Source organism: Urtica dioica, chromosome 3 (genome assembly GCF_054948205.1).
Source record: "Urtica dioica subsp. dioica isolate 48M chromosome 3, U.dioica_male_clone48M_v1_H2, whole genome shotgun sequence".
Lineage (NCBI taxonomy): Eukaryota > Viridiplantae > Streptophyta > Magnoliopsida > Rosales > Urticaceae > Urtica > Urtica dioica.
This window is the reverse complement of record NC_142758.1, coordinates 4,083,474-4,155,030: the sequence shown is the minus strand read 5'-3', so window position 1 is coordinate 4,155,030 and position 71,557 is coordinate 4,083,474. Positions and strand designations below refer to the sequence as shown.

The window sequence follows — 71,557 nt, the reverse complement described above, 5'->3', positions numbered from 1 at the left end:
CATCCTTATGCAAATTTGTTTCCTCTTTTTCTTTTGGCAAGTATCTAAATACATTTATGCACAAAATAAACTCTCCTGTTTCTCTATAGGGTAGGCGCCCAACATGTCTCTAGAAGGAGCTTCTAGAAGCTTCTTCATTTATTCATGAGAACATGAAAAAGGCCCATTAAGAATTTTCAATAAAACTCTTATGAAATGAAATTAATTCACGAGGTCCAATGATCAAGTCATGGCCGAGTGACATTAAGTCATCAAATGAACTTGTCAAAAAATTTATTGACATTCATTTCATCCTTTGTCTCAAAAGACAAAAATACCCTTTTGACAATTTTCGTTCTTGTTTTGACTTAGCTTCCAGTTTAACTATTCCTATCGATGTGATTCGTGACAGTGACCTGATGGACCCAAATGAACAAAGCTTGAGCTAAACACTTGGACTCAAAAGTTCACAAACCTTTTCCAAGTTTAGCTTAATGCCAACTGACTCCACTAAAGAGCTGACACTGAAAATCTCTCGGTTCAAATGAATTTATTTTCTACTCAAGAATTCACCTAATTATAATGAGCGGATCCACTTAATATTATCTATGTTTACCCTTCATGAATGTCATCAGCTAGTCGGGATTCACTAAATTACCATTTTACCCTTCTAGCTGTTATTTCTTCAACTCCTTTGTCGCTTGTGAATAAGTTAGAAACAATGTATTGACGAGGAGCTAACAAGTCACATTGTTTCATCCAAAAGAGTCAGGACTCAATTTGGACACTGGCCAGTTCATTTATTCACACTCCAAGGAACAAAGCATGAGGTGACATACATTGCATTTCAGCAATCTTGTACATGAATTCCATATCTATGAGAACTTCACAAAGTTACTCATGACATACTCACAACTTAGTACTTCACCAATAGGCCCTGTTCGGAATCACATAGTGAGTCCGAACTCTGACTTTCTCAAATGAGAATACTAAGGTGTGAAATGACATGTCTCATTTCAGGATTAAGGTAAGCATGATGCAATTCATACATAGTGACTTCGAGACATAAGAGGTTAAATGGTTTGTTCTTATCTTGTCTCTAGAAAAGCACTGGTCAATTCAGTACCTTCGAAAGATACCTAGAAGAACTATAGAGTCTCCAACTCTCAATGCCTTATAACAAGACATCATAGATTCTTCTAACAATCGTACTGAGGTCAATAGTCCTTTGACCCTAAGATTGCGAATATATCGTTTTAAGCAAACTACGAAGAGTTTGTTCATGCAAATCTACATTTGTCTCTTCGTAAGTTGTTAAGTTTGTTTATGGACTAAAAGACTAAGGTTTTATCATAAAGCTTCAAACAAAGAAAGAATGAATGAACGTTTCAACTTTATTATTAATGAATAAGCAATTACAAGCAAGAGTCTTCGTAAGACTATATGACATCAAATGTACATAAATAGACACTACTACTCTTCTTGTGGGCACCATTGACAACACAATTGTGGTTGAAGAGTTTTTTTATAGAGTTCATAAAGGTAGATGACACTTCAGGACTTGGACTATTTAATGAACTTCTTCATGTTTTGGAGGTTCTTCATCTTAATGTTGATGGCATAAGAGGGCAAGGATATGATAACGGTGCTAACATGAAAGGAAAAAATTAAGGTGTACAAAGTAGAATGCTTGAAAAGAATCCTAGATCATTTTATTCACCTTGTGCTTGTCATTCTCTAAATCTTATGCTTTGTGATATGGCTAATTGTTGTCCCAAAGCTGTGTCATTTTTCGGTGTCATACAACGAATATACACATTATTCTCAGCTTCTATGAAGAGATGGAAAGTCTTTAATGATCATGTGAAAGGTCTCATTGTCAAGCCATTGTCGGAAACACGTTGGGAAAGTCGCATTGATAGCGTTAAAGCAGTAAGATACCTAGCCCCGTAGATAAAAGAAGCTTTAAAGTTTTTGGCAAATAGTAATGAAGATGCCAAGACAAAAAGTGATGCTGTGACTTTAGCCATATAAAATATCCAGAATTATGAGTTCTTGTTGGCATTAATTATTTGGCATGATCTGTTATTTGTTGTTAACAACGTGAGCAAATTTCTCCAAACTAAAGATATGCAAATGGATGTTGCCATCAAAGAATTATAAAGTCTACTTGGCTTTTTGAAGCAATACAGGGAAATCGGATATGATCAAGCTAAATTGCAAGCTACAACGATAGCAATTGAGATGGATATAGAGCCCGTGTTCATTGAAAAACGAAGAGTACAAAGGAAAAGACAATTTGATGACATTGACAATGCTAGTGACGTGCTCTCACAATCCGAGGAAGAGTCCTAAAATTAACAATTTTTTTCTACATTGTTGATCAAGCTATATCGTCATTCCATAGCAGGTTAGATTATTTAATCTTATTATTCAACACTTACTATATCAATAAATATTTTTGTTCATAATTTATTGTCATAATTATCTTTGTCAATAAGTTTGTACAGTTTCAGGATTTTGAAAAACAGTTCGGGCTTTTATTTGATTTGAAGAAATTAAAGGTCGCCGATAAACACACTTTATAGAGTTTCTGTGACAATCTTGCATCATCGATGGAGCATAATGAGATTTCATATTTAGACAAGAATGATCTCTTCAAGGAACTGGAAATGTTGAGCCATAGTGTTCTGGAAGATATAAACAAAGCAATCGATGTTTTGAATTACATAAAGGACTTGGATTGCATTTATCCAAATGTGTGGATCGCTTACAGAATTATGCTAACTTTACCGGTCACGGTTGCCCATGCAGATGTTGGGAATATTGCCCACTTGAAGATAATGAATAAATGATTACTAAATTCGAGAATAAGATTACTTTATTAGCATTATATGATTAGTGGGTTGAGTTCTAAACAATTAGAATCAATAACAACTATCTTCCATAGCCTCCGTATTAAACTGAGTCACGTGATGGCACCTGAGTTCGGGCGGTGAGCTAAAACAAGGTCGATGACTGATATATGCCTGGAAAGCTATATCTAAAGTCATATATGTGGAACACATAGGTGAAGGTTGATCACTATGTGGGAGCATTCTACACTTGTGGTAAGTGTACGACTTGGATAGGTCTTGGTGTAGATGTGTCGTTTAAGGACCGTTACGACACACTAACCGAGGTCACTATGATGGTCACAGTGAGACTTGATCTAAATCCTGAAGTGATCATGGACACTGGGTTATGTTACTGAGCTCTTTGACTCATTCGCTAAAAGGCTATTCCTGCTAATCACAGCTTATGTCTTGAGAGTTTTCTCAGAGCATAATTCGAGTGGGAAATGATTTACAGATACGGAATCCAGCCTTCCTGAAAGAAGGTTAATGTTCTCTCACCTAAGGGTTGATTCTAGAACCGATAGATTGCTAGCACTTTCAAAGTAAGTAACGTTCGAAAGAATCTTTCGCTGGGGAATCAACAATGCTTAGGGCTAATATGTATCAAGAGAAGTATAACAGAAAAATTGACTTCTCTTGACACGGGTTGAACCTGGAGGATCTTGATCACGAACTGACTAAATCAGTGGACACTCGTCACGATGAGTAAATATAATTCTAGTATAAAGGAGAGTTCACTCTTGGCTTACAAAGTGGAGTATTTGACCAAGATTAGACGAATCGATGGAAAAAGAGAAAAGACTATTTCGTCTTTTTCATCGGATTTGTTAAGCTTCTATTACTAGGTCTATAGTCTCCGATTTGGCTCTGATAAAGGCGGATAAGAACTTTCGTATAATAATGTTTATCATTATTAATCTCACTTGCTGTAATTGTGATTGATAGCATTAATTCTGGAAAACGGGTATTCGCAGAATTAAATAAATATTTATGGTAGAATTGTTTATTTATTGTTTGATCAAGTAAATAAACAATTATTAATTATTTGTTTATTGTTGGACCAAGTAAATAAATGATTAATTGGGTTTTAAGCAATTGGGCCTTGCACAAAATATGAAAATCGGATTTAGGGTTTTGGCACTAGGGTGTTGCGCTAATCTCCTTGGCAGTGTGCCATCAAATCCGAATTTCATGATATTGGTATTTACCAATATTTTCTCTTTAGTTGTTTAAATAAAGGAGAGAGAATAATATAAGATATTGTCCTCTCCTTCTTTAAAGCAAAGTATTTAGGAGAATATATGAGAATATATTTAAAGGAAAATAATATATTCTCATTTATTCTCTCACTAAATAAAATATTCTCTATTTAAATAAAAGAATAATATCCCATAGATATTGATCTGATGGATGAGAGAAAAAGTAGGATTCATTTGTTGAGATCCAAGGGCCTAGATTAAATCCTCTAGTGTGAACACAATAAAATGAAATAAAATATTCTGGAACATTCCATGAATATCTCCTTTTACTACTATAAATAGGGGTTCATGAGAAGGCAAAAATAAGTAATTATTTTGTGAAAATTTCGTGCATCACTAGCCTGCCTTGGTCGTGCATCTGCCTCTCCCTCCCCTCGGAAATTCGTTTCCATTCTTAGTAAAATAAGAGAGAGACCTCGAAACACCTAGTTTCGTGATCTAGTGAGATAAAGACTGTGCCCACTCATCTTTCTTATTCGTCTCGGAGATTACGTTTCGGAAGACTAAGGTGTCATCCTCGAGTCCTTCATCAAGACGACGCAAGGAGTACGCGATTGGTTTAGGAGCGTTCTGTAGCTGAACCGAAAATCAATGTAAGTACTCGTTTTGTTTTGCTCAAATCGGTTGCTTGATAAATATGCTCTCGTGAATTAAATTAATTAAACATAACTAGATCTTGTTAATTATAACCATAATTTAATTAGCTTATGATCAGCGTAATTAATTATTTTTCCGTATTAATATGGTTATATGGTGGAATCATCTCAAACGAGTAGTATCAGAACGATTGTTCGTGTCTGATACGCGCTCGATTCCCCGACAGCAAAAAGAAGCTTCTCAAAGTTAAAATTGATCAAGTCTTATCTTCGTTCAACTATGTCGCAAGAAAGATTGAGCGATTTAGCTACTCTGTCTATTGAAAAAAATATGGTCGAGAAACTTGATTATACGAATTTGATTAGTACTTTTTGCATCTAAAAGTGCTAGGCGTGTTATGTTTTGATGAATGAAAAACTTGATTATAATTTTTTGTTTTATATTTAATTTTTTCTTGTTATCAAAACGCTCCAAAATGTTTATTCGCCTAGGGCCCCGGATGAGTTCGGGCCGGCCTTGCTAGTAATTTTAGCTAGGTTTAGAAAAGCTATTATATTTAGTTGCTATGATCAAATAATTGCTTTAGTTACTAAAGCTTGAAAAATATGTATTTATCTACTTTTTTTCTTTGTTCGAATTGTGTGCTTGAAATTACTATATTCAATTCATGGTCAAAGGCTACTTCTTTTACTTGAGATGGATGAACAAGGAAACTCATCAAGTGATTGGGAAATAAGTGAGAGAGATGTGAATTTAGGAGAGAGCCTATATAGAACATAGCAAGAAAATGGTAGAAAATTCAAGAGTGAATGGGAAAGACAAAGACGTGTTGCCATCACCCAAGTTGTGTGTTGCATAGTGAAAATGATATGCATGATGGATTTGTTTTATAGCTCCAACTACGTGGACTCGAGCTGACTTAATAGTATTGATGATAGTAAAATTATTAGGAATCAACTCATAGAGAAGCTTAGCGTCGATGAAAAATGTCGTGATATAATACGTGTTGTCGCCGTTTTTCGGACAACGATTTAGGAGCCACAGGCGGTTAGACCCAACGCCGGACCAAGTGGCCTTTCCTGGGCTCGAGCGTGTCGGACCTGGTTGCCCAGATCTTCCCTTGGCTGTCGATGGTGTTTGAGCTCGCCGGGGTACCTGGAAAGGATGAGAGAACCGTGAGCTAAGAAGGGAAAACAGAGGGGGTGCCTCTGTTTACCTCTCCGACGCTCAACATTAGTGGGATTGAGGTGGAGAATAGAGGCTTTAAGTGTTTAGGGGCCGAGACTTGAGAGAAACGAGCGAGAGGTGAGTTCGGCAGCGTTTCAGTCCTCAAACACGGATTACCTGGAGAAGGTGAGGGGCGCCTGTATTTATAGGCGACCAAGGGGCCATTGGTGGGCCCCTTGGCCGTGGATAACATGGGCTGGCGTCATTGGTATGTCCCTTGGCAGAGGATAACATAGGCTCGGCAGAGGATAGCATAGGATGGCGTCATTGGTGGGCCCCTTGGCCAAGGATAACATAGGCTCGGACCTTGGCCGAGGATAGCATAGGCTCGGCCGAGGATAGCATATGGCCGAGGATAGGCTTGTGAGGCCGAGGTCAAGCTCGCGAGGCCGAGGTTGAGCTCGTGAGGCCGAGGTCGAGCTCGTGAGGCCGAGGTCGAGCTCGCAAGGCCGAGGTCGAGCTCGTGAGGCCGAGGTCGAGCTCGCGAGGCCGAGGTCGAGCTCGCGAGGCCGAGGTCGAGCTCGGTCTTGGGTCGAGGCTATTGGACCGGCCCTTGGCCGAGCCGGCCCATGGGCCGATCAATGGCCGGGGCAAGTCTGATCGCTGTTTTGCCTTTGATTTGCCACGATTGGGGTCAGGCCGATAACATTAGCCCCCCGAGTTTATCGTCGAGTGAAGCTTGTGCGGTAAACTCAAGATTCCTGTCATCGTCGGCCCACCGAAGCGACCCATCGCGAAAAGGTTCGACTCGAGCCGCTTTTACTATTTATTTTTCCTTTCTCTGGTTTCTTTTCGTTTTTGCCTCGCTACATGTGCCAATGGTCCCCACCAACCACCTGTCGGGGCGTGGGTCCGTTGAAGATGACATCTTCCCTCTGCTTGGGAATCAAGATGTAAACCTAGACGACCTTTGGGCGCAACTCTCATCCCCTGTGGATACCCAAAACGCAGCGCCCCCATCACCGCCTTCGGGCAACAGGTCGGTTGTGATGGGTGGAGGCGATCTTCGTTCGGTCGATGCGTGGCTAGCCGACGCGGAGGAGGGTACGCGCGCCGGAGACGTCGCCAGAGGGGACCTCGACGTCGTCAGGGATGCGCGCGGCCTGGGGGAAGGTGTGCCCGCCGAGGTGAGTCCGCGCGAAGGTGGGCCGACCCCCGTCGGCCTTGTCTGTGCTGGAAGCGTTGCCGGGAGAGGCCCAAGCCGCGCTGGTGGAGCGCCCGCCCTGGAAGGAGTTGCGTCGGCCAAGCTGGGTGCAGGGAGAGTCGCGCCGGTCCTGGGTGGCGATGTCGGGACTGTCGGGCAAGCGGGCGGCGGCGAGGGAGGCCCGGGTACTCTGGGCCCGGCCTCCCCCGAGGAGGGATGCGCCGGCGGAGGTCGATCGGAGGCGGAGGGCGTCGATGGAGGGCCGCCGGAGGCGGGCGGCGTCGTTGGCGGCAACGTCGGCGCCAGAGACGATGAGCGTCGGCCGGACAGCGCCGGCCAGGGGGCGGCGGCCGAGGCGCTGGTTGCCCTAGTCCTAGGGGTCGGCGGCATCCCATCTGGCGAGTCGGGCTATGCCGTCGGGCCAGGCGCAAGCGCCAATGGGCCGGGCGAGAGCCCAAGGAGCCCGGGTGACTTGGGCGCGCGAGGGGACTCTCTGGCCAGGCCGGGCGCCGACGGTGGGCCCACTGCCGGGCCGGACAAGGGGGAGACAGGGCCGGCTGGCTCGGGCGGCCGCCGTGAAGGGTCTGCAATCCGCGGTGACCTGGACTGCTAGGGCGTTTATGTCCCGAGCTCGCTCTCGATCGTCAGTTTCACGAGTTTGAGGAAACGTTAAGGCATCCCGGATTCGGTGTCGATCCTGAGGCCGTTGCCCGACGATCGCCCGACTCGCCCTCCGAAGGGACACGCGGCCATTCACGAGGCGAGTCTTCGCGGGGGGCTACGGTTACCCTTTCAACCGGTGATCCAAGAGCTATTGATTCGGTTGGGGGTGCACGCGTCGCAGATGTCTCCGTCCTTCTACCGGGCGGTCGCCGCGTACCATATGATGCTCTACCGAGCAAAGAAACGGGCAGTCACCGCAGACGATATCCAGGATCTCGTGGTCGTTTGCGGGGTCCCGGGGAAACCGGGCTTCTACTGTGCGTGCGCTCGGAAACGCATCTCCATCGTTACCAAGGTTACCTCGAAGCATCGTACCCTTGGGTGTGGGTTTCCGAGTCGGCCTTCGGGTCCGCGCCCTTGACGTTTGGGCCCACAGTCGACTTTCCCTCCGTCGGGGACGTAGAAGATTCCGAACTTGTATCCGTGATCAAAGCGATCCCGGATTCGAGGCGGCAGGGGTCACTGTTTGAGTCCCCGGACCTGATGGCGAGGACCGGGTGGTTCGTGCCTTGTGACAACGTCCCTCCGTGTCTTGGTCTCGGCGTGGAGGTTACGGGGGACCCTATATCAGAGGCGGGGGGTTCGTCCGCCCATCCCCCCGACGCGGGGGGTACTAGCCGTTCACATGCTCTCGCGTTATCGCGCTTTTCGTTGTATTACGCTCATCGTGCGTGTTCTAACTTACTGTCGTCTCTCTCTCTTTCAGATACCATGCCCAGACAACATCGGCCGCGCACACACGTGCCGAAAGTGGCACCTATCGCTGAAGCTTTGACCGCGGCTTGCCCCCGAGCTGAGGTTCGCCACCGAGGGTCGCCACCGCGGGCGGGGAACGAGGCGGTCTCTTCTAACAAGCTATCGTCGTCGTCGACTTCCTTCGGGCCACCCTCTGACCACAAGCGCGCCCACACATCGACGGTGCCGGATAGTGTGGATTCGATGCTCCTGGCGGAGGCGGCGGAGCTGAGGGATCAGTGCTCCCGAGGGATTCTCGGGACCTCTCTGCGGGACTTCAAAGGTTTGCTGACGACAAGCGATCTAGAGCATTTCCAAAACGGGATCGGCGATGCTTGAAAGGTACGATACGCCTGCTTATCTCATGCGTAACCATTATGCTTATTCCGATTATACATATATCACTTGTCTCTGCAGATGCTCGCACGTCAAGAGCGAAGCGGTCGCATTCTCCGGGGCCTGCTGCGGCGCATGCAGATTATGGAGAAGGACAAGGAGAGCACGGCGGCCGCCCACGCTGACGCTCTAGCGGGAGCCCGCACCGCTCGAGAATTTCAAGCACTCGAGGAGGAGCTGCAGCGAGCTCGCGAGGAGTCGGCGACCGAGAAATTGCTTTGCACGGCCGGGCAGGCGTCCCGGGAGAAGGCGGAGCAGGCGGTCGACACCTTCTTAGGGGAGACGAAGAAGCTCCAGGCGGCGCTCTCGAGCCGGGACGAGGAGCTGAACATCGTCCACGCTCGGCTGTCAGTGAGTGAGATCTCCCGGGTCAAGGCCGAGAGGGAGAGGGATACTTTGCGGGCGGAGGTGCAGATCCTTGCCGAGGAGAAAGACGACGACATGCAGTCCAAGACGGACTTGGAGGATGACTGGGACCTCGCGCTGGAGGCGGCCCGTTATGAGGCAGCCAAACGCGTCCGAGATGCGGCCGTGAAGGAGAACATGTCTTGTGGGACCACGTTTTCCTTCTTCGACGTCATGTTTCCTCCTCTGGACGACGAGCCGCCTGAGGACGACCTGCGCCCCCAAGCCCCCGCGGAAGCCGCCCAATCGACGAACCGTCAACTCGACGGAGAAGCCATTGGCGGGTTTGGCGCCCCCTGCCCCGAGGAAGACGAAGAGCAGATCGACTTCGGCTCGGAGTAGCCGAGTTTTCTTCGGTTTTCCGCGCACTTGTTTAGCGCTTGCGTCATGTTTTCTTCCGAGATTTTGTTATGTCTTTCTTTCGTTAGAAGTTTGCCGTGTTCTCATACTTTTCTTTTTGGGTTGCTCTCACAACATTGTTTGCCTTAGTTAAAGCTTTTTCGTCTGTTATGCGTCTTATTTTCTCGACTTGCTATGCTTAGCGTAATCGATTCGCACGTTGTGATTGGTGCGTGTCTCACGAGTCCGGCTTGCCTTACCTAGCGTAACCGGTTTGCACGGCTTACTGCTGCACTTGGCGGCGAAGCTTCCCGCGGACGGTGGTAGACCAGATTCACCCGGCGGGTGCGACCTTCGGCCATCCATTCGTGACTCGTCGCCTGTCGGCGTGTGCGAGCTGGGTGGCCGTCGCGCTCGTCTTCCGGCGAGTACGCTACCTATCGGCGTGCGTATCGGGACGAGCTTGCAGTTCCCAGTGAGCGTGGTGCTTGTCAGTACGCGCGTCACGTTTTGGGTTTTGACTGCTGAGATCGACGGTCCGGTGCGCGGATGCGATCTACCGACGCCCCGTTGCCTATCGGTGTGCGGGGCGTGGAATTGTGCGAGAGCGTCGCGCGGGGGTCGGAGGTCCGGTGCGCGGATCCGACTTGTTAATCTTTAGCTACCTTTCGGTGCGTAAAACGTGTCATTGTGCGAGCACGACTAGACGAGGTGACGAGCTCGACTAGATGACGTGACGAGTTCGACTAGGCGAAGTGACCAGCATCGAAGTGACGAGCTCGACTAGGCGAAGTGACGAACTCGACTAGGCGAAGTGACGAACTCGACTAGGCGAAGTGACGAGCTCGACTAGGCGAAGTCAAAGTCCCAACAATCCGTTAGCCCCCCGAGTTTCTCGGGTACTCGCAGAGAAGATGAGAAATTGTTACAAAATAAGGTAAAGGTTTCGAAGCGAAATGTAATTCGATTGCAATGTTGAAACAGTTAAAAAATTACATTCCCAGGCCGTTTGGCCATACTAGAGATTTAAAAATGTCATTTCAAAAATTGAAAATGAAATGACATAACAAAGCATAGAGTAAGCGGGAACGGGCATCTATTGGTAGTACCGCCGAAGGTGTTCCGCGTTCCAAGGGTGCGTGAATACGAGTCCTTCCAGGTTCTCGAGCTCGTACGTGCCGTTATGGATGGCTCGGCGCACGCGGTACGGACCTTCCCAAGTGGGGCCCAAGACTCCCGCCCCTTGCACTTTGGTGTTTTGGAACACCCTCCTGAGGACGAGGCTTCCGTCGGCGAACTGCCGCAGCTTGACCTTGGAGTTGTAGTATTTTTCGACCTTCCACTTTTGTGCAACAAGGCGGGTGAGCGCGTCCGCCATCCTCTCATCTATGAGGTCCAGCTCGAGCCTGATCGCGTTGTTGTTGGCGGCTTCTTTGTATTCCTCGATGCGCAGGGTCGGCAGCTTGGTCTCGACGGGCACCACGGCCTCGACGCCGAACGCGAGAGCGAAATGAGTTTCGCCGGTCGCGTTTCGCGCGGTGGTTCGGTACGCCCATAGGACCATGGGGAGCTCGTCGGCCCAAGCCCCCTTCTTCTCCTCTAGCTTCTTTTTCAGATTCTCCTTGATCGTTTTGTTGACCGCCTCCACCTGACCGTTGGCTTGAGGATGGCGGGGGGAAGAGAAAGTCTTGCTAATGCCCAACTGCTCGCATATTTCTCGGAGGCGCGCGTTGCCAAATTGCTTTCCGTTATCGGTCACAATCGACGCGGGGATCCCGAAGCGGCAGACAATGTTCTTCCAGATGAAGTTCGTTGTGTTTGTCTCGGTGATCTTTGCCAACGGTTCGGCCTCTACCCACTTCGTGAAATAGTCGATTGCCACGATCGCATGCTTGTATTGCCTCGGAGCCATAGGTAGCTCGCCGATGAGATCGATTCCCCACTTTGCGAAGGGTCGTGGCATGATGATCGGGCATAGCGGGGCAGGCGCCTGGCGTGGGATGTGAGCGAACCTTTGGCATTTGTCGCACTTCTTGGCCCACTCGTGGGAGTCCTTTTTCAAGGTTGGCCAAAAATATCCGAGTCTCAGTAGCTTTAATGCCAAAGATTGCCCGGCGGCGTGATTCTCGCACACCCCTTTGTGCACCTCGCGGAGCGCTTTCTTCGCCTCGACCTCGGTCAGGCAACGGAGGAGGGGCATAGAGTAGCCTCTCTTGAACAAGTTGTCCTCCCTCATCGTGTACTTCGGCGCCAAGCTTCTCAGCTTCTTGGCCTCTTCTTTGTCTTCGGGGACGACTCCTCGCTTAAGGAGTTTCACGAGCGGTGGCATCCATGAGGGGGGCGGAGTCTCGTCAACTACCCCTACGTCGCCTCTCGAGACGTAGGGTCGGGTCAACACCTCGATCGAGACATTGCCTTCGCCTCCTCGTCTATCCCGGACGCGAGGCGAGCCAGGGCGTCAGCGTCGATGTTCGCCTCTGGAGGAACTTGGACGATCTCGAACCATGACAGGGCCTCTAGGTTCTTTTGGGTCTTGGACAAGTATGCGACCATGTTCGGCTCTTTAGCGGCGTAGTCGCCCTTAACCTTGTTCACGATCAACTGCGAGTCGCAGTGGATGCGCAGGTTTCGGACGCCTAGCTTGTTCGCCAGCTCCAAGCCAACGATCAGAGCCTCGTACTCCGCCTCGTTGTTGGAAGCCTTGAACTCGAACCGCATGGCATATCTCAGCTTTTCCCTATCGGGATTTGTGAGCACAATGCCGGCGCCAGCCCCCGGGGCGTTTGACGCGCCATCTACGTGTAAGTCCCAGACCGGCCCTATCGGGCTGTTGGTCCTCTTCTTTGACGACTCGCCGTTGTCATCCTCCTTGTCTTTCGTGCCCTTACTACTCTCGTCGCCCTCGTCGGTCGGGGGCGCGCTTGTGAATTCGGCGATGAAGTCGGCGAGGGCCTGGCCCTTGATAGCGGTTCTCGGTTGGAACTCGACCTCGTACTCGCCCAACTCTTGGGACCATATCGCCATTCGAGAGGAGGTCCCTTTTTGAAGGGCCTTCTCGATGGGATGCCCCGTGCGGACCACAATGGGGTACGCTTGGAAGTAGGGTCGGAGCTTTCTCGCGCTCATGACAAGGGCGAGGGATAATCTCTCGATTTTCGGGTATCGGGTCTCGGCGTCGAGGAGTGCCTTGCTAACATAGTAGACCGCGAGGTAGATGTACAAGGTTTCGCCATTCTTTGACTTTGCAAGGAACGGGGGGAGGCGAAGTAGGCTTTCATTTCGCGGAATGCTTCCTCGCACTTCTCCGTCCACACGAACCCGTCGGTCTTCTTCAGTGCCTTGAAAAATGGTTGGCATTTGTCGGTGGCCTTGGACACGAATCGCGTCAGGGCGGCGATCCTTCCTGTCAGACTTTGAACTTCTTTCACTTTCTGCGGCGACCTCATTTCTAAGATCGCCCTAATCTTCTCCGGGTTAGCCTCGATCTCGCGGCGGCTAACCATGTAGCCCAAGATTTTTCCGGACTCGACCCTAAAAGCGCACTTGTTGGGGTTGAGCTTGATCTTGTAGCGTCGCAGGATCGCAAACATCTCTCTCAGGTCTCGAACTTGGTCGTGGGTCTTGAGGCTTTTGACGAGCATATCGTCCACGTAGACTTCCATGGTTTTGCCAATTTGATTGGCGAACATTCGGTTTACCAACCTTTGATACGTCGCTCCCGCGTTTTTGAGGCCAAAGGGCATGACCTTGTAACAGTAGAGTCCGCGGTTCGTAACAAAGGTGGTCTTGATCTGGTCCGGCTCGTGCATGCGGATCTGGTTGTAGCCTGAGTAGGCGTCCATGAAGCTCAACAACTCGTGGCCCGCCGTAGCGTCCACAAGCTATTCGATCCTCGGGAGGGGGAAGCTATCTTTCGAGCAGGCCTTGTTGAGATCTTTATAGTCGATACTGATTCGCCATTTCTCGTTTGGCTTCTTGACCATCACCACGTTGGACACCCACTTGGGGTGTTCCGCCTCCTTGATGAAGTCGGCGGCGAGAAGTTTATCGACCTCTATACCGATGGCTTGGTATCTCTCCCCGCTGAACGTCTGTCGCGGTTGAACGCGTTCGGCTATTCTCTTGTCGTCGTTGAGACGGTGAACCATTATCTCGGGGTCGATCCCCGGCATGTCGGCGTGTGTCCACGTGAAGACGTCCTTGTGCTTGCGGAGGAAGGTGGCGAGCTGGTTTCGGACTTCGGACGGGAGCCGGGCGCCTACCCTGACTACCTGGTCGGGTTTGGTGTCGTCCAAAACGACGGGAACAAGGTCGTCCGGTGTCTCCACCTTTCGACGCTCGACATCGTCCCTTTGGTCCAGTTCTCCGAAGATTCCTCATTCCTCTATTTCGCACGGGAACTTGTCCCCGAGCTGGAAGACGGTGCTCACCATCTTCCCATTTTCTTTCCCGTCCACGCCTTGGATGTAGCACATCCTTGCCATCGATTGGTCTCCCAACATCATGGCTATCCCCTTGTCAGTCGGGAACTTCATCATCAGGTGGTAAGTGGATGTAATGGCCTTCAATCGATTGAGGGTCATGCGGCCGATTATGATGTTGTAGGCGGAGGGTTGGTCCACGACCAAGAACGATACGATGTGGGTGACCTCGAGCCCTCCCGGTGTCCCGAAGGTCACCGGGAGGTCGATGGTTCCCTCCGTCATGACCTTCTCCCCGGAGAAGCCGAAGAGTGGAGTCGAGATCGGGGTCGGTTTCATCCCAGATAGCTTCATCCTGTCCAGCGCCGCCTTGAAGATTATATCGGCGGAGCTCCCATTGTCGATTAGGATTCTCCGGACGAGGTTGTTGGCGACCGGGGCTGAGACGACTATCGCGTCGTTGTGTGGGTGGAGGACCCGCGCCGCCTCTTGGCCAGTGAAGAACATGGATTCGAACGGGGCCGGAGGAGGAGCCTCGTACGTATGGTTGATGTAGTGCGCTATTTTCCCTTGGGAAACTTCACGCGCGTACTTCTTCCTTTGCGTGGACGAGTGCCCAAACTCCGGGCCGCCCATGATTGAGCCCACGATGTGCAGTTGTGAGTTCTCTAGTTCTTCGATTGCTGCTCGGTCCGTGACGGTCACCGTTGCCGGACCTTTCCTTTCCTGCCGTGGACGCTCACCGTGCGCCACGACCGTCCCGATCGTTCTGAGGACGTACTCTTTCAGTTTCCCGTCTTGAATCAGGGCCTCGATCTGATGCTTGAGTTGATAGCATTCGGATGTCAGATGCCCGTGATCTTGGTTGTATTCGCAGAACTTGTTTCGATCCCTCTTTGCAGGATCCTTTGTGAGAGGAGTAGAGCTCCCTAGCTTGTCGCGGTGCAGAGCTAGGATCCGCTCCGGTGGGGTGTTCAAGGGGGTGAACGTCGAGAACTTTCGGAAGCTATCGACGTGTGACGGTCTCGGCCCGGGGAGGGAGCGGCCGTTAGGGGCCTGGCCTCCCTTGTTCCTCCTCTTTCGAGGGTCGGGGCGATCTCCATCTTCGTCGTCGCGGCGTCAACTACCTTGCCCCCTGACTTCCGGCCATCTCGGCCATCGAGATAGTCCTCGATTCCCATATACGTGCGGGCTCTCGTCATCAGCTCCGCCATGCTCCGAGGGACTTTCCCAACAATGGACTTGAGGAAGTCGCTTGTGCGAACTCCCTCGGTGATCGCCGTGATGGCGTCCTTGTCGTCGAACCCCTCGACTTTGTGAGACTCCTAGGTGAAGCGAGCGAGGTATTGCCTCAACGTCTCGTCTCTCCCTTGCCAAATGGAGAGGAGGTGGGTCTTCGACTTCTTTTGTGCCACGAGCGTGGCGAAGCGGGCAAGGAAAGCCTCTTGCAAAGCCCGGAAGGACGGGATGCTCCCGGGTCTCAAGCTCCGGAACCATTCAAAGCCCGACCCCGTGAGGGTTAGGCTGAAGGCTTGGCATAGGGTCGCGTCCGGCTGCCCTTGCATCGTCATCCACGTCTCGTAGTGTTGGATGTGGAAGTTCGGGTCAGTCCGTCCATCATAGGGAGGGATGGACGGCAATTTGAAATTCCTCACGCAAGGCTGCGCGAGGATTTGCGCGACGAAGGGAGAGTACGATTCCTCGATCCCTCCATACGGCCTCTGCCTCCCCGACTCCATCATCTCGATGATTTGGTTTTGAAGGCTCTGAATCATCGTGACCATGTCAAGCCCGTTAGCAGGGCTGACCGCCGGGGCCACGGGAGTTGCCGGCTGGCGCTCGTTGGACGCTTGGTCCACGATATTAGCCTAAGGTTGGCCGAGAGTTGCGGCGGGGAGCGCGTCCCTCCAAGAGTTGAGCCTTTGGCGGAGATCCTCCCCTCGGGAGTTTCTCTGCGCCGTCAAGCACTCTCTAAGGTCCACGCTCGGTGCGTGGTGGGGCGAGTTCGCCCTTGGTCGGGTCGCGCGGCGAGCGCTTCGGCTATCGGCCCCATCATTGCCCAGAGTCGCTCTCTCCTCGGTGAGGGGCCGTGTCCGGCCGCCTCTTGAAACCGAAGGGGCGAGTCCCTGGGAATGTGACCGTGCCTGTCGTCGCGCCGAACGCGACGGACCGGCCAAAGCACCCCTGGGCCTCTCGAACCGCGAGTGGGCGAGGCTAGGAGTCGCCTCGTTGGTCCTTGACTCCCCCACATAGTCGGGGTCGGAGTCGTTACGGGTGGATCGATCCTCGACATCGTAACCGAGGAGATCGGCAATGAGCGAGCCGTCGACGCCGGGATGGTCTAGAAGCTCTACGAGCCGCCGAGCCGTGTCCTCTCGGAGCATGGCCTCAGGGTCGTTCGTCGGGTCTTGGGGCTGGCTCTCGTTATCACGAGGTTGCCCTTCAAGACGGTGAGCGAGGCTCCGGAGACCGTACCTTGAGCTTGTCGCCCGAGTGTCGGCGGAGGTCGCCGGAATGTGACTCATCTCTCGAGAGTCGTAAGAGCAGCGAGAGTGTGGAATGGAAGGGAGAGCGCGCTAAGGTCGGTGGTCCCCTCCTTCTAGCGCCAAAATGTTGTCGCCGTTTTTCGGACAACGATTTAGGAGCCACAGGCGGTTAGACCCAAGGCCGGACCAAGTGGCCTCGCCTGGGCTCGAGCGTGTCGGACCTGGTTGCCCAGATCTTCCCTTGGCTGTCGATGGTGTTTGAGCTCGCCGGGGTACCTGGAAAGGATGAGAGAACCGTGAGCTAAGAAGGGAAAACAGAGGGGTGCCTCTGTTTACCTCTCCGACGCTCAACATTAGTGGGATTGAGGTGGAGAATAGAGTGTTTAAGTGTTTAGGGGCCGAGACTTGAGAGAAACGAGCGAGAGGTGAGTTCGGCAGCGTTTCAGTCCTCAAACACGGATTACCTGGAGAAGGTGAGGGGTGCCTGTATTTATAGGCGACCAAGGGGCCATTGGTGGGCCCATTGGCCGTGGATAACATGGGCAGGCGTCATTGGTATGTCCCTTGGCAGAGGATAACATAGGCTCGGCAGAGGATAGCATAGGATGGCGTCATTGGTGGGCCCCTTGGCCGAGGATAACATAGGCTCGGCCCTTGGCCGAGGATAGCATAGGCTCGGCCGAGGATAGCATAGGGCCGAAGATAGGCTTGTGAGGCCGAGGTCGAGCTCGCGAGGCCGAGGTCGAGCTCGCGAGGCCGAGGTCGAGCTCGTGAGGCCGAGGTCGAGCTCGGTCTTGGGCCGAGGCTATTGGGCCGGCCCTTGGCCGAGCCGGCCCATGGGCCGATCAATGGCCGGGGCAAGTCTGATCGCAGTTTTGCCTTTGATTTGCCACGATTGGGGTCGGGCCGATAACAATACGCATGAGTGTTTAACCGATTTCTCGTTCTAACAATCTATACGAATGTTATTGAAAGTTGAGGATTCGTATGTTTATTTTAAGAGGGAATGTTCTCATAATCCGATTATGAAGAAGGGACCGAAATTTGAAGACGTCAAGATATATATATATATATATATATATATATATATATATATATATATTAAATATGAGCGAAAGAAAGATTTCTTTATTGGATTATAAGTATGAGCAAAACAAATAAATACGAGATGAGCGTGAAATAAATGAACTGAAGGCAAAAAGAAAAATACGAAATTGTATAAGCTTGTTCTTTCTTAAGGAAAAAAATCTGTCCTTTGAAAATGGTAAGTGATCGGCTTTTATAGCTAGCTCGCTGGTCATCTCATTCTCTCAGCTTGCTCCACGTGTACGGCGGGAAACAGTCTCTATCTCGCCGATCTCGGGACTCATCCTCTTCTTTAGGCATCTTGACTGTTTCCTCGAAGAAGTGGCTGGTATACGTTATTTTGGCGGGCTTATCTTTCAGAGACATAAGAATTATGGGCCTCGGACTCCGAACTGGGCCTTACTGCTCCCCTGCAAGGGGGAGACTATCACTGCGCTTGGCCGAACTAGCGATGATCTTTTCTTTGGGCCGAACTGGTTTTGGGCCTAGTTGGTCCAACTCGCCGGGGGGGGGGGGGGGGGGGGGGGGGGGGGATATCCACTCCCACAATGAGTCATTTGGCATTTGCTAAGTTGTGTGAACTACTTCAAAAATTGGGTCGACTCAAGGACAACAAAAACTCAATAGTGGAGGAACAACTAGACAAGTTTCTCTTTAAAATATCTCACAACTCAAAAAATTGCCTTATATCCTTTTTCTTCCTTCGGGGTGGGGAGAAATAAGTAGGCATTTTCACGATGTGTTACAAGCAATCATTTCATTATAAAATATTTTTTTGAGGCAACCCAATGGAGACCACATACTGGAAGAAATCCTCAACAATTTCAAATTCTATCTTTATTTTAAGGTACTTATTGCCACTCATGAAATTCATGTATTGCCTTGATAGGGTCATTTAGTTAAAAAATAAAGTAAAATTAAATTTCAGGATTGTGTTGGAGCAATCGATGTAGCTCATGTCCGTGTAAGAGTGTCTCAAAGTGAGGCTTCACGATATCGAGGAAGAAAGGAATATCCTACACAAAATATAATGGGTGTGTGCGAATTTGATATGAAATTCACGTACGTTTTGCCTAGATGGGAAGGAACCGCTTCGAATTCTAGGATTATTAAAAATGCTTCAGTAAGAGAAGATAGGCTTGTAATTCCTAAAGATAAACATTTCATACACAAAAACACATACTCTCCCTAGATCTATCTCTCCTAGTTAACTAAGGAAATTATTCATTTGTATAGGAAAATATTATTTGGTGGATGTGGGCTATATGCTACGAAGTGGGCTTATCACCCTATATAGAGGAGTGCGGTATCACTTGAAGGAGTACTCACAACGTGGTCCTGAAAATCCGGAAGAGTTGTTTAACCTTCGACACGCATCACTACGCAATGTCATAGAGAGGGCGTTTGTTGTTTTGAAAAAAACGTTTTTCTATCACATCGAGTGGAAATGAACCTCAATATCCTATTAAAACACTCATGGAAATTGAATGATGTGGATCCTGATGATGAACTACTTCGACAAGTAGATCAAGAGCTCATGGATCGAGAAAAAGAAGTAGATGAGTCATGCAACAATTTGAATGATGGAGAAGATGCTAAACAAGGGGCTGCCTTGAGAGATAATATAGCACAAGTAATGTGGCATGATTATTTGATGACTAGGGAATAGTCTTGGGGTCCCATAATTTTGTGTTATATATATGCTAGTTTTTTTGTCTTAATTATTATATGTATCAAGTTTTGAGTTTGTGACACTGTAATAGTTCATGACTTCATTATATATATATATATATATATATATATATATATATATATATATATATATATATATAATGAATCATTATATGTATTATCTTTTGGCTATTTTCTCTTTAATGTATATCAGATTATTGTAATGGAAAAAAAGGAAAGAGTACAGAGCTTGAACAACCAAAAAGGGAGTCAGTAAAATGGACTGAAGCTATGGATATTATTCTTATTGATGCTTTATTGGAGAAACAAGCTAATGGAAATAGGATTGATTGAACTTTCACAAAAACGGCGTATAATAACGTTCTCCAAATTTGTCAAGAGGAGTTGAATTATCCATTCGATAAAGATCACCTAAAAAATCGGATCAAAACTTTGAAAAGCAATTTTAATGGAATTCATGATCTTTTCGAGGGATTGAGTGGATTTTCTTGGAACTCAACAACAAAGCTATTTGAAGCCGAATCAGAAGTTTGGAATGCTCTAATAGAGGTAAGCGTACCGTATTGATATATGCATCATCATCACAATTATTGTAATTGTTATTATTATTATTAATTATGCTATCCTAATTTATGTGTAGAAACATCCTAGGGCAAATAAGTGGAGATACTGTGCAATTCAAAATTATGATAAACTATATGAGTTATCGCAAAAGAGAAATCTAAGATATGGCAAGATGAAGACAGAGGAAATCAATTTGTTGATCTTGAAGTCGATGAGAATACCACCGCTAATGTCTCTCAAGTAAAGTCTTCACAACAAGCCGCTTACACTCCGAACTCATTTAAAGGTACAAAAAGGAGTAGATGCGATGAAAGAAGGGAATATGGTAATTCGAGAAAGCAATATCATAGCTGAAAAAGGAGTAGATGCTATCGAGAGAGGACGACCGAGAATCCATTCCGAGGAGGAAAGTTTATGCAGAATCGTTGAAGATTGGAGTTCCGGATCATATTCAACTCGACGCGTTTTTATTTCTAATCAAAGACTCGTCCAAAGTCCATGCTCTTTTTGCCATCTCAAGTGAGCGTCGTCATGAGCTTCTTTTGATCATGATGTCTCCAAGAAACAAGGTGTAATCCTTTGTGATTGGTGCAAAGTATTTTGGTTTAATCACTTCCAAAAGATATTTTTTTTTTGGAATGTATTTTTCTTTGAAGAAATATGACATATAAATAGCTAGATTACGAGTATTTTGAACATGAACAATCTGTGTGTGATGTTATGATTATTGTAAATTTTTATTTGACTTAGACAGTTCATATATATATATATATATATTTAATCTTGTATTAAATATATAAATATATATATATATATATATATATATAATTTAGTTATTTCATTTACATGTTTTATTTATATTTGGGAATGTAGGATTGTGTATTTAATATCACATTTTTTTTTTCGAACTGTTAAAAACAAATTAGAAACAAAGTGGAGGTATTATAATAAAAAGGGTATTTATGTAATTTAATATAATAAAAACCATCCATCCTCTTCTTTTTTTTTTAATTGTACCAAACAATTAATGAATATATTTTAATCTTTCCACCTTTTATACCAATTAACTTTTATAATACTTACAATCCTCTACTTTCTTTTCCTTTCTATTCCATATTACTAAATCCATCCACCCATGTTTCCATTCTTCCTACCAAACGAGCCCTTACACCTTGGACACCCATTAAAAATGGGTCTATTATGAAATAGTCAATTTAAACGTTTGATATTGCTAAATAACCATTAAATTTTAGGTAAATAGTCATTTTCATATATTTACAGACGTAAATCTTAGATAAATAGCCATCTCCATATATTAGGTCATGTCATTATTTACGGCTATTTACCTAAGATTAACCAAACGTTGGTTATTTTGCAATGTCAAACGTTTAAGTTGGTTATTTTCCTAATTTTCTGAATTAAAAATACTGTAAAAAAACTTACAAATTTTTTAAAAAAATACTAGATAGTAAAATTAGCATACAAACATTACATTCTTCAAAGTAACATAACAACGAAATTAAGAAAAAGAAATTGCAAGAAGGTGAACCGGTACATTGTTGGCGCGAGGACAAAAGGAAAAGGTGCACAAAAAGAAAGCCAATGAGAGGTGGAGAATTTCCTCATGAGGCCAAACTCGGTGAGAGGAGGCGCGAGTGGAGAGAAATTCGATGACATTGACGCAATCAGAGAGAATGAGTGTGGTCGACTTTGAGGCATTTGAGAAGGACAGTCCCTCTGAGATTGTCTTCAGTCAACGTTTGACAAGCGTTCTCTTCGACCTAATCATGTGATGAGATCATGAATGAAACATCAGAGCAGAGTCTGCGAGTTTAAGCTCAAGGACTTTCAGCCTGAACACGAGAATGAGATCCGAGCTCATGTCGCTTTGCCCAATTTTGATTCTAGTATCAAATTATAAGGCCTATTATGTTCTTTGTGCTCAGGCTCGTGGCCCGAGTTACGTGTGTTGGACTAACGTCTACGAGACCCAAAATCTCTTTTGAAAAGAGGAAAAATTCCCACACCAATCATAATTATCACTCTCAATGGTTTCCAAAAACTAACTTTCACACTCTCACAATTTCGACTGCAATAACTCAACTAAACTTAAATAGTCTTCTTGTATTTGTATATCAACTTAATAGTGCCCTACAATTTATTCTGCCATTTCATACCGAGAAAGCTCGACCATTGACAAAAACGAACTTATTATGGCATTGTTTTTTATAAAGTGAAAATGACGTCCCTATGAAAAACGACATACCGAGCCGTATGAAAAATGAAGACAAAAAATGAAAAATAAGGCCAACGTAAGCAAGACGCTCACCTTACGAGCCCATTGCTCATATTTTGTGATTTAGTTTAGTATGTAAGTTCTTAGATAATAATTATTTTCATTAGTTCTTGAGTTTAATCCGTAATCTCGGTCAACACTAGTTTTTATGGGATCTACTTGTTCTTATGACTTTACTACTTGAGCGATACATACACTTGCGTACAGATTTTTTTTGCAACATTTTTGTTTTTATTTGTATTTCGAAGAGAGAGAGAGAGAGAGAGAGAGAGAGAGAGAGAGAGAGAGAGAGAGAGAGAATGTGTGTGTTAGTACTTGAAATTTTAAAGCTATGTGTTAAAAGTAGTTAAGTCTAATAAATTGCGGTAAAATTATCTAACATACCCATTTTCCAAATTTAATTACCTGAAAAATTAGCAAAAAAAATTGTATCTCGTAAAATTCGACTATCTACGATTTGGAAAATTATATTATCTATAAGTAATTTGAAACCACTTTCTTCTTTTAGATATAAAAAAATATGATAAATTAGAGAAAGAGAAAAATTATTACCACTATAACCCTTATCTGATTTATTAATTTTTGTTATAATAGTCCTAATTAATTTTAGTCCATTTCTCTCTCTCTCTCTCTCTCACCTCGCCACCCAAAATCGAGGAAGGGTTTGGATACGTTGTCGCGGCTAGGACTAGGGGTGTACCCAAAATCGACGCGTTATATTTTGGGCGTCGCTTTTTGAGCGACGCATATGCTAGTGACGCCCAAAGGTTTGGGTGTCGCTTATGACCGAGCGACGCTCCACGTAAGCGCCACGTTAGATTGGAGTGTTTTTTTAATTGGGCGTCGCTCTTTTTATGGGTGTCGAAGAAGAAGATGAAGTGATAACTGTTGTGCGAAATCTCGAGACTTATGCATTTTAAAAAAAAAAAGGGGGGGGGGGGGGGGGCGTCGCTCAAAAAGCGAGCGACGCCCCATGCCACGTGGCCTGGCGTATTTTTTAAATATTAAAAAAAAGATTTATGGAGTCGCTCAATTTTTGAGCGACTCCAAGTTGGTGTCGCTCAATTTTTGAGCGACGCCACGTCACGTGTATCTGGCGTCGCTCAGATACCTGGCGTCGCTCAAAAAGCGAGCAACGCCCCATGCCACGTGGCCTAGCGTCGCTCAAAAAGCGAGCGACGCCCCACGTCGCTTGCTTTTTGAGCGACGCCAGGCCACGTGGCCCAATCAAATTAAAATACATTAATTTCAATCTTTTCCACGTCAAACGAGCTCCAAAAAATAAGGTTATGCGTCGCTCAAAAATGTACCCGACGCAAATATAGCGACTTCTAATAGGTATTTTGTAGTAGTGTACAAAAATTGACCGAAAATTGGTTAAACCGATAACCGAACCGATCCGAAACCGAAATTTGGTGCCACGTCATCAAACCGAAAATTCAGTGCGGTTATCGGTTTTGAATATATAAAAATTTGGTTATCGGTTATTTAACCGATTTTTATATATAAAACGGATAACTAGTTTCGAAATCGAATAACCAGTTTTAAAACCGGATAACCGATTTGAACCGGTTAACCGATTTGAACCGGATAACCGATTTGGATAATTGTAGGATCTTTAAATTTGGTCATCCAATTCTGAAATCGGTTAACCAATTTTTTCGGTTAACTTGTTTCAGAACTAGTTAACCAGTTTTAAACGGTTATAAAACTGGTTATCGGTTTCAAAAAACTGGTTAACCGAATTTTCGGTTAACCAAATTTTGGTTTTGGACCAATTCGATTCGGTCATAGGTTCAAAATTTCAAAACCAAAAATTCGGTTTCGGTTTTCAAATTGGTCCAAAACCGAACCGAACCGAACCGATTTCACCCCTAGCAGGGACCAAAAACCTCGTCGAGGCCCGGGATTGAAACTGTTGTCGAGGCCATCCGCTACCTTTGCTCCACCATGGGTGAGGTTCGTCCCTGACAATCATGTATCGCTCAAACTTCAAAGAGAACATACCACTGAGCGTCCGACGGAAAAGTGAGTACTAGTAACTGCGTTTTTGGATTACCATTTAGAACCGTTTGTGGTTCGATCTAGAGTTAGCCCTATTATCGCACGTAGGTTGGGTGTGGTGAAATTCTTCTCTTCTTATCGTTTCTTGTCGCCTAGTCAATGAATCTCCTTTGTGCTTTTTGCTTTCTTCATGCTCTCCGTTTTCGTCACGTTCTTCGTGTTCTTCGAATCTTCAAGTTTTTGGGTCTTGGAATCTCCCATGTTCTTCGTGTTTTTCATCGAGTTCTCGAGTCTTTGTTTCTTTGAGTCTTCAATCCTTAGAATCATTCTCTAAAGGCTTGCCTTTAACCATGAAACATCTTCTGAATCTTTGTCTTCAACCCTTAATCTCTCGTGAATCATCACCTTCAACCTTTTGATCTCCTTTCCGAGTCTTCACGTCATTATATTCTTCGTATTCTTCTCGTTCCTCATCGTTCTTGGAGCTTCAAGTCCTTTGTATTCTTCATTGGGTCTTCGAATCCTCACATCTTCACCTAAGCACAAGAAAACGTGAATCTAGAGGGATGTCAAGGGTTTTCCCTCGGTCCGCGCTCCGACACTCAATATTTGGCATGCTGTATTGTATTCTTGGTGAACGATTTGTACGCATCTCTATGTTTTCTAGAGAGATAGAGAGTTGTGATGTAATATTTGAAAAGTTTTGACAAGTTGAGAGAACTTACCTTGGAACGAAAGTGATTTATAATGCTTTGGAGGCATATGAAGGACTTGGTTTAAGCCTTGGAGGTTTGTGGATGATGGTGTGGCTGTATGGAATGAGGTTTGCGGTAATCTTGGTGGCACAAGAAAGTTGGCGGCACGATGAGGTCCTTTGCCTTGGCTAATTGGCGGCATTAAGGACTTGAGTTTGCGGCAAGTGGTCATAGGTATTGAAGTGGGAAATGAGTCCCACATTGATTGTGTGTGTGATTGGGCATGTGTTTAGATATTGGTTAGGATCCTCCACTTAAAACCAATTGGTTTTGAGTTGGAAGGACTTGAGTTTGCGGCAAGTGGTCATAGGCAAGTTGGTGGAGTCATCAGGTTGGCTGTACCTCAGCTTGGCGGCGTGGCAGGTGGGCGGCACCAGGTTGGCGACAAGGCTCATTTTTTTGCCAAAATGAGTTGAAGACAAGGCTTGTTTTGTGGCCAAAATAAGTTGGCGACAAGGCTTGTTTGATGACCAAAATGGATTGAAGGCAAGGCTCATTTTGTAGCCAAAATAAGTTGAAGGCAAAGCTTATTTGGTGGCCAAATTGAGTTGGCAACAAGACATGTTTTTTTTTTGCCAATATAGGTTGGCGGAAAGATATGTTTGGTGGCCAAAATGAGTTGAATGCAAGACTTGCTTTGTGGCCAAAATAGGTTGGCGGCAAGACATGTTTTGTGGACAAGATGGGATAGCAGCAAGACATGTTTGTTGACCAATATGGGTTGGTGACAAGACATGTTTGGTGACCAAAATGAGTTGAAGGCAAGACTTGTTTTATGGCCAAAATGAGTTGGCAGTAAGACATGGTTTTTGGCCAATTGGATTGGTGGAAAGACATGTTTGGTGGCCAAAATTAGTTGAAGAAAAAGCTTTCAAAAATGGGTTGAAGGCAAGGTTAGTTTTATGGCCAAAATGAGTTGAAGGCAAGGGTCAAGGTTGACTCGAGGTTTGATCAAAGAATTTCGCTTATTAATTAGGGATTTGCGTATGGGCTTGCCTTGTCGTTTTTGCTCTTGGGTCTTATTTTTACTTTGTGAAAATGACGCCATAACATTAATTCCCCAGTTTATTGTGCGACTTGTCATGTAAGAAATTTGTTTTGATTTCCCTATGAGCTTCGTAGTAGTTGTACTAGGACTATTTGTTTCTCCATTTGTGATTCTGTAGGGCTTCGCGATATGGATCTCGGAAGATTATGCCTTGGAGGATTATGGCGATTGAGTGGCCTAAAACCTGGGGGGTCTGGATTTTTAGAGTCGCGGGGGCTAAGAGAATCCATGGCGATCGAGTGACCTAAAACCTTTGGGGTCGAGATTTTTGTAGCCACGGGGTCTAAGAGACTCGATCATGGCGATCGAGTGACCTAAAACCAGGTTGGAGGCGTCATTAGGTTGGCCGCGCCATTAGGTTGGTAGCACCTCAGGTTGACGGCACCTCGGGTTAGCGGTGTGGCAGGTTGGTGGCAACGCTCATTTTGTACCAAAACGAATTTTGTACTAAAATGAGTTGAAGACAAGGCTTGTTTTATGGCCAAAATAAGTTGGCACAAGGCTTGTATGATGATCACAATGGGTTGAAGGCAAGGTCTATTTTGTAGTCAAAATGAGTTGAATGCAAAGTTTATTTGGCGGCCAAATTGAGTTGACAACAAGTCATGTTTTGTGGCCAATACGGGTTGGCGACAAGACATGTTTGGTGGCCAAAATGAGTTGAAGGCAAGACTTGTTTTATGGCCAAAATGGTTTGGCGGCAAGACATGTTTTGTGGCCTGTTGGGTTGGTGGCAAAACATGTTTGGTGGTCAAAATGAGTTGAAGGACAAGCTTGTTTTATAGCCAAAATGGGTTTAAGGAAATGTTAGTTTTATGGCCAAAATGAGTTGAAGCCATGAGTCAAAGTTGACTCGAGGTTTGATCAAAGAACTTCTCTTGTGAACTTGAGAATTACGTATAGGATTGTTTTGTCGTCTTCTATCGGGATGTAATTTTTCTTCGTGAAAAATGATGTAGTACCTCAGTTTATCTCTCCCGAACTCTGACATTCTCTTTTTTGTGGATAAAAAAGTGAGATTGGATGACTCAAAGATATGTCCATTTCCTCTTTCCTTACCATATACATTTTTATTTAGCTCATTTCCTTTATATTTATAATTTTTTAAAACAGTTTCATTAGTTATTTACTTTTAGATATTTACAGTGTCGATGATTTTATTTTAAATTATAATAAATATTAAAAAAACTAAATCATACGGTAAACAATGAAAAAAAGTAAAAAAGAAAAAAAAATTGTAAACCTTAAGCAAAATAAATGTTTACAAATGGAAACGGTTTTTTGGGATTATTGATCTATGTCTACCACTCATGGAAATGGAACAATTAGACCAGTAATCTAATAGCTCACTTTTCTTAACTCATTATTATATTCTAGCCAAAGTATCATTTTATTAAAAAAAATTAGTCTACCAGGCCAGTAAAAATTTAATTAATTAAAGAATAAATTAAATTTACTATTTAGTTAACTGCAAGCCGGGTGGACTATTTATTTAATAAAATGAAACTTAGGCTATTTTTTTTTTTAAAAAAAGGTGAACTATTGGATTACCGGTCTAACTGCCCCCTTAAAATAGTGGTCCCTTAAAATAGTTGTGGGTTTATTGTTCAGCCTCCCGAATAAAATATTACTGGGCCATAAAGCCCGGTAACATAGGAAGGCCCGAACGACATGAATTATGGCTAAACGAAGAAACTGTTTTCGATTGTCATCTATTGTTGTGTGTGATCAATGAACTATCCAGACCTGACTCATATTCCATGTTATAAGTTCGGCCCACCTTCCTCAAGAAGTAATCACGATGTCGAAGTCGGCATGAGATGCGTTATTCCACCATGAGACCCGAAGTGACGATTTCCACCTAACTGTTCAACCAAACAACGTAACGTGATTGGCGATAAAGGACAAAGTCACCAACGCGTGTCCCCAGAGATTGAGCACTTCGTCTATCTATAAATTCATTTCTTATGTGAAAAATTGCACATTATTTTCCCTATTGTTATTGTATTTTCTCTTCTCAGTTATATTTTTCAAGCTCATCATCCATTGTTGAAATTGTTGAGTTCGGCTCTTTGTAATTGGGATCGCATCATTAATAAATTCTCTTTTGTTTCGTGTGCAATCTAGTTTTCCTTTACTTTTCGAGTTATATTACTGTATTTATACGACGATTCTCTAAGATCCGCACTCTAAAATATAAACGACACAAACACATTATTTTTTATTTTCTCGTAATTGGTGAGCCTCGAAAATAAAACTTTAATTTGTAGGAGAAAATTTGTGTCCATTTGTTCCTTAATTTCCGGCTGTATCTTTCTAATTTCTTCCCAAGAAAATCCGTTGGAAAACTGGCCGAAGAAAGCCCATACAAGAAATACAACTGTCCAATTCCCATCATTCGCGAAGGACTTGGGCAAGCAACAAAACCTTAGGTGGTGGGTCCCACTAAACTTCCATAACCGTTTTTACAAACGCACGCAATCTCACTCACTCACTCGCTGCTTCATTTCTCAGTACAGATCTGTGACATCTGTCTGAAAAACTAAACCCAAGCAAACCAACTACTCTGAATCTCCCAGCCACTCCAAACAGTAATTAGAAAATCAATCAGTCGAAAGTTCTGGTTCGTGGAAATGAAGACGAGATCGAGCGCTGATATGGAAAAGCTTAGATCAAAGCCCTCCGTCGTGAAGAAGAAGCGTCGCTCGGAACTTCCTCGCCGGAGACGAACTCTGATACCTCCGATCGTGAAGCTTCGCCGGAATAACTCTGCTCTCTCCGTGCATTCTGTAGATTCGAGCTCTTCTACTTACTTCGTTGATGAAGCTTCGAGCGAATCAAGCCGAGTTTTGATCCGATCCGAGAAGAGGCCGAGCAAGGCGAATATGAGGAAGAGGAAGTTAGGAGAGAGTCAAATTCTTGGGGATTCAGCGATGCCAAGTTATGGAGGAAAGGACGATCCGGAAGTTTCTGAGTCGTCGTGCGTGGAATCTAGCAGTTACGGCGTCACCGATAGTGCAGGTTTCAGAGAGAAGAAACGCTTGAAGGTTAAGAGCAAGACAGAAAAGAGAAGTGAAGATGCGAAGGAAATCGAAAAAGAAGCGGAAGTTTCTAAAGGAGACTCGATATCTGTGCTTTCGTTCGTTTCCGGTGCTGAAAATAGCAAAGTGTTGTTTGATATCAATGAGTTAAGCGAGGTCGTTTCGTGCGATTCGGGTGCTGAATCGCACTTCGAAGAGAAATCGCAAGAGAAGACGAAGAACACGACTGGAGATGAACAATTTGATTTTTGCGACTTCTCGCGAAACTACTTGAACGAGAGTTCGGCTACTTTTTCGAATTCCAAATCTACGATAGAACAGAGACCGGATATCAGCTTCGGAATAGATTCCGAATATCTCGTTTGTACTGAGAATTTCTCGTGTGATTCTCCGGACACCGTCTACTCAGAGCTCCAATCGGATATTTACCTAAATAATCCGGACCTTGATTTCTCTGATTACTCGCCTTCTCTGTTCCTGGATTCCGGAAGTGAATTCTCCGAGCGATCTGAAGATGATTCAGCTTGTTCGCCGACTTTCTCTTTGCTCCTACAGTACAGAGACGAGTTTTCCAGATCAACTTCTCGTCAGGACGTTCAAGTTGTTTCACAAGTAAAGGAAGCGGACAAAGATCAGCCCGAAGTATGTTTTCGTCGAAACTTTTTTGTTTCAATGTTTTTTTAGATGTTCAATATTCGTACCGAGGTGATAAACTGCTTTAAATTTTTTTTTTTTTTTTTCATAGTATTTGAAATTCGAAGATGAGATCGACGAAGAGACTTATCAGATGTTAAGGCACAGAGAAAAGAGAGTCGTAGTTCCGCATGACTATATCGATGATTACTCTTCCCCGACGGAGTACGGCGGTCTCATCTTCCAGCAGCGATCGGATATGATCCATTGGATGGTTCAGGTAAAATCAATTCCGAAAATGTTCGGATTTTCTTAATAATTTTATATTTAATGTTTGGAATCCAGATTTCAATTTTATTTGCCTTGAGAAAAATAGCTTGATTGATGGTATTTTGTTTTGACGATTTTTGTGATTCTTATCTTTTTACCGTCTGTGAGCACGTTTAGCTGGGTATTGAGTGGGGAGTAAATTCCGCTAGAAGGGAAAATCTATACACTGATGTTCACCTCTAGAAGTAAGGTCCAATGATATAATGCCACGTAGTCATTGAGTTTCACACTTTGAAACTGAACGCGGCATGTTGCTATATATTTATTCTCGTGAGAAAATACTATAAAAAATAATTATGAAATGAAAAAAAAAATATTTGAAGGTTAAGTTTAAAAGAAGGCATTGGGCATTAGCTTAACTTAAAGAGCACCCAAGAGAAAAATATTTCATGCTTATACTCGTGGAGACTATATATACACAACAAAAAAGCAAAAAAAAAAAAAACGAATCAGACTTCTTAATTTACAACTCACAAAAGATTAAAACTAACTGCCAAGTTTTATAGTACCACAATTATTGACGTTTGGTTTCTCCATTAGAGGTCTTTTTATGATTATATGCTCAAGATTTAATTTATGCGTACTAGTCTGTTCTGGTTTGTGGCTCAAGTGACTATAGAATTGCCGTAGTGAACGTAGTGCTTTCATAATGGAATTAGCTCCTGTTAGCATCTTAAGTAACTTGCATTGCTGTTGAAATACCAGAACTGCAAAGACAGGGATCTTCGTCATGAGACAGTATTCTTGGGAGTTAGCCTCCTTGATCGATTTTTAAGCAAAGGATTTTTCAAAACCAAAAGGGCACTTCAAATAGTCGGTATAGCATGTCTTTCCTTGGCCACCAGGATTGAAGAAAATCAGAGTTATAACAGGTATATTTCATTGTGCATATTTTTTCAATGATTTTAGTTGGTCTAGGTGATCAAAAAGGAAAGAAAGCAAACAGTATGTACAATATTTATTGATTAAAAATAACACGTTTTTTTTTTCTTTGTATAAATTACTAGAATAATCTTACAATCAGTTTGCTGGTTGATCTATTTTCTGGGAAAAAGAAGTAATGATATTTAGTACACTTTGCTTCGAATATTTTTATTTAGTTAGTAACTGTATGGCTTGTTGATTGGCTAGTGTACGGACAAAAACGATCTCTGTTGAAAACACAGTATACAGCAGATGCGAAGTGGTTGCCATGGAATGGTTAATTCAGGAGGTTCTCAATTTCCAATGTTTCCTTCCAACAGTATTCAATTTCTTGTGGTACACCACTACAATTTTTTTTAATCCATCCCGTTTCTTTCCTTTTCGAAATGCCGATCATACGAGCTCCTCTTTTGGGAAGTGTATATCAGAGGCTAATTGAAAATTACAACAGGTTCTACCTAAAAGCTGCTAAAGCCGAGGAAAATGTGGCTAAGAGAGCAAAGTGCATGGCAGTTTTGCTACTATCGAACCAAATGCAGATGTACTACCCATCAACCATCGCAGCTGCGGTGGTTATCCTTGCTTCTTTGGAACACCAAGATCTATCGGTTGATAATGTCATGCACGTAAGCTTACTAGTATATGAACTGATTATAGGTCTCAGCGTAATTAGAATATCATTACCATAAGAACAGTTCTGAATTCACATCATCACCATTTCTCTCTTTTGATCTAGTCATATTTAGATGTGTGTATAAGTCATCCTGATCGAGTTACGATCATCCTGATTTTGAACGAAGCAATTATATTTTTGCAGACGCATATGAGAACTAAGGATGAAGATCTACCTGAATGCATAGAGGTAGAAATAGTTGATAACAGCTATTTCCACTTTTACGACCGTTTACTGATTTGATATCCACCATAACAGATTTATGAGTCTGGTTTTTAAGGTGACTGATGATACGTTGAAATAAAAATTTGAACAGCGCCTAGAGTGGTTGTTGGGGGTACTTGTGATAGATGTTTAACAAGCTTGGAGGGAAAGGAATCGAAGCATCAGCTCCAGTTTCGTTCATTGACCCATTTTAACATACGGTCGATAGGTAATCAAATTAACCTTTCAACCCGATAGGTACAATACAATGTTGATTCTTATTCTTTACAGCTTTGAGATAGATTGCGTAACTCATATCTTATCAATCTTCAGTTTTCCAATTCCTAAAGATTGACTTTAGCTTATAAAAGTCGGTGCCATAATTTCTTATGCGAGGAAAGCAGGAACCGTTGTTCCTTATTATTCTTTTGTAGTTATTTGGAAACGATCTTAGTCCTCTTATAAGCTCTAATTGGTGCTCTCAAATGATGAATTCCACTAGAACACGTGTCAACGAATTAAAAGATCGTGTTATTTTCCTTTAGCTTTGTTAAAATCTCTTAACCCACCCTGCAAATATCAATCTCAAATATACTTGAGAGTTTGTCTCACTAGCAAAAGTGAGCGTTACCCAGTATGCGATCCTATGTTGTAATAGCATTTGATAAGTTGCAAGTACAACCGAAACTAACAATTTGGTTATAGCAACAAAACAAAGCAAAAAACGCGTAAGATATTAATCCCTAAGACTAATGAAATGAGATGATCGCCTGTGTTATTTAATTAGCCAACGTTACTCTTATCTTCCTGAATTCTCGCAAAATCTCATTCTGCTTCAGTACAACAGTTCAGTAATTTGAGTCAAATAAGCATAAAGACAACGACTACAGAGAGACAGAACTCGTGCCACGGCTACGTACACAAAGAGAGACCAACATTCCAAATCACAATATGAGGTAAAAGTGTGTATAATAACTTCACCATTTTGGTTTTCAAAGACATAGAGACAAAATCATTTGACATCATCACAAATAATTTTTGTTCACACCCACCCTTTCATACACAATCATTATATATTGAACCCTTTTCTCATCTCACCTATGGTATATATAATATAAACTTGTTACAAAAGAAGGGAAAAAAAAAAGGTAAGATGAATCAGTATGTAGCGAGGGAAATGATCAGACAATGGTGGGGCAGCTATGATCTGCGGAACTGACTGGAACAACCGGAGGTCCGACTTCGTGACGATCGAGATGAATGTGAGCAAAGTCAGCGATAATCCCGGTCCTCTCTCTGTAAACAACCTCCTTCTTCTCCTCGTCGGCTCGTTCGAGCTTCTCCCTGGTCATCGAGCTCACGTCCCTCGAAAAGGCGCCGAGCGTGGTGGAGAGCCACGAGGCCCCGCTCTGCACGTACGCGTTGCCCATGATGGCGGAGCCCGCGTCGGCGAGGGCCGACCTCGTCTTCTCGGTCACCTGGTACCGCTCGTTCACGGCGCCCAGCTTCTCCGTCAGCCCCATCCTTTGGTCGATCGAGGCGACCGTGGCCGAGGCATTCGCCACGAGGCCGTGCCGTTCGTCCAACATCTTGGCCTTGTTGATCGCTTCTTTCCCCACTATGAAACCCTTCGCCAGCACGCTGCTCACCACCTCCTCCGCCGCCTTCATGGCCGAGCTACTCCCCCCCGGGACGGAATCACTCACCTGGCACAACTCGAAAGTCATTTACTAATCGACAACACAAGGTAAACCTGCTCGGTCCTTTTTTCACCACCTGTTTTTACTAAGCCCAAGCTAAGATCCCATTACGAGATATCCCATCACTCCCACAACCATAAACTCTTGTTATTATCGGACTATCCTTCGGTTAGAGTTCTTGTATTCTTCTCTGGAATAATGTTAGGTTTATTACCTATTTCGTGTTATGGCTGTAGTTAATTCTATCTTTTTTTCTCTTTCTTATAGGGGTCATGTTGTTAATATCTTGAAATCATCCCAAAGCTCCTCTTTTTCAACTCTCACAAAGAGAGCCGCACAATAATAACTACTTCTGCGAATAATACTCGAACATAACTTTTGCTGGAATGTACTACTACATGGTTACTTTACAAATACTCATGTTTCCCATAATCTCTCTTGGTGCAAAAATTTGGGGTAAATTTACTTTTTCATTGATTGTGTTAAGGTCCAAGGTGATCATAATGTTCTCAAACAGTGTAGATCGAATCTTTGCCTAAAATCTGTTTGAGTCTCGGAATGTCAATGAATGGACAATGTGCTAACCCTTGACTCGTTATGGTAAAAACATCTTAAATATTTGTCAGAAACACAAATAATGCTACAAAGATCTCACAGAATAGTTGTAGCTATTCCAGAGAGAGAAGATATGTCAGTCTAGTAGGCAACTTTACAATACCAACAAGGTCATAAAAACAAATTATGCAAAGACTTGACATTGAGAAAGTTAATCGAAATGGTGAAACTCATTGCATAGGAGCTATAAGAACTTACGGAGCTTGACGCGAGCGCTTCAGGTGGAAGCACGTAATCATCAATGGGTGTGATGCTCACAGAAAGATTCCCTATCACAGCCCCCTGAATCAAATATATCTAGTCAGAAGATTCATGAAACCTTACACTTCAAAGGCATTTTATTTCTTTCTTTTTGAATGATCATGGGTATTCAGGCTTCAACCGAAACCGACGTCGTCCTTGGGGCACTGTTAGGCCAATGTTAAAACCTGGATTTCTGAGATATAGTAGTAAGGTAAGATAGCTAGGGGTCTTAAATTTAAATAGTAGAAATCATATTTAGCCTATAAATAAGAGGGATTAGGATAGAAACGGGTACGAAAAAACAATCTGAAGGCTTTTTGTAAGAAAGAAATTCTGAATTTGAGAGCACGGACCTCTCGAATGTCCGATATCATCTTTTGTATTTCCTTTTGTTCTTATTCCGATTAATAAGAATATCACGGGGCGTATCAGCCCACTAGTGGGCCCCAGATTTTGGTTAGCTGGGGAATCAAACTTGTAACCGGGTCTACCTCTATACCAGCCCATTGGAATTCATTTCAAGACACACAGTTGGAAAACGGAATATAGCAATTTAAGCACCAACATAGAACTTCCTATGCGTGACTAGGAATATGAATGACATACAAGAAGCGCTTTAAATCCTAAACATCACCTAGCAATTTTTTGTCAAGTCAACCTGCGATTTTCATTTCGAAAGGCTTCTATAATATGTGATAAAAACCTGATGCCTTGTGATACGGATCTCAAATGTGGTTTCTTTATAGAATTATAACTTTCAAACAATCTTACCGACAAAAGAATTGCCGTGTCTGCTCCTTGGGTATCCTTGAAGGTAACATAAGCAAGCTGCGTAGTCTCAGATTCACTAAAAAGTAGAACGCCATTTCTTTATATGTTTTGTTTTTCTTTTTAATTAATATATATTTCCCACACAGTTGACATTACTTACCTTCGCATTTCAACATATTGAATATCACCAGAGAACGAAAAGAATTCTTCGATATCCCGCTTGGACACAGTTAAGGAAACGTTGTTCACCCTAACGGTCTTTATCTGCATACACGAAAATCATTATTGTACTATTTATTTTAGGGCATTGAAATACAAAGGGGCTAAAAGTACCGCTTAACACGGCTTCATTGAACACAATTAAGTCCCTACTAGGTATACAAAATCTAATAGATTTCATTCACTTCTGGTTCAAAGAGGGGTAATTAACAGCTAGTTCTCGACACAGAAACACCTTATATCATTGCTATCAGATACAAGGATAAAAATTCTTTTTTTAATCGAAGAAAAAAGATTTATCCTCACATTCGAAACATTTATGGTCCAGTTTGGGGTGGCAATCCCTTGATCTGGGTGGTCCGCCAGACCCTACACACGAAAAAACCCAATAAAGTTAATTTCTTGGAAAGACGTAAATAATAATCATTGAGCTGATGAAATATAGCCATTACGATGACAACTCAAAAAACTTGACAATAAAGCAAGACTGCAAAAAGATCAACAAATCAACCATCTAAAACAAGGTTTTCAGTTTGAAATTGTAGCAAAGCATGCTCGATGAATTATATTGGTTCAAGGAAAAGCATGAAACGAATACACGCATTTATATTCATATAACAAAGCAAAATTAAACAAAAAGAACGCTCATTTTATCGCATAAACCACAATGGGTCAGGACGTCAGGTCAATCCTCTAAATATTTTTTGCTTCCCTACATTTTAAACCCACATTTTCATTATTGAAAGATGGAGAATGAAATTATTTCTACGGTGCATCGTAGAGAGATCTTGAACTAAATACTAGCGAAACAGCAATGACAAGGACAAGAAAACTTACTGACATTCCGATGCAAACTATCGACAAAAGTAAACGGCAATTCCCGAATTTGACGGCACAGACAGACAAGACAATTGGGTATTTTCGGAGAAGAGCAGATCTATGGATTTTTCTGTGTGTGCAAGAAGGGGAGACAATATTCACGCCCAAAAAAAAAAAAAAATGGGTCGTTTTTAGCTATCGCTGTTCCATTCGAATTTTATTTTCATTTTTTATAATCATTATATTATTGGCTTTCCTCTCTGTTTCCTAGCGGGAAATTTGGCAGTTAAGCTTGCATTGAATCGAAGGGTATGTAAATGTTTCCTCCAAGACGCGTTTTTCGGCTAAAGCTTTAAGTACGAACCTCTATTTCTATTTTATGTTGAAAAAATTAATTAAGTAGGTACTAAATTTACATAGATTTTTTTTTACTAAAATTTAGCGATATAATCCACATAAACATAAACATTTGCGTTTTAGCCGTCGTTTTGTAAATTTTTCGTAAATAACCAAAAAAAATTGTAAATATTTCGTAAATAGCCGTATTTACTAGAAATTTACTCTGCGTTTTTTTTTTATTATTATTTTGATAGCGTAAATAGATTTACATGGCTATTTACAAAAAATTAACCAAACGTTGATTATTTCAAAAAATTTTACGTTTCATATGACTAGATAGCTACTTAAAGGAAATAGATCACATAGAAATTAATGGCCATTGACGCAAACCCTGCCCTAGATCGGAGGTTAAGGAGTAATGCTTTGAAAAGCAAGACGCCTCGCGCCACGAAATGACTACTCAAGTTCAACTTGATTTCTCAAATCCTAAACATTGTGTTGGGATTAGAGCCGAGTTGAAAGAGGGAGTATAAGAAGGGAATTGATACAATTCTTGAAGAGAAACAAGAAAACAATTTCATGGACCACCAATGACCTACCAAGAATTAGTATCGACGTTGTGTCTCATCAATTCAACGGTGACCGAATTTTCAAGCCCGTAAAGCAACAAAAGAAGAAAACTCGGACCCCAGCAAGCCAATACGGGCATGAAACTTGACAATACCCAGATTGGTTAGCCAATACGATCGTTGTAAAAAGAAAAATGGGAAGCGGCGCGTGTGTATCGACTTCATGGACCTTAACAAGGCTTTTCCAAAAGACAGCTTTTCGTTACCCCACATTGACCACTTTGTGACGTTATAACTGGCCATAAAATGTTGTCTTTCGTGGACGCATTTTCGGGTCACAATCAAATCTTGATGCACTTAGATATTCAAGAGAAAACGACATTCATAACAGACCGATGGATATATTGCTATAAGTGTGTCCTTTGGACTAAAAAATGCCAAAGCTACTTATTTTATTAATCTGTTTTGAACTTCCCATCTTTTAGGAAGCAAGTCACGTATGTAAACCCTATTTAACTAGAGTATTGTCATTATGATTAATATAGGAAAAAAGGTTTAGTCTCATAAATTTTACATGGTATCAGAGCCTCCACGATCCTAGGTCATAATGGTCCAGTTGGCTCGTTTATGGCCACTCTGACGTCGTCGAAAGTCACCTCATCTCTAATTGTCCAACCAACCCACAACTCTAACGATGACCGACTCGATTAAAGCCTCCACCAGCCTCTTTGATTGGCTTCGGGTCAGTCGTACATCGAGGTAGTCTATCATTTTCTCTTCACACGCAGCGCCAATCGACTTCATATTGGATAATTGATTCTGATGCATCAGTTCATATGATCGGGAATATTCAATGGTTCAACGACCATCATCCATGCACTACAGATCACACTATTTGTATTGCAGATGAACCTTGCTCAACAATTGTGGCCGTGGGAACTGTTCATGTCTCTGTTGCCCTAATTTTACAATCAACATTACTTGTGTCGTCATTAAATTGCAATCTTCTTTCCGTCAACAAATTATGTCGAGATTTTAATTGTCATGCTAAGTTCGACTCTTTCTCTTATGTTTTTCAAGACTTGGTTACGGGACCGATAATTGGCAGTGCTAAATGTGTCACAGGATTATATCTTCTTCAACCAGATCAGCTTTCCGCACCACTTTCATCGAGTCTGTTTGTTACCCGTCTTGCGTCTAGTTTACATTCAGTCACAAATAACGATTTTATGTTAAGGCACTTTAGGTTGGGTCACCCTAATTTTTCATACCTAAAAAGGCTATTTCCTTCTCTATTTTCAAATAAAGACATCGATTCATTTCATTGTGATGTATGTGAGTTATCCAAACACACGCGTACTGTCTATCATCCATTACCTTACGGACAATCTCGCCCATTTTCAATAATTAATAGTGATATTTGGGGGCTGTGTAGTACCACAACCATCTTTGGCACTCGTTGGTTCCTATTATTTGTAGATGACCAAACGAAATTATCTTGGGTGTTTCTAATGAAAGATAAATCTGAAACCAACAATTTCTTTATCCAATTCTACTCCATGATCCAAACACAATTTGCCACAAATATATATCCAAATCCTTAAAACTGACATTACTCGAGACTACTTCAACACCAGCATTGGTTCCTTCTTCCACTCTAAAGGCATCATCCACCAACATATATGTGTCGACACTAAAAAAAAACAGATTTACCAAGCGAAAAAATCGACAACTCCCTGAGGTGGCGAGATCTCTTCTCTTCCAATCATATGTTCTGAAACAATTCTAGGGAGAGGCAGTTTTAACTAGTTACTTACCTTATCAACCCGATGCCATCTCGAACGCTTTGGTTCGCCACTCCATGTCAAGCCCTCGTTACTGCCTACCCCGATACATGTCTTGTCACTACCCTAGATCTGAATTTTTTTTCTGTTGTGTTGCATATGTCCATATTCATCACCGGAGTAAGCTTGACCCTACTTCTATTCGTTGCATATTTATGAGATATTTTCCAACCTAAAAGGGCTATAAGTGCTACTCTCCAACAAGTAGGAAAACATTCAACTCCACGGACGTCACATTTGTCGAGTCTCAACCTTTTTATCCAAGGTCTTCAACTCAGGGGGAGTCTGATATTGTGATAGACCTTCCCATGTCCATACGTCTCAATTGAACCCGGAGTCGATCTTACCTACACACTGTTGGGAAGTAGCAAGTTGGTATCAAACACGAACAATCGCTTCGATACCAATTTTTGGGAAATAAAGTATGGTATCGGCCACGAACGATCGCTCAAATACCACTTGTTGGGTAAAATACTTCCACTAAGGGCTAGTTACGGTTCTCATGTATTCAGCACGAACGATCGTTACAATATTTCTTATTGGGTAACCAATCTCTTAACCCTACAATATGTTTACAAATGCGGAATAGAAAAAAATGCGGACAATCGTTAATCTTAACGTAAACAATAATTACCCGGATACTCAGAATCATTTAACAACAACTGATATAATACATGGGCAAACACAATCAACACAATACCGTAACAAGATTTCAGATTACATACCTTTCGACTCGGCTACAGATCCTCCACGCTCCTAGTTTTTGGATCTCCTTGCTTCTTGCATCAGGCTTCGAGTGATCTTCAAATCTCGGCTGCTCCTTGCTCCTTATATCTTAGATCTCCAAGCTCTCGGATTCTTCTGCGACTTCTTGCTCTTTGGATCTCTAAACTCTCGGATTCCTTGATTTCTCGTTCGTTGATTGATATCAGATTCGTCCAAGATGTAATCTCCAGATGGATAGAGACCAAGACGTAGACCAACTCTTTTCTCACTAACTACTACAAAAAAGTGTTGGAATAATTCTTCCTTTTTTTGGGAATTGGTATGAACGAATTTCTCAACTCCGGGAGGAGAGGAAAAACATCCGCACCAGGGAGAATGAAAGGCACGAATTCCAAGAGTGGAATTGTGATGGTTGGACGACTTTTCCTTTACCCCAAACCCCATTTTTATAGCAGTGGTCTTATTTAATATCTCTATAAGATATTTAGGATAAACTATATAGCCTCCAACTCTCTATGTCATATAACCATATATCATAAATTATCCTATTATTCAATACTAACATCAAATGCCCTTTTGATCCTAAGATTGTGAATATTCATTTTAAATAACTATTAGAAGAATTTGTTATGTAAATCATAATTTTACTCTTCTTGCGTTGTTAATTATTTCAAGGCAAAGAAAAAGTTATAACACACTTTATAAGCAAGAATGAATGTTTTAGTTCATCAATTTACTAAGAGATGACTTTAAGTAGCCTTGAACAAGGGCTTATAACTCTTAAAGTAAATTAATCATCTTACATCTACTTGTGGGCATAAAATCGAGCACCAAATCTCAATGCTTAATTCAATGAGTATCCTCAATTAAATACTAGGCCTAGTTAATTTATTAACACTATAAAAGAACAAAGCATGAGATGATATACAGTGCATTTCAATAATCTTGTTCATAAATTCCATATCAATAAGAAGTCATAACCAAAACATGGCTTAGTCATTTCACCAACGGCTTAATCATAATTTCTTATAGAAAAATCTTGATCATTGACTTATCAAATGAAGATGACTAGCCATAAGTGAGTACGTCTTTATTTCAGGATTTAGATAAGGTTGAGTGTATTCATGCATAGTGACTTTAAGAGTTAAATGGTTTTAACTTTAAATCTTAGAAAGTGTATTAGTCAAATTTAATATAAAGATATCTATGAACAATCTATCAATTTTATAATTTATTATTCTAATGAATTTAGTAAATATTCATAGGAAGAAGAATGGTGGCAAACACAATAGTTGAACAACTTGTTCGCACAAACAAAGAAACTTAAAGGGAAAATAAAGAATACCTTATAAAAACATGTTGATTTCATTCCCTTATAGTGCACTCCATCGTTTCATGCACGTGCGTCCAAGATTCCTAAAGAACACGCAGTCATCAACACTCTTGGTGATTTGTGTGCAAGTTTTACAGCCCCTAGCAAATTCATTAGTCACATTAGTTACTCGTGATTTTTCCACTGGTTGTACGTAAAGGAACCTGAAAGAATAACCGATCATTCAAGAAGAACTACAACAACTCAAAAGAAACAAAGTTTGGAGACTTGTGGGACAACCAGCCATAATAAATTCTATCGGCACAAGTTGAGTCTTTCATAACAAATCAGACAAAAAACAGGGAAATTATCACAAACAAAGCTTGGCTGGTGGCATATGGACACTCAAATGTAGGGCATTAACTTTGAGGAGACATTCGCACCAATTGCATGATTCGACTTAGAGTCCTTAAGCTCCTCCTAACTGTTGTTGGTGCTGGACTTTGTCCACAAGGAAGGCCCGAAGGATTAGGCTCAATTGCGAAGAATAACTGGTCATTGGAGCTCATGTACTAATAGCTCGACAAGGATAAGTTAAGGCTTGTATCAGCTCGACGGGAAGCGCACCTCTCGTTGAAGACCTATTCAGAGCAGATTTGAATATTGTAGCCAAAAGTATTAAATATTAGCCAATATTTATTATGTAATAAGTGCGAATATAAAAGTATGAATCCAAATTATTGAGGTGAACGTTGGTAGAAATATATGTGTCAAAGTGTGAGACAGGGGTTGGACTTTTCTATAGATATTCGTGTTAGAAACTCAAATGTGATTTAAACATTTAACCTAGTTATTTAAACCACAAAAACAGAAGCGAAAGATAAATGTTACCTCCAGCCATTGCAAAAAGGGAAAACCACACTCAAGTTTCAGGGAGCGTGTTTAGAACAAGTATTTCGGTTTTCTATGCCTTGGCTCTCTCAAACTCGATGGTGATGTGTTTCTAAATAGAGGAGAAGGCTTAGTGACCCAAAATACTGAAGATGTTCAATTTAAAGGAATTTTTTCCATCACAAAATCCCTTGAATCGTGGATGTAGATGGACGTGAATTGATTGTTGATTCACTCAAATATTCGTGGATATTAATCAACAATATATGGACCATATATAGATTGATTTCCCGTGATTTACTTAATCAAGAATCAAGGTTTGACTTATGCAAATCGGAGCACTTATTGCTCGAAAATCAGAGGTCAAAACGGAAAGAAATCAACATTCTCCCACTTGGTCCATACATTTAATATCCACTCGAATCAAGAAAACAAAATATATGAATCATGGCGAAAGGTCCTCTATGAGCGAGTATTTTCTTCTATGTATTACGATATATCGAATCTCTCAACTTAATAGTCATTTATTCTTTAGTGAATAAACCATATGTTTACTCTAGGTCCATGCAAATGATATTTCTCATTAAATTAAATGAATGTGCACAACTATATGAGAAATATCAAACTGAATAAGAGTTTATTAGAAATAAAAGTATCGTACAAAATAAAAAATTATATCATGGAACCAAGTCCCATGCTTTCAACATGATCCTTAAATTTCTTTGGTGGCATGCCTTTAGTTAAAGGATCGGCAATCATCAAATCAGTGCTAATGTGTTGGATGACCACTTTATCATCTTTAACACGTTCTCTAATGGCTAGATAGTTAATGTCGATGTGTTTGCTTCGACTTCCACTTTTGTCGTTCTTAGCCATAAAAACAGCAGCTGAATTGTCACAGTACAACTTTAGTGGCCTAGAAATAGAGTCGACAACTTTAAGCCTAGATATGAAACTCTTCAACCAAACACCGTGTGATGTAGCTTCAAAACAAGATACGAACTCAGCCTCCATAGTGGAAGTAGCAGTCAATGTCTGCTTTTTGCTTCTCCAAGACACAGCTCCGCCGGCTAGCATAAAAACGTATCCTGAAGTGGATTTTCTCGAATCCATGCAGCCAGCGTAGTCAGCGTCAGAGTAGCGAACCACCTCCAATTCATTGCTTCGTCTGAAAATAAGCATGTAGTCTTTTGTTCCTTGAAGGTATCTCATAACCTTCTTTGCAGCTTTCCAATGGTTAAGACCTGGGTTACTCTGATATCTACCCAATACTCCAACAACATATGCAATGTCAGGTCTGGTACAAACCTGAGCATACATAAGGCTTCCTACAGCAGAAGCGTATGGGATATTCTTCATTTGTTCCCTCTCAAGGTCATTTTTCGGACATTGGTCCAACCTGAATTTATCACCCTTCACAATGGGTGCTACACTTGGTGTACAATCTTTCATCCGAAATCTCTCAAAACTTTATTGATATAGGTCTCTTGAGACAAACCCAAAATGCCTCGTGATCTTTCCCTATGGATCTTAATGCCAATAACATAAGATGCATCACCCATATCTTTCATATCAAAGTTCTTTGAAACAAATTGTTTCACCTCATACAGCATTCCATTATCATTAGTCGCTAGCAGAATATCATCCACATATAAAACAAGAAAACATATCTTACTCCCACTAACCTTTTGGTATATACATTGTTCCATGACGTTCTCTTCAAAGCCGAATGAAGTGATGACATCATGAAACTTTAAATACCATTGGCGGGAGGCTTGTTTCAAACCGTAAATGGATTTATTTAACTTGCAGACTAAATTCTCACCATCACTAGAAGAGAATCATTCAGGTTGTTTCATGTAAACCTCTTCCTCTAGATCTCCGTTAAGGAAGTCTGTTTTCACATCCATTTGATGTAACTCAAAATCAAAATGGGCTACTAATGCCATGATTGTGCGAAGGGAATCTTTCTTTGAAACAGGAGAAAATGTATCCGTGTAATCGATTCCTTCTCTTTGAGTGAATCCTTTGGCTACAAGTCTTGCCTTATGTCTCTCGATGTTGCCTTGTGAGTCTTTCTTTGTTTTAAAGACCCATTTGCATCCAACGGCTTTTAAACCATCAGGCAACTTGACGAGATCCCAGACTTGATTAATTTCCATAGAGTTCATTTCCTCAATCATAGCTTTATGCCATAAGTTAGATTCTTTAGAACTTACAGCTTGTGAAAATGTTTCAGGATCATTCTCGGCTCCAATGTTGCAGTCCATCTCTTGCAGATACACTTCATAATCACTAGGAATTGCTGATCTTCTAAATCTAGTAGATCTTCTTAATATTGCTTCATTATTCTCTTGAGGATCTTGTTGTTCAATTGGTTGTTCAACATGATCTTGATCAGCAACTTGATCTAAAGGATCTGCATTTCTAACTTGTGGAATTTCAATAGCTGGTTGTCTTACACACGATTGAGCTTGAGTAGTGTGTACGATAATCAATCTATCACTTGAACTAGAAGGTTCAGCTTCATTGTGATCTAATGCAGACACAGAGTCATGCAATTGGTCACTCCCACTAATCAAGTCATTCTCGAGAAATTTTGCGTTTCTTGATTCCACAATCCTAGTATTGTGAGATGGACAGTAGAATCTATAACCTTTAGACTTCTAGGCATATCCAATGAAATACCCACTTATAGTCCTAGGGTCTATTTTCTTTTCTTGTGGATTATAAATTCTTACTTCAGACGGGCATCCCTAAACGTGTATATGTCGTAGACTGGGTTTCCAACCTTTGAATAACTCAAATGGCGTTTTTAAAACAGCCTTGGTTGGAACTCGGTTTAATATATACACAGCCGTCTTTAGTGCTTCAGTCCACAAGAATTGAGGAAGTTTTGTTTTACTCATCATACTTCTCACCATGTCCATTAAAGTTCGGTTTCTTCTTTCTGAAACACCATTCTGATCCGGAGTACCAGGCATACTGTATTGAGCAACAATCCCATGTTCTTGAAGAAACTTCGCAAATGGCCCATGTACTTGTCCATTCTCAGTGTATCTACCATAATACTCACCACCTCTATTTGATCTCACAATCTTAATTTTTTTACCACATTGTTTCTCTACTTCAGCCTTGAAAACTTTAAAGGCGTCTAAAGCTTCATCCTTAGAACGAAGTAAATAGAGATACATATATCGTGAGAAATCATCTATGAAAGTGATAAAGTATTTTGGACTACTTGCATCCATGTCAGGACAACAAATGTCTGTATGTATGATTTCTAACAATTCAGTACTTCTCTTTGCACCCTTTTTAGACTTGTTGGTTTGCTTTCCCTTAATGCAATCCACACATGTCTCAAAGTCGGTAAAATCAAGAGCACTAAGTACTCCCCCATTCACTAACCTTTTAATTCTCAAAATGGAGATATGTCCCAATCTCCGGTGCCACAGTTGAGAAGAATTTTCATTCATAATACAACGCTTCAACCCAGTAGTAACGTTCAAAGAGCTATTAGCAACATCATTTTGCAGTGTAATTGAATAAAGACCACCAGACAGTGTACCATAACCAACAATTTCGGATTTATTTAATAATGTAAAACCATTATCCGAAAAGTTAAAGTCAAAACCAAGAGGCACAAGTCTTGAAACTGAAATTAAATTCCTTGAAAAACTAGGAACATAAACGGTCTTTTCTAAACGCAAAATAAAACCACTACTTAACACCAAATCGCAAGAACCGACAGCCTCCACATGCGAGCTCATCCTGCCTCCTGAAAGGATGTAGTGCTCACTTCCCACTGGCTTCTGTAGGTTTTGCATACCCTGCAAGGTATTTGAAACATGGATTGAAGAACCAGCGTCAATCCACCAAGTATTATGACCAACATCAGTTAGATTTGATTCATAACATACAAACGATAGTTGAATACCTTTCTTGTCAAGCCAATTTTTGAACTTAGAGCATTCTTTCTTCATGTGTCCTTTCTTCTTGCAAAAGAAACACTTTGACTCTTTCTTTATGTCCGGTTTGACAGGGATCTTGCCTTTGTCTTTGGCACGATCTTTCTTCTTCCTTTCAGAGAAAGTCAGATTCACTTTTTCACCCTCTTCCATAGCCAGCCTATGTTCTTCTTGAACACACATGGTCATAAGTTCATTAATTGACTATTTATCTTTATGCGTGTTATAAGAAATCTTAAATGGGCCATATTGTTGGGGCAGAGTGCACTGAATGAAGTGAACCAGAAAGGTTTCAGACATTTCAACTTCCAACGTCTTTAATTGGGCCGCAATATCCCTCATGCGCATGATATAATCACGCATACCTCCTACTCCAGTGAGCTTCATGGATGAGAACTGCATGATAAGAGTACTTGCCAAAGCCTTATCTGAAGTGACAAATTGATCGTCTATTGCTTTCATTAAGAGACGAACGTTGTCATATTGCTCAATTGAACCCCTAATCCCAGCAGATATTTTGGTCTTTATGAACATAACGCAGAGGCGACTAGATCGCTCCCACTTTTCATAAGATTAATTTGATCTGGGGTACTCTCATCAGTAATTGAGGGAGGTTCAGGCTTCCTTATGGCATAGTCAATATCCATCCATCCTAGTGGAAGGAGAACTCTCTCATTCCAGACCTTAAAATTGTCCCCTTTGAGTTCGGGAACATCGCACTTAACATCAGAGTAACCTACAGTTTGACTAGCTTCAATTTACAGAAATTAAACATGCTTGTTAAAATATGTTTTGAAGAAAATAACTATATCATGATTTATCAATGCAAAACATGTTTTACTCAATGAATCTAGAGACATAAAACTTGCTTGTGGGCTAAAGTTCTAATTCAGTTAGATTCACACAATTATGATGAAACTGTCAAACTATGTTTCTTTTCCTAATACCTCTGGGTTAATTAGGAAATATAATTTGATATTTTATCATAATTAATCATACAAATATTATAAAATTCTTGTGGGTAGATTTCATAATATATAATATGATTAACCACAATTATTGTTTTATGTGACATTAATTCTAAATATACAATCTAAATTAATTAAAGATGTTGTGGCTATTCTTTAATTAATTAAGACCATATAAATCACAAACAATAAAATAAAGACTAAAATAAATAATATTGTGCTAATCATTGCTAAAAGTTATATGCATATAATAATAATAATAAACCGTCATATAACTCTTTAATTATTCTAACACAATATAAATTTAAAACTAAATATTTGCATAAAGATTCTAAATAATGCAAATAAAATTAATTTTGTGCATCAAATTATTTTATTTTCTATATATAATGACAATAAAGCTGATTCTTAATAAATAAAAATAAATAGATACATACAAAGGGAATCAGTGTAATAGCATGTAGAAACATTGCACATGCGCACGATTACACGTTATAACCAAAAAAAAATGACACGTGTAATAGGCTGAATGCAATTAAGTGTAATAGCATGTATTGCACATGCACGATTCCATATGTCCCAAAAAAGTAATAGGCTGAATGCAGTGGGTTTTAAAAAACAAATGCATAAAAGCCCAATAAGAGTTAACACACGCTTACACAATATAATATGACAACGACCCAAAAGGAATGTCGTTTTATGTCATCTCCTCCATTTAAAAACATATGATATTCAACCGTATGAACAACACCATATTTTCCAGATAAAGGAAATCAGAAAAAAAAAAAAAAAAAAAAAAAAAAAAAAAAAAAAAAAAAAAACAGGCAACCAAAACAGGCTATAGTGAATATATAGATGCTCTTGTTACCAATATTATATTAATGTTGACGGAAATACAAGACAATTTGCATGGAATGAAATTAAACAAAATACAAATAAAACCCGGCTAAACCTTAGAACCGGAAAACAAATCGGAGAAGACGGAAAGAAACAGTCAAGGCCCGTTGGACGGTTTCCTTGAAGCTTTTTATCGCCCTCCCACGGATGCTGGAAAACGTGAGCGAAAGCCTCACATGATACAACGACTACAGAGGCAAGCTTAGCACCAATAGGCTTGACTCTCAGTGAACAAGGACCTGTGCCAGAAACTATCACCAAGACAAAAGGAAATTTTCTGGGGAAGATGGAAGCTCAGGAACAGTGGGAGAGTATTGGATTTCTGCTGTGTTCTGAATGAGAGCTGAAGCCTCCTTATATAGGCCAATGCTCAGCAAAGGGTCCGGTTTTGAAACATCAAAAACCGTCCAGCCTCAAAGGCATTTAACGTTCATGATGAAGCTGTTACCACCGGCCATTAACGCACCAGCTCAACCGTTCAACGTTCAGCCTTCATGGCATTAATCCCCACGAGTAAAGGCACGAGTAAAGGTGGCATTAACCCAAGGTTTAATTCCCAACGTAACCAAAGAGTTATTTATGGAATTAAAACATTTTGGAAGTGAACTTTGCAATAAAAAGAAAGCCCGAGACCGAGATAATTCCCAAAGCCCGAAGCCCGAAGCCCGAGCCCGAGCCCGGCCTGGCCCGGCTCGGCTCGGCTCGGCGGCGGCAGCGCGCGCGTGTGTGTGTGTGCGCGCGTGAGGGGTTAAGGGTTAACCCACACACACTCCCCTCTCTTGCACTTGGATATCCACTCATTAAAGAGGATAGTATTTAAACACTACCACAACACACATCCTCATGCAATGTGGGACTCTTGGTATTCCACTTCCACAACACAACATTAATGTGTTTCTTTAGCCTACTTTGAGCATCAATTTCTTATTCATCCTAGGTCCGATTTTGGCAAACCAATATTAAATTTTATACCCCTCGTTACGAGGAATCCGTATCACTTGGAATTATTCAAATTCGATGAGTGGAACCCACTCAAATTGTTGCCACAAATCAGCCAATAAATAAACCTATTTATATTCTTAATTCCAACAATCCCCCACATGAATGAAATTGAGACGACAATTATAAAGACATGAATCGATGTGGTGATAGATTCTACGGTCAATACAAGTATAGGATAGGTAGGTAGAGCCTTTGAACCTTCCATTGGAAAGATATGCCATCTTTACTGACTATTCAGTAGACACGTTGTCCTTGAACTGTTAGTCGTTTTGTATAAACGATAAACATATCCTCCACTGATATCTCCCTGACACAGGTTCAGTTCTCATGGTTATGTTCATTTTGGCCCTGAACATTCGCCTAGTTCTGCAAGAGTTTCTAAAGAATTAAGCCCAATCAATTCTCTTTCGAAGCGGCCCCACTTCTCTCTCACATAGGTGATTCTATTACTCATTCGGAGTCTCAGATATCCGATCTTTAATAGAATCATAGAAACTCAAAGTTTGACCTCGTACGGGTGTCACTGTTTAATATAGGAATAGGACTACGGGTTTTCCCCCACAGTGAACTCACATAGCCATTAACAATTAGGTTGTCCCTTTGAACCAAGATCTTGTGATCTCCAGTCATCATGGTTGGGTTTCCTTTGCCTTGGCTTTATTTGCCATGGGCTTTAGCCCCATTCCTTTAGATGTCTTCTCTACTTGGTCCCTATTTAACCCTTTGGTTAGCGGATCCACAATATTCTCTTTGGACCTAACATAGTCAATACTAATGACTCCAGATGAGAGAAGTTGTCTAATGGTATTATGTCGTCGACGGATATGTCTAGACTTACCATTATACATCACATTATGTGCCCTACCAATAGCAGACTGGTTATCACAATATACACATATGGCAGGCATAGGTTTTGTCCAATTAGGAATATCCTCCACAAAGTTCCTTAGCCATTCGGCTTCTTCTTCACATTTATCCAATGCAACAAACTCAGATTCCATCGTGGATCTCGTTATCACAGTTTGTTTGGAGGATTTCCAAGATATGGCCGCACCTCCCAGAGTGAATACATATCCACTCGTGGCTTTCGAATCTTGAATATCAGATATCCAACTAGCATCAGTGAAACCTTCAATTACTTCAGGATATCTAGTGTAGTGTAGACCATAATCACGAGTGAATCGTAGGTATCTCATTACTCTTACGATTGCTTTCCAGTGTTCAGCACTTGGATTACTCGTATATCGAGCTAGTCTACTCATGGTGTAGGCTAAATCCGGTCTCGTGCAACTCATCAAATACATGAGACTGCCTATCACCCTCGCATATTCAATTTGAGAGATGCTTTCACCATTATTCTTAGACAAGTGTTGACTAATGTCTATGTGAGTTCTTGAGACTCCAGAATCGTCATTTCCAAACTTGTCTAGAATTTTATCAACATAGTGTGTTTGACCCAGTACAATCCCATTGGGTGTTCGGGTAATCTTGATCCCCAGAATTACATCAGCAATTCCAAGATCTTTCATATCGAACCTTGAGTTCAATATATCTTTTGTGGATTGGACCATACGATCATTACTCCCCACTTGAGCATGTCATCTATATATAAACACAGAATCACATATCTATGTTCAGTGGTTTTAATGTACACACATTTGTCACACTCGATGATCTTAAATCCATTTGACATCATGACGTTGTCGAATTTCTCATGTCATTGCTTTGGAGCTTGTTTAAGGCCATAAAGCGACTTGACTAGTTTACAGACTTTCTTTTCTTGTCCAGGTGCGATACAACCCTCAGGTTGATTCATATAGATCTCTTCTCCATTAAGAAAGGTAGTTTTTACATCCATTTGATGAATTTCAAAATTGCGTAATGCAGCAACTGCAATTATCAATCTAATAGAAGTTATTCTCGTCACGGTAGAATAAGTATCAAAGTAATCAAATACCCTCTTGCTGTTTATACCCTTTGATTACCAGTCGTGCCTTATATTTATCAATTGAGCAATCGAATTTCATCTTCCTCGTAAAGATCCACTTAGATCCAAGCGTTTTACTTCCAGGAGGAAGATCAACCAATTCCCAAGTGTGGTTTTGCATGATAGAGTCTATTTCACTTCTTATGGCTTCTTTCCATAGGTGACCCTCAACAGAGTTCACTGCCTCTTTATAATTTAGAGGTGGAGACTCACACATATAGGTGAAAAAATCAGAACCAAAAGGTTTTTCTACCCTCGCTCGCTTGCTTCGTCTAAGTCCCTCAGACTCTATCTCTTCTTCGGACTCTTCATCATTATCTTGAGTTATTTCCTCAATATCCTCAAGAAATTGGTTTGATAAACTCGGTTCATCTTCCTTAGACTTACAAGGAAATACATGTTCAAAGAACGAAGCATTTTTAGATTCCATAATCGAATCGTTGTGTATATCGGGGTTTTTCGAGTCATACACAAGGAACCTATATGCATTACTATGGTGTGAATACCCAATGAAGATACAATCTACAGTTTCTGGTCCTATCTTCATTTTCTTTGGAGCGGGAGCCATAACTTTGGCCATAACTTCCGGGGTATCTTGTTCAGAAGGTAATTTGCAGACAAGATCGCTTCCCCCCACATTTCTTGGGGTAACCCAGAACTTAACAGCATCGCATTCATCATCTCCTTGAGAGTGCGATTCTTACGTTCGGCAACGCCGTTTGATTGAGGAGAATAAGGTGGAGTGACTTCATGAATAATTCCATGTTATGCACAAAAGGCACCAAATGGTTCAACATATTCACCTCCTCGATCACTTCGCACTTTCTTAAATTTCTTATTAAGTTGATTCTCAACTTCCAATTTGTATATGGCAAATTTCTCAATTGCTTCATCTTTGCTTTTAAGCAAATATACATAACAATATTTTGTACAATCGTCAATAAAAGTCACAAAAATATTTATTACCACCTCTCGTGGGCATGAACTTTAAATCACATAAATCGGTATGGATTAAGTCGAGAGATTCATTACTTCTTTCAACACTATGAAATGATGTTCCCGTTAGTTTTGCTTCAACACAAATTTCACATTTATGATTTGAGTCAATATTAAACTTTGGAATACACTCCAAATTAATCAATTTTCTCAGTGTGTCATAATTTACATGACCTAGTCTACCATGCCATAAATTAGACGACTCAATCATATAAGCGGAAGAAGAAATTTTATTCATTTCTTTGGCCTTGATGGCCATTACATTCATTTTGACCATGCCATTTTTGACATAGCCATTGCCCACATACATTCCATTTTTAGACAATACAAGTTTTTGAGACTCTAACACCATTCTAAATCCATGGTTATCCAGAACAGTCACAGAGATAAGATTCTTCCGCATATCCGGCACGTAGAGAACTTTGGTGAGTTTCATCTCCTTCCCAGAGGTCATCTTCAAGAAGACTTCACCTTCCCCCTTGACTTCAGAGGTGGCAGAGTTTCCCATGAACAACTTTTCTCCATCTCCTAGCAACTCAAGGGTGGAGAAGGAGTTCTTGTCAGCGCGGATGTGGCGGGTTGCTCCAGTGTCCAGCCACCACTCCTTCGGGTTCGAGTCAATCATGTTAACCTCGGAGACCACAGCGACGAGGAGGTCATTATCATCCTCCACGACATTGGCCTCCTTCTTCTTCTTTGGCTTTCTACAATCTGCAGCTCGGTGACCAGCTTTGTCGCAATTGTAGCATTTACCAACAATCTTTTGTTGGTACTTCTTCTTGAACGTCCCTCCCTTGACTCCAAGCTTGTGGGCGTGTTTTTTCCCCTTCGAGTTCTTGCCATGTTCGACGACATTGGCTCGCTCGGAGACGGTTCTCTGTCTTTTATCGGAGCCACGGTTGTCTTCCTCAATTCGGAGGCGAACAACAAAGTCTTCAAGACTCATCTCCTTTCGCTTGTGCTTGAGGTAGTTCGTGAACTCCTTCCACCCCGGTGGCAATTTCTCTATTACGGAGGCAACTTGGAAAGACTCGCTAATGGTCATTCCTTCGGCTTGGATCTCATGGAAAATGAGTTAAAGCTCTTGCACTTGACTCACAACGGTCTTCGTGTCCACCATTTTGTACTCGAGGAAGCGACGCACAATGTACTTCTTAGAGTCCGCATCCTCGGTTTTGTACTTTCGATCCAACGAATCCCAAAGCTCTTTAGAAGAGGCTTTTGAGCTATACACGTTGTATAAAGAGTCGGCGAGACAATTTAACACGTGGTTTCGACAAAGGTAGTCGGATTCGTTCCACCCCACATAGGCCCGAAGCACTTGTGGGTTGGCTTCACCCTCTCGAGGAGTGGCCGGAGGATCTTCGGTCAAAAACCGTGCAAGTCCTATGGTCGTCAAGAAGAAGACCATCTTTTGTTGCCAACGTTTGAAGTTTAGCCCGTCAAACTTCCCCGGCCTCTCGGCCGGCATCACCGTGGGAGGCCCTCGAGCCACACCCATGTTTGGAGCATCTAAGCCCAAACCCGCCATCGGTTGAACGAGACTCGCGGGTCCGTTCCCGACCATAGCCGCCATCGTGCCTTGTCCCAAAGCCACAGGGATTTGGCCAATGTTGATCAAGTTTGGGTTGACCTCCACGCCAGGGGCCAAGGGATTGTTCGGGTCAACGTTCAAGGTGGTGTTGTTGTTATTCTCCATTTCTACAAAACCAACCAAAAAAATTAGTTTTCTCCAATAAATCCGAAAAATAATGGTAAAAACAAATATGTTTCCTTCCTCGCAACCTGTCTTAAACAAATGAAAAAGCTTCAAGACTGTTAGCAATATTATATTAATATTGACGGAAATACAAGATAATTTCATTGGAAGGAAATTAAACAAAATACAAATAAAACCCGGCTAAACCTTAGAACCGGAAAACAAATCGGAGAAGATGGAAAGAAACAGTTGAGGCCCGTTGGACGGTTTCCTTGAAGCTTTTTATCACCCTTCCACGGATGCTGGAAAACGTGAGCGAAAGCCTCCCAGGATACAACGACTACAGAGGCAAGCTTAGCACCAATAGGCTTGACTCTCAGCGAACAATGACCTGTGCCATAAAATATCACCAAGACAAAAGGAAATTTTCTGGGGAAGAGGGAAGCTCGGGAACAGTGGGAGAGTATTGCATTTTTGTTGTGTTCTGAATGAGAGTTGAAGCCTCCTTATATAGGCCAAGGCTCAGCAAAGGGTCCGGTTTTGAAACATCAACGCTCATGATGAAGCTGTTACCACCGCCCGAGTAAAGGCACACGAGTAAAGGTGGCATTAACCCAAGGTTTAATTCCCAACATAACCAAAGAGTTATTTATGGAATTAAATCATTTTGGAAGTGAACTTTGAAATAAAAAGAAATCCCGAGACCGAGACAATTCCCGAAGCCCGAGCCCGAGCCCGGCCCGGCTCGGCTCGGCGGCGGCGGCGCGCGCGTGTGTGTGCGCGCGCGTGAGAGGTTAAGGGTTAACCCACACACACTCTCCTCTCTTGCACTTGGATATCCACTCATTAAAGAGGATAGTATTTAAACACTACCACAACACACATCCCCATGCAATGTGGGACTCGTGGTATTCCACTTCCACAACACAACATTAATGTGTTTCTTTAGCCTACTTTGAGCATCAATTCCTCATTCATCCTAGGTCCGATTTTGGCAAACCAATATTCAATTTTATACCCCTCGTTACGAGGAATCCGTATCACTTGGAATTATTCAAATCCGATGAGTGGAACTCACTCAAATTGTTGCCACAAATCAGCCAATAAATAAACCTATTTATATACTTAATTCCAACAGCTCTGAATAAATAACTAAACTATTTCAAATAATATAACCAACGTATATGACTATATGTACGTGTGTTTGAAGATACAGAATTTGAGCATAAAAAAGAGCATGGACAAAAACGCAAGGCAGAGGCATAAACGTGCTCTGATACCAAATGTTAGAAACTCAAATGTGATTTAAACATTTAACCTAGTTATTTAAACCACAAAAACGGAAGTGAAAGATAACTGTTACCTCCAGCCATTGCAAAAGGGTAAAACCACACTCAAGCTTCATGGAGCGTGTTTAGAACAAGTATTTCGGTTTTTTATGTCTGGGCTCTCTCAAACTTGATTGTGCTGTGTTTCTAAATAGAGGAGAAGACTTAGTAACCCAAAATACTGAAGACGTTCAATTTAAATGAATTTTTCCCATCACAAAATCCCTCGAATCGTGGCTGTAGATGGACGTGAATTGATTGCTGATTCACTAAAATATTCGTGGATATTAATCAACAATATATGGACCATATATAGATTGATTTCCCGTGATTTACTTAATCAAGAATCAATGTTTGACTTATGTAAATCGGAGCACTTATTGCTCGAAAATCAGAGGTCAAAACGGAAAGAAATCAACAATTTGTATTAATCTCTCAATAGATTCAACAAATTATATTCATTTTTCTCGTAATTTTTTCTGGTAATTTTCATATATTCTTGTTCATTGACTTTGGATAAAAAATTCGGCATCTCGAGACAAAGATTTAGCACATTTCATTATATAAATAAAATATTATTTACGTAATGTTTGAGATTGTTGATTTCTGCTATATATCCACATCAACCGCTATCACTTGTTCCCAGAATATTTTTGATTTTTTACACGAGAGCCAAATATCAAGTATATTGTCCACGTCTCCCGGATATTCCTCTACACTGACAAGAATCAAGAATGGGCTTTAACAAGTTTGTCCACAATATCTAGTACTCCCATTTATTCTTGCTTTCTTCTCAGAAAAAATAGACCCTTGAAAAAAAAAAAATCAATAAGCTTTAACATTTGAATAGATTTATTCTATGCATGGCTTCGTTTATGGTAAAAAAAGAAGTATTCTTTAGGTTTTATTATAATGAAAATCGCAAATCACGTCGTACACACGCTGGTATTGTAAACTGTATAGTCAAGTACGAAAACGATAGAAGATTTGCTTTAGGAGCACACAATAGACCGACTATGAATTGGGGTTTTTCTTATTATGTAGCCGAAAAACAAATACAGTATACAAACATCTTACGTTAATAGTATTCCTCTAATGTGAGTTGTATCAACTTTTTGAAAAGTGCATTTGCTAAATTAACTAAACCGAAAATTCGGAAAAATAAATTAACTAAATAAAACAAAGGAATTTGGGAGTCCATGTGCAACATGGGTACAACTTATATCCTTTCTTCTGTACATTTTGATTCACAGAATAGCCTGAGTTAATTGCCATCCAAAGTCCTTTCCTCTGACCTTTCTGTCTGCCACATCTCTAAATCAAATACTATAGTTGCCATAATGCAAGGAGAGAAAAATAATTAGAAGTATATATAAAATAACATTTTAGTGGGCCCAAAAGACAACTACCAAAGAAAGATCACTTGAATCATACATGAGGCCATTAACAATAGATCCGACAATTATTGGAACAATAATCCCCACACTCCGTGACAGCCTCAAAACAAAAACGAAAACAGAAAAAAAGAATTGAAAAAAGAGATCAAGAAAATACTATAATAACATATTTACACACAATCCTTGTCGCAGATGTGTTGCATTTGCTTATTCTAATCACAGGGAATATGCATTTCAAGCATAGCAGATGCAAAAGAGAATACATGCAAGAAAAAAGAATTATATTCAATTTCTCTGATAAGTCCACCATTACCACTTTTTTTTTTTTTAAATTGCTGTACTATACCAAAAAAACTCACATCAGACAATATGGGATTTCCCTCTCAAATCATCAACTAACCCCGAGTAAATTCCAAAATGGGGTCTCGTTGGGAGGGATTTTATATAATTTTTCTTCTTTCTTGATCACCAATAGATTGTAATAGCTGTGGTCCTTATTGTTTCTTTGGTACCAAAGAGTATAAACCAATAATGAAAAAGGGGACAACAAATCAAAATATGATGAAGAAGGCTTTAAGATGATGATCATCAGGAGAGAGGTGCTCTGAGAGGTATTCCTTTTCTCTTTCGGAGAAGCTTTTTTGGTTTTAAGGCCAACCTAACCCAACTAGCCGGAACCTCCTCTCCCGACTCAGCCAACGACAACGATGATTCCATTTCACTCATATTCGTTTCCGAGTTACAGCTTTCCTTGGGAGACAAGTCTTCGCAATCCGGACTAGGAACAGTGGTGAAATCCCGAGTTTGGCCTTTAGGGCTCAACGGAACAACAGAGATCTGAAATGTTTTGCGAACTGAGTTACAAAGATTGCATATATAACCATGTCACCATTAATGTAAGCAAACACTGCGTTCTTACCTTACACTTGATGGAGCAAAAGCGATTAGGTGGGTCTTGAATGTATCTCCCACAAGCTTCACACGAACCTGCACAGAAAGACTTGGTTGACGGTTTCGCGTCTTTGGCTTGAGGTCGAGAATTTAGATGCACCGCCTTCTCACCATTGATTTTATATGTCTGTATTGCACACACACACAAAAAGTTTGGTTACCATATACCCAGCAAAGTAATTCATTTGGTATATGGGTCTATTGGAAGTTCAAAATACTTGAGACCAACCTGATTTCATGTTTCTCATAGGAGAAATTATTATTGACTGTAAAGGAAACATGAAGGATTGATTACAGCTGGTTAACATTTCAATAGTAAAAAAAAAATGGTGAAAACAATAGTTCAGGCAAGCAACTACAGAGACTGTATTAATTTAAGACATCATAAAAATAGATGCTGAAAATTTTCCATTCATCAATCATCATTATTTATAAGCACCAATACAATTCAAAACTGAAACCTACAGTATTTAAACCCCAATCCAGGTAAAGCAAATTGGTCACAATAATAAAACACACACAAGGGTGTCACATCATTTCATGTGGTAAATAAATTTCAAATAATTGAATTGATGAGAGAGGGAGCTTGTTATTTGACCTGAATTTGGGAACAGTCGAGATGTTTCTGAATCTCTTGAAGACGAACGACGTTGTGGTAGACGTACTTGCAAATCTGGAGGCGCCGATGAAGGCAATGCATAGCCGAGCAGTGTCTGCAAAACCCGACACTGCAGTCTATGCAGAAGAGGTTCATCTCGTTTTTCCTGTACTCTCTGTGACTATCGCATGACTCAAAGAATTCAACCCCCAAAAGCCCATTGAGCCAACACGATTTCTTCCTAGCTACCATCAACTTACAACCAACCTGATGAGAAATCAAGTCAGTAAATCTGCAACTCACGAGTTTAGTGATTTACACTTCTCACAGCGAATTCTATCAAAGTTTATCTGTCCAGAAATGAATTTGTTCCGTTTAGCAGAAAATCGGGGCGAGAAATGATAAAATCAATGAGATTGGTAAGCAGATTGGTTGATTAGTTAAGAAGCCAAGGTTTACGGTCACTCTGTTTCTCGTTAGTTGAGAAGCCAGTTAAGTATCCAATCAACATGTGAAGCGAGAAAACTCAAGAGACCCAGAAAAAAAGTTCACAAATTTTGCAGTCACAGCCATGAATTGCCAATTCGAAGAAGAAAGGAAGTAAATTTGTATAATCGTTGGCATAGAACAATCGGAAAAAAAAAAAAAAGTAAAATAAAAATCATCATCGTTACCATTTCTTCAGGTTCGGGTTGTAACAGACGAGAGAGCATGAACAGTCAGACAGTGAAAGAGTAAGATATGTGAGATAGATAGAGTTCAAGAACATAAGAGAATTAGGAGTGACTCTTCAATGTTCAATGGGAGTTTATATCCGGAGTAAAAGTTTGAAAATTAAAATGAATAGAAGTGCAAAATGGAAACAGAAATGTCTGCAGTATATCAATATATGTGTAAATATATTTGGCTTAGAAGAAAAGAAAAACAAAGACTAAAAAAAGTGGCCTATACTACCAAGTACTACTAACTGCTACTATCGGCGGGAGTTCAATAAGTTGAGGCCGTTGGATTAAAAACCTATCGCACGGTCAAGAATTCAGAATATTCTGTCTAGGTCTTTTTTTTATGGACCTGAAGATGCTTTTATTACTATTTTTTTATATAAAAGACATATTTACCCCTGAATCGAGGAGTCTACGGGACCTCACCCCCGTACTTTAAAAATTAGATGATTTCCCCTTAATCTTCATTTTGATTTCAAAGTTGTCCCTCCGTCAAATTTTAACAAAAGCCGTCAGTTAAATAAGTGTGTGGGTCTCACGTGATAGACAATATAAGGGTATTTCATGTAAAATACACTAGTCTGGGTAGGAATATAATATTTATTATAAAAAAAATAAATTGGAAAAAAGAAAATTATTTAAACATATCTTCTTTTTTTTACAACATCATCGTCTTCATTTTCTTCTTCTATCCATTATACACTAAGACCATCTACAATGCATCTTCGTTACGAAGATAGAGATAGAAATAGAGATGCAATGCATGTTCAAATATATATATATATTCTTCATTTATAGAGATTAATGCAATAGTGTATCTCCAAATATAGATATGCACTATTTCATTTCTATATTTGCCCAAAACTTTTAAAAATTATATTATTAGCCCAAAATTTATTTTATAACTACAATTTAATACTTATATGCATTATGTATTTATTTGTAAATTAGTGTATTCTAAAAATTATTAATTAAAAACTACTCATACTTGAAAAATAAAATAAAATTACTACAATGGAAATCACAATATTTTACATAGACAATTAAAAAAAACATCAAGGCATAAAAAAATACATAATTAAAACACTTAAGTCACAATACTACATAGACAAAAAAAAAGATCAAGACATAAATAAAAACTTAAAGGCACAATAAACAAAAGCAAAATACTTAGACTTAGATGAAAGTCTAATAGCTCGGAAAATCACTTTCAGAACCTCCAATATTATCAAATATTGTCCCAAACACATTCGTGGAATTAGAAGTACCAGATTGTTGTAGTTGTTCCTCATATATTTTATGTGTAGTACGTGCTTGTTCCTGAATAATATAAGCACGTCGGCGTGGATCAGAAATATTATTTAGGTCTTGTATCATGATTTTGATCTCCATATCTTTCTTTCTGAGCTCCATGTCTTCCGCTTTCATTTCCAAGCGACGACGTGCAATTTCCAGTTGTTGCTGCTGAGCTTCTAATTGTGTTTGCTTTTGATGGTTGCTCTGTTTCAATAACTCTTTTAGTTCGTCATCGCGTTCTCTTTGTAATTTTTCACTAGCTGAAGCCTCTTGGTGCAATTTTCTCTTAAGTTTTGCCTTTTTCACCCCAATCGGTCGAGTTGACGAACCACCAGATGTGTCGTCATCTAAATTAATTGAAAAGGTGAAAATTCCGGACTTGATGTTGCAGAGGAAGTGTTAGACTATGATGACTCACTAACATTAGGGGTTGGATTATCGGAATGGGATGACTCATTTAAATTGACATGTTGCCTACGTACATTTCTAGTAGTAGGTACATTATCAATTAATTAATAAATTCTTTAACTATATTCCAAGTATGATCAAACTTAAAACCTTTTTTATTTTCAAGAGTCTCCATAAACAGTTTTTTAGCTCGAGTCACTGATGAGTACGTTAAAATTAGCGAGACAACGGCACTGGAGTGCTTGAGAAGATTTTGTCGGGCTGTTATCTAGATTTTTGCTGAAAGTATTTACGAGAGCCTAATGCCAATGATATTATAAGATTGCTATATGTTGGGGAGCAACGAGGCTTTCCAGGAATGTTAGGAAGCCTAGACTGTAAGCATTGGCGTTGGAAGAATTGCCCAACCTCTTGGGCGGGACAATGCTCTGGGCGTAGTAAAGCACCAACTATTATTCTTGAAGTCGTAGCTGACTATGATTTATGGATATGGCATGCATATTTTGGAATATCGGGTAGCAATAACGAAATCAACATGCTAGAGTCATCTCGACTATTTTCTAATCTTACTCAAGGCATTGCTCCTCCCGCTAATTATGTGATCCAAGGAAAAGAGTATAACATGGGTTATTGTTTAGCGGATGGCATTTATCCAAAATGGTCAACTATTGTGCAAACTATTCGGCACCCGCAAGGTCATAAGAAAAAATATTTCGTCACGCAACAAGAGGCATGTAGAAAAGACGTTGAGCATGCATTTGGAGTTCTTCAATCGCGGTTTGCTATTATTGCAGGACCGGTACGTTTTTTGCACAGAGAAATATTGCATGACATAATATGACAATCTGCATCATTTTGCATATTATGATAATCTGAGACGAGCATGATTTAAGTGCTCCAATTGAAGAAGTAATTGCACCGCCTCCAGAAGTTGAAATGGTGGTTGATGAAGACGTTCGGTTTCAACAATTTATGAGTAGATACAGACAAATCATAGACAAAGATGCATATTTTGCCCTATGTAATGCACTAATAGACCATCTGTGGAAGAGATATTCAAATTCTTAAGTCTATATTTATGTATTTGTTAATCAATTAATATCTTGTGGTGTGTTTGTTGGAATTGATCTAGGGTTTAAGAAAAAGTTTAACGCTTCGGGTAAGCGGCGGAATTTTAAAATTTTTCTTTTGACAAGTAAAACGATTTTACTAACCTAGACAAAGAGCAAGTACGCGTAAATAAAAACTCTTATGAGCATTATAAATTTACTAACCTTTTTAGGACCTTGAACGTTGAGAAGCTTTTGGAAGGTTGCAACGTTCGTCTCCCTCGCAGCACGTCTCTCTTCTTTCCTCGACAACACGAGCAACCACGATGGTTTCTATCACAAGAATCACTCGAGAGAAAAGGAATTAGTGAGTGGGCACTTTTAAACACGACAACTCAAGAACAAGTCTTAGAGTTATTTCACACGGCCAAGAGGATCCATGCATAACCTTGGATTTGTTTCCTCTTTTATTTGCTTCTCCCATGACTTACTTGGCCGAAATTCCCTATGCCTTGTATAGGAAATTTGTTTCCTCTTTTTCTTTTGGCAAGTATCTAAATACATTTATGCACAAAATAAACTCTCTTTCACACTAAGGGCTGCACGAATTTTATCTCCCATTTCCTTGGGTTGGACGGCCAAAAAGGCTTCTAGAAAGCCTTTCTAGATTTTTCTTTACTTGTTCATGACAACATAAGAAAAGTCCATTAAGAATTTTCAAGTACAATTCTATGAAATGAAATTAATTCATAAGGCCCAATGACACATCATGGCCGAGTGATTTGTGTCGTCATATGACCATGTCAAAAATTTATTGACATTCATTTCATGCCATGTCCAAAAAGACAAAATTACCATTTCGATAATTTTCGTAAAACTTGTCTCGTTCTTGTTTTGACTTAGCTTCTAATTTAACTATTCCTACTCGATATGATTTGTGACAGTGACCTCATGGATCCAAATGAACAAAGCTTGAGCTAAATACTTGGACTCAAAAGTTCACAAACTTTTTCCAAGTTTAGCTTAATGTCAACGGACTCCACTAAAGAGTTGACACTGAAAATCTCTCGGTTCAAATGAATTTATTTTCTACTCAAGAATTCAACCTAATTGTAATGAGTGGATCCATTGAATATTATCTATGTTTACCCTTCATGAATATCATCAGCTAGTCGGGATTTACAAAATTACCATTTTACCCTTCTAGCTGTTATTTCCTCAACTTCTTTGTCGCTTGTGAATAAGTTAGAAACAATGTATTGACGAGGAGCTAACAAGTCACATTGTTTCATCCAAAAGAGTCAATACTCTATTTTGACACTGTCCAGTTCATTTATTCACATTCCAAGGAACAACGCATGATGTGATATACATTGCATTTCAACATCTTGTACATGAATTCCATATCTATGAGAACTTCACAAAGTTACTCATGACATCTTCACAACTTAGTACTTCACCAATAGGTCCTGTTTAGAATCACATAGTGAGTCCGAACTCTGACTTTCTCAAATGAGAATACGTAAGCCGTGAAATGGCATGTCTCATTTCAGGATTAAGGTAAGCACGATGCAATTCATACGTAGTGACTTCGAGACATAAGAGGTTAAATGGTTTGTTCTTATTTTGTCTCTAAAAGTGCACTGGTCAATTCAGTACCTTCGGAAGATACCTAGAAGAACTATAGAGTCACCAACTCTCAATGCCCCATAACCAGACATCATATATTCTTCTAACAATCGTACTGAGGTCAATAGTCATTTGACCCTTAGATTGCGAATATATCATTTTAAGCAAACTACGAAGAGTTTGTTCATGAAAATCTACATTTGTCTCTTCGTAAGTTGTTAAGTTTGTTTATGGACTAAAGACTAATGTTTTATCATAAAGCTTCAAACAGACAATGAAGAATGAATGAACGTTTCAACTTATTATTAATGAATAAGCAATTACAAGCAAGAGTCTTCGTGAGACTTTATTACATCAAATGTAAAAAATAAAGACTACAACTCTTCTTGTGGGCACCATTGACAACAAACTCCCACTTAGCTGCATCTTAGATATGGAAATTGGCACAGTTGGACATCAACAATACCTTTCTAAATGGTAAACTTTTTGAAGAAGTCTATATGGATGTGCCTCTAGGACTATGGACACATGGGGAGCACAAAGGTTCAAAGCCTAAGCCGTTTTGCAAATTGCACAAATCAACCTATGGATTGAAACAAGCTTCTAGACAATGGAATCTCAAGTTCACTGAGTCAATCATCATAGCTGATTTTGTGCAATCCAAATCCGACTACTCCTTGTTCACAAGAGGTATTGGCAATCAGTATGTATGATATCATTGTAGCTGGTCCAAATCTACATGTCATCTATGAAGTCAAGCAGCTTTTGAGGTCTCAGTTCAAGCTCAAGGACTTGGGAGCACTCAAAGATTTCCTTGGTTTTGAAATTGCGAGATCAAGTTCTGGGATTGTAGGGAGTCAAAGACAATACTCATTGCAGCTGCTTCAAGATTATAGTTTCTTAGAAGCTAAACATTTCCATACTCCAATGAATTCACGATATATGTTGTCTACTGAAGATGGAGAGCCATCGCGTGATATCACTCATTATAGAAGTTTGATAGGCAGGTGGTTATATCTGATGATCACTCGTCCAAATATCACCTATGTCATTCATGCCCTGAGTCAATTTCTTCATGCTCCCAAGGTCCTAAGTTTACAAGCCGCACACCATCTTATGATATATATCAAGTCTAGTCTTGGTCTGGGTCTTTAATTCTCAACTACATCCTCTACACAAATAAGAGAATTAGCAAATGCATATTGGGCTACATGTCCAGATACTAAAAGGTCAATTACTGGCTTCTGTATGTTCATTGGAGATTCTCTGGTCTTGTGGAAATCAAAGAAATAATCCATAGTTTCGCGCTCTTCTGCAAAGCTGAGTATAGGGCTCTTGCTTCAGCGACAAGAGAAATCATTCGGATACAACAACTACTCAAGGATTTCAGAGTGGAATCCTCCTCAACTTTAGTTATGTACTGCGATAACCATGCGGCAGTTCATATTGCCTCTGATCCTTTCTTTTATGAAAGGAATAAACATAGAGAGATCGACATTCACTTCGTGAACTTCGTGAGACAGCATTTCAACTCAGAAGCACTAAAGTTATTACATATTTCGCATACATCATTAGCTTGCAGACGTCCTCACGAAACCTTTGCCAGCTCCAGCACTGAGTTTGATAGTGTCCAAGCTTCACCTCAAGAATTTGTTTTAGTAAAGCTTGAGGCGGAGTATCGAAGATGAAGGACTGAACGGTTTCGTTTAGTTTTCTTCTGTTAGTTTGTTAGCACTAAACGGTGTTGTTGTGCTTTGTTTTGTTAAAGGTTTTTTGTTAGCGTGCCTTTACACGTGTCTTATTTTCGTTTGTATACGGTGGCTCTGTTAATTTATGTCGTTTTCTTCTTTGATTTAGTAATAAGAAAATTCAGTTTTTTTTTTCTTTACTTTCTTCTCTGCAATTCTCTTTGTCCCATTCATCTCGAGAACAACCATCACTCTAGCTAAGTTACAATATAAACATATCCTATTAGCCCAACTAGCTCCCCTCCCTATCTCACTAGCTCCTATGATCATATATCATTTAGAATACATTAAACTTATAGGAGAGCGTTTCTTTAAGGCACATGTACAAAATAATCTGATACAAACGTGACACAGTTGTATTAGAATAAAATATAAAAAAAAAACAGATTTTGTTTTAGTTTCAAGATTTTTGTACGGGAGAACCCTTCATTTTATATCTACGTACATGAATTGAGTTTCTAACTGATTCGTTACAAACTGCTAGTAGACATAGGATTAATTTTATTTTTGTTTTGCATTTGGAATTAGAGCTAATATGGTAAAATTACTATAATATATTTGTTTACCATTATAAATTATGATATATAAATAACATTTGTTTGGTATTCGGCCATTACTTTCCCACCAAAATAACCGGAACTTTTGGAAACCGTTTTGTACATTTTTTCTTCTTGTTAGAGAGATAGAGAGAGAGACTTAATGATACATTTTTTTTTATTGTAGTTTAATTAATTGGGTGAAAAGGAAAAAGGCTAAATCAGTGGGTCTTCGTTATTATTGCTATTATGTTTTTTTTTTAAAAATGAAAAATATGTGGACTACGTGAAAAACGCAATTAAACGTTCACATCATTTTATTCCAATATAAAGCCTATAAAGGTACGATACACTGTTTCATATTATCATGAAAGTTGATTCATATCTTATTGATCGTACAACAAAAGGGCTCTACTTCTGGGTTTTTTTTTTCTTTTCTTTTTTCTTTTTTGGAGGAAGGTAGAGTCTACTACTGCTTGCATGAGCACTCTTTTTCGGGTTTTTTTTTTTTTAGTTGCAAAGTTTGATTTGCTTACAAGGATAATGTGAGCCTTTTCCTCTTTGTAAAAGAGAGGAAAAAGTATACTAGTTTTAACAAAAAGAGCATGCTGAAATTAGATTCAAGGATTAATAAGAAAATTTGGCTCTCTCTTTACCCTTAATCTTTTCCACCGTTATTAAGTCTAGTCTTTCATAATAGAAGTCAAAACTCTAAATGTACCTAATATTTTATTTTATTTTTCGATGGTTTCCCTTATATGGTAAAAAAAAGTCAATATATTATCGGATAAAGTCCAAAAACAAATCTCAGATATAATAGGATGCCGTAGCCATAGGGAATAGGACTTGAAGTGGCCCTGTTACCCTTTTCATTCCATGCTTGACAGCCATAAATGAGCTATACCTTCAGCAAATAATAATTGACTTATATAGCAGATATTGCTTATTGGATGTAAAAAAAAAAAAAAAAAAAAAAAGAAGAAATAGCGGCAATATAAATATCTAATGTTTTGTAAATAGTTAATTTTTTTGCGGCAAAAATACATATTGTTAACTTTCAATTGCACCGTTAAAAAATTCAGTCAAGTTTGATGAAAATACATGTGGCGGCCTCAAATTAATGTAATATTTTTTTTCAACTTAACTAAATAAATAAATAATTAAAAATGACTTTTCTATTATACAAAAGCATTGATGATATTATAAAAATATTTTAATATTTATTTCTTAATATTAATCAAGCATTAATAATATATTGTTTTTAGAAAATTTCTTATTTAGTTTTTTAATATTATAAACGTTTTTTTTATATTAAAAACGATTTTTAGAATATACTTAATTAACTTTTTATTAATAAAAATATATTATTGAAAATGATTAAATATTTATTTCTTAAATTAATCAAACATTAATAATATCAATTTTAGAAAAATACTTTATTGATTTTTTAATATTAAAAACGTTTTTAATAATATCATTAATCCTTAATTATACTATTAAAGTTGTTTTAATTAATATTTTTATTATAAGAATGATATTATTAACTTTTAATTACTTTTAAGAAAAAAAAATATTAAATCGTGTTTAATCTAAAGCTGCCACGTATATTTCCATCAAACTTAACTAACATTATATAACAGTGCAAGTGAAAATCAACATTAGCTATTTATGCCGCAAAAAAAGAATAAATATTTAAGCGTATTGTTGGTATTGGGCTTCGTCTATAAAAATATTCCAATAACTTGAGCCCATCTGTGAAGGCCCAATTAGAAATATGAAGAAGAAGAAGAACCGAGCGACCCATGGAGTTCGACAAGGGTCGGCTCAATATATACGGGGACCTTAAGCGAAATTTAAAAGTTGAGCCTTAAAAAAATAACAAAAAAAATATTTTTCCTAATAAATATTAAAACTTACATTTTTCCTATGTTCTAGAAAGCAGATCACACACAAAAAAGGGAAAAAAATTACTTAAATACAATAACATAAAAACTCGAGTTATGAAGATAAAACTTAAAATTCAACAAAGAATTGGTTGAAAATGGATGTTTGTATCTTGCTCAATTACTTTCCCATTTTGGTGATTCAATGTGCTTTTCCAAATAATCACTAATTTTGAGAGCAAACAAAACTTTGTGATTAGGAAAATAACATATAAATTAATAGAATTTCATTAATAAAATTTTACCGATCAACTAACCCTTTCTCAAATACTCTTAATGAAGTAAGAAATAAATAAATGAAAAGTCACACTGCAGCGTGCAAGTGTGTGTAATAGATGAGAAAAAAACTCCAAAAAAACAATAAATAAATAAAAAGTCACAGGGAAAGAGCAGCGTATAAGTGTACTGAGAAGAAAGTCGGACTTCTTTTATTATTATTTTAAGCACATTAAAGTGGGCCTACAACAATTACAATGGGCATTTTTTAATTATTTTAAATATGGAAAAAACTCGAGGCCCATCTAAACAGAATTTTGGGGCATTTTTTTCTCCCAAAATTCAGAGGCCTTAAGCGGTTGCTTTAGCCCGCTTCATTGTCGGGCCGGACCTAAGCTCGATGAAGATTGAAGGATATCATCAGCTCGACAAAATAAGTCAAAGGACAAGTCAGCTCGATAAGTGATTCACCTTGATGAAGACCTGTTTCAAAATAGATTTAAATGTTGCAACCGATGGTTTAAATAAAAATCGATATCTATGATGTAATAAATATGAATATAAATGTATGTATCAGTGTTAATGAGGTGAACGTTGTAAAATCTCAATATAAATACATGTCGGTTCGAAGAATAAGTAGAAGGAGGAGATGTACAAGGAATCGAGGAATTGAGGAGGATCACAAAAGCCACAAGCGTCTAGATCGAGAGCAAGTCGGGGATCCCGACAAACACATTCAGTTTGGTAAAGCTGACAGAAGATTAAAGTCAACTCTTGTGCGTACGTTAGAATAATTATGTGTTTGTTGAATTAATGACCCCACATTATTTATTCATGTTATTAAATTGAATACAATTGTTATGTTTCTATTCCGCATTTAATAATCGATTATATTAGATATAAATATGGATTAATAATAAGTAATTGCACTCGGATGATTAGATCCGATCCAATCACAAAACGTCAATATCCTGGTATTATGTTATCGCTAGTTAATTTTTTTAAGTTAGCACAAATTTTATAATTAGAAACACCTCTCTCTTCCACATGACCCTCCGGAGATCGTTTCATGGATCAAAATCCTCGGAAGGTTTTATTAGAATTGATAAACGAATCTTTGTGCAAAAATAGAAAGATAGTTCAGTTCAATTCGCGAGAAAAAAACACACTAGGAACCATAAAAACCTGAAAAAATAATTGCACAAAAGTTTTGAACAGTAAAAATAAAATGTTTTAACAATATCAAAACTCTTTGAAATACTTTATTACACATAATAAAAGTACTACAAGGGTCCAAAATGTGATGAATTGAGGAAGAGTAAATGAGTTTTATTTAAGGGCTCCATAGCACTCTAGTCAATTTCAAACTTGATTTTAAAGAACTAGCAATTGTTTCGTTTAGTTTGGTAAATTAGTCATTTACCAAAATTAATGTATATAAATAGTAGGGACAATCATGTAAAATACTACCTGATTATAAATCTAACAGCTAGTGGCGGAGCTAGAATTTTTAGTCAGGGGAAAATCTGATTAAATTTTTTTTCTAAAATCTTTAAGGGGCGTGTAAGGGAAAAAAAATTCAATAGGGATAAATATGAAAAAAAATTATATAATTTTGAACTAAAAATGTATTTTTTGGGTAAAAGTTGTAAATTTATAAGGGGCATGTAAGAAAAAAAAATATTCAAGAGTGGTAAATATAAAAAAATCTATAATTTTGAGCTAAATATGTAAAAAATTTGGATAAAAGTTGTAAATTTATAAGGAGCATGTAAAAAAAATAAATATTCACAAGGAGCAAATATAAATTTTTTTTTTATAATTTTGAGCAAAAAAATATAAAATATTAAGATAAAAATTTTAATTTCTAAAAAATTTAGGTGTAAAAGATTAATTTTTAAAAGTTTAGGGGCATTAGCCCACCGTGGACCTACAAATTGTTATTCGATATTATGACAAAGCAGGGTCTATTTTTTTGTTTTTTTAAATTATATGTTATTCAGTTTATATTATAAAGTTTCTCAAACCAAATCGATAAATTTCACAGACTTCCAATTAATCACATATGCATATAAACATAATGCATGCATATCATCAGCATATGCTTATCTGACTTTGCAGAATTGTGGCATTTGTAACACAGTATTTGGCAGAAAATTGCAGCTCCACAATGTTCCATATTTATCTGTCTCTATTTCATCGCATTTCCCCTTATTTTACTTTATTTTCAAGAAAAAAAAAGTAGTGATATTACAGACCTACCATTTTAGTGGACCATTTCTGTCAAATCGTAATTGGAAAGTTATTGTTGCTAATAGAAAACTCGAGCTCTTCCAAGAAGGTAAAAACATTCGACAAAACAAGCATATAAAAGAAAACAGGTTGGTGGCGAGACGGAGAGGAAGAGGACAACCATATATGAAAATTCCAAGGACAATAATAAAAACTATACGAACTGACGGTGATAAAATAGGCAAAATCATGACATGTCTATATTTAAATATTTAAACTCACTATAAATATATCTAATGATTCTTAGGCAGGATAATTTTATTAGCCCCAAATTGATCGTCTTTTAAATTCTGTATTTATAAATCCTGATAAGCATTTGACATATTTAGGATTTGCAAAGCGCAAAAATTGAGATATAAATATTTAAATATGAATACCAGAAAGAGTCATTAGGCTAGTAACTTAATTGCACTTTTAAGAGTAGCCCAAATTTTATATTATAAAAAAATAATTCGTCTGACCTGATTCGCAGTAAATTAATTAACTAAAGAATAAATTAATGTATTGCGGGCCTGATGAGATACTTTTTTTTTATAAAATAAAATTTTGGTTAGAATTTTAGAAAAAGTTAAACAAATAGTTACTTGCAACAAATTCTTGATATTGTAATTTTGCAATAGCAAAGAAAGAGCGATGTCAGAGAAAAATGCACACCCATTTATCAAAATATATTAATACCACGTTATTCTACGGAATCTATACGTGATGAGCATCATTAATGACTATAGACATGAGATTAGTTCATTAAGTTTTTTTTTTTTTTTTTTGTAGCAGAAGTAGAGCACAAATGAAATTCTAATTCTGAGTCAAAAAGTGCAGAAAATAAACAACAAATAGAGTAATAGGTAATAACACCTGATCCTATCTCGTTTGGTAGACTCTAACTTCAGGTTTCGATTAAGTTTTCTTTTATCTTAAATCTTTTATTAGGATTACTCTCTGAATTTTTTTTAAATTAATAATATAATTCAATAACTTTTTTAAGCTATTACATATTTATTCATTTATATTAATTCTTATTTTATATTCATTCTTTTATAAGTTACCGTTTTAAAAAAAAAAATCTAAATTTTGTAAAAATGACAAATAAGGATAAATAATTTTGTAAGCTAATTAAGTATCACTTTTATTAAAGTTTTTTTTTTTCGTTTTCATGTTCCTAACCGCCTTTTATTTTCTTTCAAATTTAGAAACCTTACAATTCAGTTTTCACTCAGAATTCATGGTACTTTTTACTACCAAATAATGTCATATAGTATTGAGATTTGAGAATCTTAGTCGTTTACTTAGTCAACCTGTCTATGTGATTTGTTTAGGTTCTTTAATGGTTTAGCTAAATGTATTAGCTCCATTTGTCACATAGATTTTTCTAGAGTTAAATAGTTAAGCAACTAGTTCTATAGAGCTAATTTGCTTAGCCAAATCAATAGCCAATATGTAAAACAATGGTTAAGCAACTAGCTAAGTATTTTTAATATTTATAAGCAAATCTTTAAATTTACTAAGTCATAAACCATTAAAGATGCTTTAAGGAGCTGATGTATATTTTCCTTAAATGGATATTTGTTATTTCTTTGGTTTCCTTATGTAGCTAATACAACAGAGTTTTGTTAAGTGTTGAGCGTTAAGTTCGGTAACACTGTTTAGCTCATTGTTTTAAATATTCTGTTATTTGAATTAATGAAGCAGAATTTCTTTTTTCCCAAAATCTCTTCTACTATCTCTCTCGATTCCTGTATTCTCTCTCTTGATGAAGTTCATTCGTGAAATATAGCCAAGTTTTCAATTTTAAATCCATATTTTCCTTCATTACTAAACAGTTTTTTATATTTCAGTTATTATATATTCCACTATAGTAATGGTTTTGTTTTTTAAATTGAAGGTTATCGTCTCTTCAATTGAGAGTTGTTGGCTTCCTATCTGAAATGTTTTGTCTTCCTATGTGAAATTTATTTTTATCTTCTTATATGGATTTTTTTTTTTTTTTTTCTATATAGAAGTTATTGTCTCCATAAATGGGA

General features: G+C 39.9%; 4 protein-coding genes and 2 pseudogenes across 6 annotated transcripts; 1 reads left to right on the top strand and 5 right to left on the bottom strand.

The window, feature by feature from the left end:
* The first annotated feature begins 28,455 nt into the window (after window positions 1–28,455).
* LOC149402150 (cyclin-SDS-like) lies at window positions 28,456–32,311 on the top strand. 2 transcript variants are annotated; one of them, XM_089609125.1, is made up of 7 exons: window positions 28,456–29,736; window positions 29,840–30,007; window positions 30,763–30,929; window positions 31,189–31,317; window positions 31,433–31,607; window positions 31,799–31,843; window positions 31,935–32,311. In XM_089609125.1, exons 1-7 carry the CDS (start codon window positions 28,687–28,689, stop codon window positions 31,956–31,958), a joined length of 1,758 nt encoding a protein of 585 aa, XP_089465251.1. In that variant the 5' UTR covers window positions 28,456–28,686; the 3' UTR covers window positions 31,959–32,311. The 2 variants fall into 2 exon arrangements, with proteins under 2 accessions (XP_089465251.1, XP_089465250.1); XM_089609124.1 differs by having other exon boundaries at window positions 31,799–32,311.
* Window positions 32,312–32,670: 359 nt separating this feature from the next.
* On the bottom strand, window positions 32,671–36,580 carry LOC149402149 (binding partner of ACD11 1-like). The gene is made up of 6 exons (XM_089609127.1): window positions 36,244–36,580; window positions 35,713–35,775; window positions 35,348–35,451; window positions 35,188–35,263; window positions 34,372–34,455; window positions 32,671–33,564 (listed from the first exon to the last, which is right to left on the bottom strand). Exons 1-6 carry the CDS (start codon window positions 36,247–36,249, stop codon window positions 33,040–33,042), a joined length of 858 nt encoding a protein of 285 aa, XP_089465253.1. The 5' UTR covers window positions 36,250–36,580; the 3' UTR covers window positions 32,671–33,039.
* A 5,998-nt stretch (window positions 36,581–42,578) lies between these two features.
* On the bottom strand, window positions 42,579–43,118 carry LOC149402148 (secreted RxLR effector protein 161 pseudogene; annotated as a pseudogene).
* A 629-nt stretch (window positions 43,119–43,747) lies between these two features.
* On the bottom strand, window positions 43,748–44,973 carry LOC149402147 (uncharacterized). Its single transcript, XM_089608251.1, has 2 exons — window positions 44,893–44,973; window positions 43,748–44,572 (listed from the first exon to the last, which is right to left on the bottom strand). The coding sequence occupies exons 1-2, from the start codon at window positions 44,971–44,973 to the stop codon at window positions 43,748–43,750; spliced, it is 906 nt and encodes a 301-aa protein (XP_089464377.1).
* A 665-nt stretch (window positions 44,974–45,638) lies between these two features.
* LOC149402146 (uncharacterized) lies at window positions 45,639–46,408 on the bottom strand (annotated as a pseudogene). Its single transcript, XR_016296218.1, has 2 exons — window positions 45,844–46,408; window positions 45,639–45,736 (listed from the first exon to the last, which is right to left on the bottom strand). The product of XR_016296218.1 is annotated as an uncharacterized LOC149402146 (transcript).
* A 10,004-nt stretch (window positions 46,409–56,412) lies between these two features.
* LOC149402145 (PLATZ transcription factor family protein) lies at window positions 56,413–58,617 on the bottom strand. Its single transcript, XM_089609495.1, has 4 exons — window positions 58,372–58,617; window positions 57,698–57,964; window positions 57,068–57,226; window positions 56,413–56,985 (listed from the first exon to the last, which is right to left on the bottom strand). The coding sequence occupies exons 1-4, from the start codon at window positions 58,408–58,410 to the stop codon at window positions 56,737–56,739; spliced, it is 714 nt and encodes a 237-aa protein (XP_089465621.1). The 5' UTR covers window positions 58,411–58,617; the 3' UTR covers window positions 56,413–56,736.
* Window positions 58,618–71,557: the final 12,940 nt, after the last annotated feature.

What these genes read in the sequence shown, in the direction of transcription:
- LOC149402150 (XM_089609124.1), top strand. Translation starts at nt 28,687, where the DNA reads ATGAAGACGAGATCGAGCGCTGATATGGAAAAGCTTAGATCAAAGCCC. An exon ending in CGGACAAAGATCAGCCCGAA is followed by an intron (nt 29,737 to 29,839) that starts GTATGTTTTCGT and finishes TTTTTTTCATAG; the next exon opens with TATTTGAAATTCGAAGATGA. An exon ending in CGGTTGATAATGTCATGCAC is followed by an intron (nt 31,608 to 31,798) that starts GTAAGCTTACTA and finishes ATATTTTTGCAG; the next exon opens with ACGCATATGAGAACTAAGGA.
- LOC149402149 (XM_089609127.1), bottom strand. An exon ending in GGACCATAAATGTTTCGAAT is followed by an intron (nt 35,452 to 35,712) that starts GTGAGGATAAAT and finishes TCGTGTATGCAG; the next exon opens with ATAAAGACCGTTAGGGTGAA. An exon ending in AAGCGCTCGCGTCAAGCTCC is followed by an intron (nt 33,565 to 34,371) that starts GTAAGTTCTTAT and finishes GAGTTGTGCCAG; the next exon opens with GTGAGTGATTCCGTCCCGGG.
- LOC149402147 (XM_089608251.1), bottom strand. Translation starts at nt 44,973, where the DNA reads ATGGTAGATACACTGAGAATGGACAAGTACATGGGCCATTTGCGAAGT. An exon ending in TGGGATTGTTGCTCAATACA is followed by an intron (nt 44,573 to 44,892) that starts GTATGCCTGGTA and finishes GGATATGCCTAG; the next exon opens with AAGTCTAAAGGTTATAGATT.
- LOC149402145 (XM_089609495.1), bottom strand. Translation starts at nt 58,410, where the DNA reads ATGCTCTCTCGTCTGTTACAACCCGAACCTGAAGAAATG. An exon ending in TCGACTGTTCCCAAATTCAG is followed by an intron (nt 57,227 to 57,697) that starts GTCAAATAACAA and finishes TGTGCAATACAG; the next exon opens with ACATATAAAATCAATGGTGA. An exon ending in TTTGCTCCATCAAGTGTAAG is followed by an intron (nt 56,986 to 57,067) that starts GTAAGAACGCAG and finishes AAAACATTTCAG; the next exon opens with ATCTCTGTTGTTCCGTTGAG.